Source organism: Tursiops truncatus, chromosome 16 (assembly GCF_011762595.2).
Source record: "Tursiops truncatus isolate mTurTru1 chromosome 16, mTurTru1.mat.Y, whole genome shotgun sequence".
Taxonomy (NCBI): Eukaryota; Metazoa; Chordata; class Mammalia; order Artiodactyla; family Delphinidae; genus Tursiops; species Tursiops truncatus.
Window position 1 is genome coordinate 47064341 of NC_047049.1, and position 71788 is coordinate 47136128.

The 71788-nt window shown below is 48.0% G+C and overlaps 1 protein-coding gene and 1 long non-coding RNA gene across 2 annotated transcripts in view; one reads left to right on the top strand and one right to left on the bottom strand.

Moving 5' to 3' along the window:
- Window positions 1–814: 814 nt before the first annotated feature.
- Window positions 815–14461, bottom strand: LOC141276710 (uncharacterized). The gene is made up of 3 exons (XR_012326687.1): window positions 14424–14461; window positions 10040–10130; window positions 815–859 (listed from the first exon to the last, which is right to left on the bottom strand). It is a non-coding gene; the product is annotated as an uncharacterized lncRNA (long non-coding RNA).
- Window positions 14462–60718: 46257 nt separating this feature from the next.
- Window positions 60719–71788, top strand: part of GDF10 (growth differentiation factor 10) — a 12889-nt gene continuing 1819 nt past the window's right edge. Inside the window, exons 1-2 of the mRNA XM_004332336.4 lie at window positions 60719–61326; window positions 69801–70726. Of these exons, the coding sequence (XP_004332384.3) occupies window positions 61011–61326; window positions 69801–70726 (1242 nt within the window). The 5' untranslated portion in view covers window positions 60719–61010. The remainder of the gene's footprint in view (window positions 61327–69800; window positions 70727–71788) is intronic.

Here is a 71788-nt window from a genome sequence, read left to right on the forward strand (position 1 = left end):
TTTCACAGGCCCATCCGATTCAAGAGAAGACATGAACCCTGACCATGTGAAGGTGGCAAAGTCACCTTGTAGAAGAGCATGTAGGATGTATAGTATTATTACACCCTTCTTGGTAAATGCGATCTGCCACAAAATGACTAGCAGAGAAATTGAAATATATAGACTCGACTGAATTTTTCCTTTCTTTCCCTCTACAGAATCCACTTGCCCCCAACCCCCTTTATCCCCACCTCCAAAATCAGATTTTCAGCACAGGGAGGAAGGAAAGCATCAATAGGCTTATGCAGCTGAGCCCATGCACGGCTCCAGAAATATGCTAAAACAAAATTCCTTTGCAAGCACATATCCTCGTGCATATTTAAAGTATGACATCCCAGATCCTGTGACAAAAAAAATATGTCTCCATCTTTCCTACAAAGTAGTTTCCGGAATCAGACTGGTTTTTGATCTAAGTTTGCAAACTGCAAGAACATTAGGTCCTAATCTCCATCAACAAATTCCTTCCACCCAAGAACTCCCAGGTTCCACTTTGTTCATTTCTGTAGGAATTTGGACAAGCTAAAAGAGATACTGTTTTTCAACTCAGGATCTCCATCCCATCCAAGTGGAATGAATGTCAGGTTTAAAAGGAGGCAGGGGGATGGTGGTAATTTCTTTAAAGGCGTGTAATAAGAAGGAAGGAACACAGAACATCTAAGGATAAATAATGATAGAATGCTGGATGTTGAAAAGTGTGTTTGTTTATTGAACAATTTTAAAGAAATTAAAAATGCCACTGGTCTTATTCTTTAATTAAAGATGAGCCCACGAGGTTGGGGATGTCGAGGTTGGCCGAAAACAGGGATGAACTGACCTCAGTCTAAACAGAAGGAAAAATAGTGTAAGCACCGAAAAAAAAAAGCATTTGATTATTTTTCTTTAAATGTAAATAGTATTTTTGGCCAGTAGAGAGTTGAGGACAGGCTAAACCTGCCTTTGCTGCCTTTAGTAAATAAAACCCTGTTTAAGACACAGGGTAGACTCACCAGCAATTTAGTCTCTTTTCAAAGTTGTTTGACTTATTTGAGTCTTGCCTGTCATTTAAACCGGTCTGGGACCTTTGGGTAACATCTGGAAGGCACGTATGCCAGCAAATGCCAAAAAGAACATTTTAATATCAATCCTCTAGAATAAGCGAAGGGAAGAGAGGCATTCTTCAGAAATGATGGAAAGATCAAAAAGATCATTTTATTGGTTTGGAGAGCAGCCTAACCTCGAATGCATCTTGTGATGCTGATGTAATGTGATCAAGAGGTACGTTTCTCTAGCTTCCCTCCACGTTGTACCATCGCTGTCAACAAATGAGTTTGTGGAAGACATGAGGTTATCTCTCATTTATGAGAGCACCCACGGTGATTGGGTCGGTCTTTGGTTTTTCTGGGATTTCTTGAAGGACAGCACTACCATTTAGCTCAGCCAATGGAGCACAAAAGGAGGGGGTCTCGATAAACCTGGGGTCTAGGAACGGAAGCTGATTGAGCATATGGCATGTCCTGCTCTTGGTGAATCTTCTTCCAGCAGCCTTTGTAATCTGTCCTTCAGTTTGTACTTGAATACCTGCTGAGATGGGGAACCCACTGCCACCTAAAATCTCCCTATTCCATTAGGAGTCTTTGCTGGTCAGCTCTCCCTAATACTAAGCAGGAATATCAGCCCCTCCAACAAGTCCCCATCAGTTGTTGGACAAAATAAAAGAAAGAAATCAAGCTGAGCTTTTTCTCACTTGCACGCTCTGGTCATGCTGTTCTCCCTGGACTTTTGTAAAAGGAGACCAAGACAGTAAAACAGATGGTGAGCATTGCCTGTGGGTCATTCTCCATGTGGGTGTTTCTCTGCTAAGGCACCAGAGCTTGCAGGACCAGCACATGGGGATTGTCTTAACCGAGATGCAGGACATGTACAGGGTGCTATGAGTATAAGATGTGCGGTCTGGAGTGAGTCAGCCTGTACCTCGCTTATTGTATTAATCGTTTAGGAGAACCATGCAAGTCCCACAGGACATGGAAAGGCTTCCCCACACACTGCTGCTTTGCTGAAGAACAGTGAAGTGGATACTTGGGGGAAATTAGGAATGGCATTTAGTTTTTTTATGTTTGAGAATGCTTTCACTCTTCAGATCTTGCAGGACTTTGTAGGACTCTGTACAGATGCTTCTCTTACTTTGTAGAAATGGAAGCCATGGCAGAGTCTTGGCAAAAGAGTGACAAAACCCAGAGCACGGTGAGAGGATTACTCTTAGTACTGTTGAATTTTCAAAGCGTACCTCCAATGCAAAAACATTGAGTGCCAAAGCTTTATTCATCAATTTAACAAATATTTATGGAACACCTATTATGCACCAGATATTAATTGTCCTCAAGGTTGGGGACAGGGCAGGGAACAAATCAGACATGTCTTTATCATCTTGAGGCTCAGCATCTACCTGGGGGAAGCAGCAACAAATGAATGGTGATGTGTTTTATAAGCACACACAGCAGGCTGAGGGAGAAGGAGAGGAGGGAGAATGCGAGGACCTCTTTAGAGAGGACATTCAGCTGGGAGATGCTAGGAGGAGAGCATCTCAGCAGGTCCCTTCAGAGGGATGGCAAGTGCAAAAGTCCTGTGGCAGCAACATGCTGGGCTGTCAAGGACCAGCAGCAAAGAAACCAGTTGTTACGGAGGAAAGCGAGCAAGAGGGAAGATGATGGCGAGAAGGTCAGACAGGTAGTGAGGCTCTGATGACACAGGGCTTTGGAAGCCATTGTGCAGATGTTACTCTGGTTTTGTAGGATGGAGACCATTGAGATTCTTGACAGAAGACCCATATGACCTGTCTTGCATTGTGAAAAAATTACTCTGCATGAGAAAAATTGAGTTTAGGGAAGCCAGGAGGAAACAATTCTATTTCAATAATCCAGGCAGGAGATGATGGTGGCCCAGACCAGTCCAGGCTGGGCCATCTTCAGCTGCAAATCTGTGAGGGTAAATATGTCTAGCTGAGCCCACTGTCCCCTGAATGCAGAGTCCTAAAGAGGAAGGTGAGAAAGGATACAGTTTAGGCAGCTGCAAGGGCTGCCACAGCTCCTGTTTACCATTAAGTCCAGATTTGGCTTTTCAATACTAATTTCCACCAAGAGGCATCAGGACCCTTGTCCTCAAATCTTAGGGCAGGAAAAGTTTTAATGAATATGGAAGATGTTGGTAATGAGGATAAATAAGTTTGCTTTCAAAACATGACAGTAAGATCACAGTTGAAAGGACAAAGGAACAACTTTGAAGAGATCACATCCACCAAGCTGAGCATAAAAAAGAAAATAATAATGAAAATTACCTTAAACAGGTTGATTTTGTGAAGACCATGAATTCACAGCAATACTCAAAAGAGGAAAGCTAACATAAATGTATGCAAAAAAAGAACCTATATATTAGGATTTGTTTACTTTTATTGCTTTTAATGAGTAGAAAAGTATTTGTAGTTTTCTGTGATATTTACAAAGTACAGAATTATATTTCTCACTCTCTCTGTAGATAAGAAAGAATAAACACAGGGAACTATAAATAAACTAAAATAATTCCCCAAACATGGGTTCTGCATCACGTAATAAGCAGATGGAGGAAAAATCAAGCAATTGATTGCTTTTGTGGTCCTACACAGCAAGCAATTAAACCGAGAATCCCACAGAGTGTTCCAAGATGATTAATTAGCCAAATGTTGCATACACCCCCATCTCTCATCTTAGCGTATGGAACCTTGAGATGGCTCTACTAATTATAATGCAATATTGATAAGGCATGCATAAGTTTCCAATTAATATCTATAGACTAGGCCAATTTATCATAATGACAGGACAATAGCTTAGGTATTGCCAACCATAAGAAAGTTTCAGAAATACATCATTTCTGGGAATGACACCAAGTTTCAAAAAATTAAATCTTTGAATTTAGATTTTGAAAGGAAGGGACTTAGAAGTCTGGATATAACAAATAGAAGTTCATTATCAAAAGGAACTCAGCCAGTGATTTGGTTTAGATCACTTTAGACTACACAAACATGTCCTAGATCAGAATGCTGTGTGTACGTGTAGTTTAGGGTCTCTTAAGATTATTAGTATCCGATAGAATTACTGAAACCCTATGTGGGTATAAAAATGAAACCTTAGGAATATTATAAATAAAGATAAAAATTTCTTTTCAATGCAGGGAATTTATAATTGTATGACCATTTTTACATATTAATGATTTTGTTCACATTTATGTCTTAAAAAGACTACTAGTGAGGATAGCCTAGGTTATGCTGTGATTATAAATAATCTCAAAATCCTAATAACTTGACACAATAAAGATTAATATTAATACATAGCTAAAATGACACTCAGGGAGTATCAACCTGGTTAGAAATATTAAGATGCATGTCTCGTTTCTCTGTAATAGTTCCTTTCCTGCTAAGTAACTTAGATAACACAGAAGCAAATAACACAAAGTACTTAGCCTGATGGATCATCAAATCATGATTCGAAATGATCCTATTATATTGGGGAATGGTCTCAAGATGAAATAAAGTATATCCACTGAGAGCCTTTAACCAGTGGGCAAGGCCACTTTGTCTTCTTTACTCATTTCTTTTACAATCTGCTTCATGGCCTGTAGAAGAGCCAGAAATCTATGTTCCTTCTCTCCTGTTGAAGTATAGACAGTCAGGCCCCAGAACTTGTCTTCTGTAAGGACACCTGGCCATCTTGCAGTGTGTGTGTGTATGTGTGTGTGTGTACACACCTGTACATGTTTCAGCTTCTTTATCTTAAAATGAATGAGTGAGTTAAGTCAGCCTCACGCTCTTTCCTAGTTGTCTTCAGTGCAGATGGAGAGAGTTGAGGTCACCCTTCAGCCTTGGAGAACCAAAACGAATTCTCTGTTCCAGTTTAGATCACAGACGCCTGCCTTTTGTCAATCTTGGGATGCATGCCCAACCACTAATAAAGGCTTTTTGTTTCAATTTTCATCTATTTTTGCCTACTGGACAGAACCCTGGATAAGTCTTGGGCTTCAATTCCCAATAGGTCCAGATGGAATATAAGCTCAGAGTGTGATGTGTCTGCTGGGAAAACTAATGTTGTCTCAGGTGGCATTGCTAGAATTGTGCAGAGTCCAGAAAAGAGCAGTGATGACCTTATTTGGCAATGGTAAGACTATTGCTTCTGAGCTCCTCACTAAAAGGAAGTGATACAGAGAGTGGCGATCAGTACAGTGAGAAATGAAGGCCATGTCAGTGGCATTGGAGGTACCTGAGGCTATGTAGCCTGGACTGAAAGGAGACATGCTGATGGCCTCAGTCATTTGAATGGTCTTGGAAGAGAGTACGTGGACAGAGCCAGCTCCATTTAAGGGCAGAGAGTAATCCTGGGAATTGGCTATGCCAAGAACACAGGTATAGAGCAAGAAAGAATTTTCCAATCGGGCTGTCTCAGCATGGAATTTTCAGGCTCATGAAGTAGTGAGACGCCAACATTGGAAGTGGCCAAAGAGGGGCTTTTTTTTTTTTTTTTTTTTTTTTGCGGTACGCGGGCCTCTCACCGCTGCGGCCTCTCCCGTTGCAGAGCACAGGCTCCGGACGCGCAGGCTCAGCGGCCATGGCTCACAGGCCCAGCCGCTCTGCGGCACGTGGGATCCTCCCGGACCGGGGCACGAACCCGCGTCCCCTGCATCGGCAGGCGGACTCTCAACCACTGCGCCACCAGGGAAGCCCCAAAGAGAGGCTTGATAGTCATTTGTTAGGATTGATACCAAGGATCCTAACTTAGGATAAGTTAAACTAGTGGCCTTCAATTCATTTCTCACCAACACTCCATAATCCTGAGTCTGGCCAACCGAAAGATAAAAGCTCCCAGGTTAGCCAGATCGAACTCTTTATCTAATCAAGAGAGTTTGGGTCTATACGGTCAACAAAATTAATGTTTGCCAGTATCTTGTTCTCCTCTAATTTCACATACACAGAGAATTGTAAGTTCTATTCCTTGGAGTTAGATATGGCCATGTAACTAGTTCATACCAAAGAAATGGAAATGAAAATGATGGGCCAAACTTTGAGGCAAAGCAGTTAACTACAGATGTTTGATCTTCTGACTCTTTCTTCATCTGCAACCGTGAAGAGTGTTGAGATGGAGAGGCCAAAAGAAGGAAACCATGTGATCTGCTAAATACAGAGGAGAGCTGCCCTAGAGAGCCACCTAGATCTACAGCAAACTTCATAAGAGTGAGAAACTGACTGAGATTTTTTAGATGATTTGTTATTGCAGCAAAATTTAGCCTATCCTGACTGATACACTTTGGGAACACAGGGCATGTGAGTTTCTAATAGGAAAGGAACTAGAGAAGCTGGAAGGAGGTCTGGTGAGACAGATAAAAGGGAAAGCCACACTCAGTTCTCCTGGGACTGTAACTTTTCATGGAACATGGGAGCATTATACACATTTCTGAAGTTCCCTCTGAGGCCCAAAATGCACTTTTTAACTGTTAAATGAGGAATATCTGACATGAAATTTTTGGGACAAAGAAGGCTCTGAATAGTGAAATGAAGTTAAACTTGGCTTCTGGAGTTGCCACCTTGGCTCTGGGCAAAGACCAAAGACTTCTTCTCTTTTGTGAGAAAAAACCAACCTCACTGTGTCTGTAATCACAGCACATCTGGGGCTACATGGAATCCGCTGATTTTATAAACTAATTCCTGCCAAAGAATCCAAACTAGCCTTAGTTTATAGGTGTAGAAACTGAGGTCCCTCAGGTTCCAGTGACCTTGAAACTGGGTCCTTTGGGTTTCCGTCTTTTCACCAGGCCAGGTGATTGCACAGTGTAAGTATTTCTTCAAAGGAGAATCAAACAAAACCCCCAGACTCCGTGTCGACAGCCCTGGGCTGGAGAGGAAAGCAGGGCTCCTCACAGAAGTTCGGTTTACAGCAGGGCTCCCCCTTGGCCCCAAGACTGCTTTGATCACCATGAAGTTTCCACAAACACAGAATGAATGAGGAAGAAGATGGTTATGCTTTTAACCTGATCGACACTGATGAGAAATGAGGCATATACCGTCTTTCCTGTAGCGTCCCGCTTCAGACAGCTGTCACCTTTCCCTTTAGGGTATAGGCTTAAAATGTTTGTATATTTTGTTTGCTTTTTAACACTTCTCATCACATAATTAAGATATGATAGCGAAAGTCACTTATGACTCACTGATACGGTTCAGTAGAATACAAGGCCAGAAAGCAGCCTGCCTGCCTTCAAATCCCAGCTCCCTGCTTCTAATTTTCTGACTGTGTGGCTTTGGGCAAATTACTTAACCACTCTGCACTTCAATTTCCTCATCAGTTAAATGGGTATCATAATAGTATCTACCTCATAAGGCAGTTATGAGGTGAAATGTGTTAATATATGTAAAGCATTTGGAAAAGTGCTTGGCATATGATAAGTATTCAAGAAGTAGTATTTATGTTTTCCTAAGTTCTTGGCTGGCAGCCAACCAAATTCCAAGAACTGTGAAGTCTCTGTGTGCTCAAGTCTACGGGGCTTTAATATAAGGTAACTCAGGGGTCTCCCCTAAAGGCCCCTAAAAGTCCATCAGAAAAAAACTAGACTAAGCAAAAATTCAACGAATATTATTAGGAAGTTAAGAATGGTCAATAGACAGGAAGCTAACAACATCTGCTAAAGTTACAGGGCCACATGATCACCTTTGGCTATAGGATGCTGGGAAAAAAGAATTCTTTTAAATGGCCAGTGAGGCAAAAGCAGACACCTACAGGGGCTTTCTGGCAAGTTTTGCTTTCCTGCTCTAAGCGCTGCACCTTCTTTCTTGTCTCATCTTCTTCCTCCCTCTCAGAAAGCAAGATTGTCTGCTTCCAGTTAGGAAAGGCCACAAGAGTTTCAGACACCTTGGTCCTGACAGTCCCAAGCCTCTGAACCAAGACCCAGGGCACGAGGAAAGAAAAAAACCCCACCCAACTGTAGGAGGTTTCGATGCTAGTCTTGAGTGGGTTTTGTTATTTGTAAGTTATCAGTTTTGTCCATCAAATTGGCAAAATTTTAAAAGAATCATGTCCAGTGTTGTGTAAGATGTGGGTAAACACCACTTCATGCTCTACTGATGAGAGTGAAGATGGACCCAATATTTTTGAAGGATATTTTAAAAAATCTTTAGGATGACACGCGTTTATTTTGACAAGGTAATTCTGCTTCAGGGTGTTTCACCTTTGGAAATGATCCAGTGATCATAAAAATGTGTACATATGGGGAATTTTATTAAATGATACTTATAGTAGCAAAAAATCAGGAGTGGTGCATGTCTTCAGCAAAGAGCTGGGGCAGTAGGGAGAGCTACATCCTGCAGTGGTGCCGCGCAGGCTGCTGGAGCTCTGCGTGGATTCATGGCCGTGCTTTACTAAGTTCAAAATTCAAGTGATGGTAGAAAGTTTAAACTTGATGATGTTTTTTAGGATTTCATGTTTATGATAGCATTACTTTATGTAAGGCAGCTCTATAAAATAAAGTAACTTACTTTATTTTCCTTATTATTGTCTATCTGTATAGTTTATAATCTATGTGGTACTCAAAATATATAACTATGCTTAGATCCTTATTCTAAAGTTTATGCTTTAAATTTATTTACTTATTTTTAAATTTTCATTGGAGTATAGTTGCTTTACAATGTTGTGTTCGTTTCTGCTGTACAGCAAAGTAAATCAGCTATACGTATACATATGTCCCCTCTTCTGGGACAAGGTTGATGCTAAAAGCAGATTGCAAACTGGAGTCAATAGGGAAATGGGTTCTGTTTTTCTTTTGATTTGAATTTTTGCTGCTTTGGAAGATTTTCTTTATCACCAGTTTAGAAAAATCTTTGTATTTTTATCGATTAAAAATAAAGTATGCCTCTGGTGAGGATTATATCAACTCAATAAATATTTGAATGCTCAAAAAAAAATTCAACTGATGAAACAGTGTGTTTTGTAGGATCCCATTTGGGTGAATATCCGTCATATATTAAACGTAAATATGTATTTTGAAAGTGTTTGGGATTATATAAACCTAATTGCTATAGTTGCTATCACAGACTTCTAGAAGTTTTGAGGAAATTTTTCTTTTTAACTCTCAGAATCGTTAGACATCTTCTTTACAATTCATTACCATTTTAATCAGGAAAACGTAAGCACAGCCATTTTTGGAGGGGGAGAAGGGAAATAAAGACGGCCTCCCCACTGAGAGCCTCCCTGACTCAGTGGTGTAGAGGGCAGAGAGCTGAGTGTTGGCTCAGAGCAGGTGTGCTCATTTTAAAGTCACGAGGCCAGATAGCCAACCAGGCATCTCATGAGTGCCAGATCAGGACTAGCCATTTGAAACTCAAGTCATCACTTTTGGAAGGTTTCCTATTATTCAGCTGGATGCATTTGGATAATGACCCTGCGTAGGGTCAACTCGTTCATTTACTTAGAGGTACTTTTTATAACTACTTGCTCTTGGAGTGTTCCTCAGGAAATCACGTAACTGAAAGTGAGACGTCCTTTTCTAAGATTTACTAAGGCTTTTATGACTAATGTGAGCATTTAGTAACACCTATTTTAGATTTTCCAGCCTAGAATTATTACTATAACAGAAAATCCTGGGCCTTTAATGCACTTTGTCTCTTGATAAAGTAAATCCCAATTCATGTCTTCAATCATTAATTCTCCAAATATTCTTCTAGTTTGCTTTTGTGCCTGACATTGTTAGGAGATGCCATGGTTGAATTATGTCCCCCCAAAATTCATATGTTGAAGTCCTAACTCCAAGCACCTCAGAATAAGACCTTATTTGGATAAGGACTTTACAGAGGTCATCAGTTAAGGTAAGGTCATTAGAATGGGCCCTAATGTGACTGCTATCCTTATAAAAAGGCGAAATTTAGAGACAGACATACCTATAGGGAAAATGCCATGTGAACATGAAGATGGCCATCTACAAGCCAAGGAGAGAGGCCTGGAATCAACCTTGGCCATACCTTGATTTCAGTCTTCTAGCCTCCAGAACTGTGAAACAATACATCTTTGTTGTTTAAGCCACTCGGTTTGTGACGCTTTGTTATGGAAGCCCTGAGAAACCAATACAGGTTGTAAACAAACCAGGTGTGGGTCTCACCCTCAGGAACCTCCCTGTACGGGGCGGGGGGATAGGGGTGAGGGAGAAGATAGCAACCTGATCTGCGCATGATGAAACTTAGCAGGGGTGGAGGGGCAGGCAGGTGATTTGCTCTTCAGGCAGGTGTCATGGTCAAACAGCTGTCCAGCCTTCTACAGGATGGAATCTGGGTTTCAGTCTGGCCACACATGTATGGGTATTACTCTTAAACTAAAAGGCAGTGAAGACCACCTTCACTCCAGGCTTCAGAGAGTAAAACCTTGAAAACATCATCACTTCATGATTAAACGTTACATTGAGACAAATATTATTCCTCGACGATTGGGTGAAGGATTTAGCCAGATCAGCATGGAACAACTTCTTTGGGCCCCCTTCCTTCGAGCTCCTTTCATATACCTATACTTCACAGTTAGAGCACAGGCACACGTAAAGCAAATGCAAATACACCCAGGGAAAGTTCCAGTCGCTGTCCCTGTGAGGATACTAATAAAGGACACTGTCCCCTGTCCTGCACAGTGAGTGCTCAGTTACAGGCCAAAGGGACATGAGTCTCAAGTCCCGGCAGCATAAACTGAGTATGCCTCCTGGGTAGCTGTCACAGTTTGTTTATACTAAGGGCACTGTAAGTCATGTTGCATGATCGTGTTTTCCTCCTCCTATGGGCTGCTTGGAACCTCAGAAACACAATTAAGAGCCCCCTGGCAAGAGTATGGGAACTTGAAGGGCACATTCATATTATTTCCATCCTCCTAATCCACAAATGACTTTTATTTTAACCCGTATCAATTTTCATAAACGCCTCCTCTAATTGTTCATGTGAAAAGGGGCCATAATATTTAAAATTAAATAGACAAGTTAATTGACTTTGGTCACCACTCAAAAATATTTTGTTCAGTTATTAAAAATGATACAGCACCATGGGTAAGTATTTATATTTAATATTTTGTGTATTTCTTTTAATATTAAGAAAAGGAAAACCCATTAAGAAAAGGAAACTCCAGTGCGAACTTCTTTTTCCAGCAATGTCCCCATCAGCCTTTGATGTGAAACAGACTAGGAGTGGGTCCAGGAGCCCCAGAGAACAATTCTGGTGACACTCCAGGGAGTGGAACCAGACTGCAGTCAGGGGCATTTCTGAGCCCAGAGCAAGGGCATCTGGCAAAATGGCCTCACCTCTGTCTCCAAAAGGCTCATCTCATTATAGGATCAGGCTCTTCCAAGTTAAGGATTTTATCATCAAAGTCATTCCCAGGGATTTGCAAACTAAAAAGACTAGTCGCCCCCATCCCCACCCTAAGATACAATGATGAGGCAGAAGCAGAATAACTGCAGGAGACACTTCCACCAAAAGGGGATGCAACTGAAATGGAGCCACATCACAACTACTGCCATCCAGCTGGGCTCCTACAGACCCCGTGCTGTGGGGTCAGGGACATCCCTCTTTAGAGGCTGGTTCTTTTTCCTGGAAGTGGCTCCTAGTTCACTGCTCTCGCAAGCTCTTGGGCCCACTCTCTTTGAGATTCTTCCTTTTCTATAAGAAATGGCCATGTTTGCAGCAGAGTAGCTTTCTCAGCCTGATTCGTGCCTGGAGACTTCTGGGGACCCAGAGGTCTTTGTGCAAGTTTCACAATCTTAGTCCCTGCCGTGGCAGTGCCGTCATTTAGATCCCCTGAATCAATCTCCTCAATGAGGCAAAACAATAGATACAATTCAAGAAACATCTTTTCAGATGTAATGCTGAGCTAGCACAGAATAATACTAAATTTGTTATGATTTATTAGAATAAATACTAAAGTTATTGGAATAAATACTAAATAAAAAAGAGAATACTAAATTTTAAAAACAAAATGAGGCTCAGCATCTTGGAAAGAGCTCATACAGTGAAGAGTACTAAAACTCATGTTTCATTAGCTTCACAGTAAATCTTCTTCTCGCAAGTAGTAAACCCAGAAGAAGTGAATTAAGGATATCATTTTAGATGACATAAAGATATTAATAAACTTTAGACATTCTTAAATATGCATATTGAAATAGCTAAGGTGACCATTAATAGAGAAGACAGAGAGTGTATACCCTTACAAGAAGTAGAGTGAAGACAGTGGAATCAGATTTTAAGGCATTCCATCCAAAGTAAGGCACAAAAGGAGAACACAAAAGAGAAAAAAGAACGAGATAAATAGAAATTGCATAGTAAGATTGCAGGCATAAATCCTAATAGTACTAGATATACATGGACAAAAATCTTGCTTAAAATATGAGGAGCATCAGTCTGAGAAAAAGAAAACACAAATCCAACCAAATAATGTTTATAACAGATAACTGTAAAACCTAAAGACACAGAATATTTAAATTAAAAATGGAATAAAATGTGTTAGGGAAAGGAAAACCTGAAGAGAAAATTCTTAACTTACATACTACCAATAGCAACCTCAAATATATACAAAGCAAGAATTGGCAGAACCATGAGAAATGGACTAATCTACCTTATTAAAGGAATACTTTAACACATCTTTTAAATAATTGATACAACAAGCAGCTATCATACCTAACAAATAGGGAATGTACACTTTTCTCACATAGGAAACATTTATAAAATCTGACCACATATTGATAATAGAGCTATCCTCAACAAACTTCAAAAAATTTGTATCATATAGACCCCATATTCAGCTCACAATGTAATTAAGTTAGAAATAAAGACAAAAAAGATAACTTAAAATATATTTTAAAATTATAAAGACATATTTGTAAAGAATTCATGGGAAGAAAAATAAAGGTAAAAATGAGAAAATATTTATAAGCGAATATAATTAAAAATACTGTGTATGACCTTCATGGTACTTAGAGGAAAATTTATAGCCTGAAATACTTATGGTAGAAAAGAAGGCTCAAAATTAATGACTTAAACATCCAAAATATGAAATTAGAAAAATAACAGCAAAGAATATGGAAGGAAGAAAACAAATTTCTGCCCATAAAGCCCCCAGTGTGGCATTTTGTTATGGCAGCCCTAGCAAACTAACACAGCTATGTAGTGTAATTCTTATGGTGGAGTCAGTCAAAAACGTTAGACAGTCACCGGCTTACATTATCTCTAAGAGCCCCTTAAAGTTTAAAACTCCTCGAAGGTTGGAAAGAATAAAGGCCTCTTCTTCAGTCTGAAGAGACTCTTCCCTAGGGGTCTTCATTACCCATCAACATCTGCCGTGAGCGTGCCCCATGCAATGCCCGCAAGGTCGAACTGAGGTGTGCAGTAGGCCTCAGAGCATCTTTGAAAGCCTGTAACTAAGGCTCTCTTTATGAAGATGGAAACACACAAAGCGTATGGGAACTAGCCACAGGGGCCCAGGGCCAGTCAGTGCTTGGCAGCAAAGGACTGAAAAAGAACCGGACTTTTGAAACGTTTAGGGTCAGGTTCTCCTCTGAGGCAGTAGGTGTTTCTGGTTGCTGCTCCATTTCCTCCCATCAGTGCACCCCTGAACACTATCCCAACATAAAGGAGGGTGAGTCCTGCCCAAGCAGGGCAGGCCCCATCCTGGCTGGAGCTTCGGCACGCTCGCCGCAGGGAATTCCAGAGGTGAGTCTGTAAACGCAGTCCCCAGAGCGCCATTTGATGAGAACCTCCCCTGGGCAGGTTTGCTTGGAGTATCCAAGAGTCTCACTCCCCTAGTCGCTGAGTAACCGCCAATGCCTGCTGCTAAAGAGGTTTCTGTGTCCAAAAATAATCTCTAAATGACAGTTAGCATGACCCTGCCATGATCCATCCCCTCCAAATAAGTGAAAGGCAGCTAATGCCCAAATCCTGGCACAGACACAGAGCGGGTCTTGGAAGAGGAGGTGACTGTGACTTCAGTCCTTGGCAGAAGGCTGCAGACTGGATGGGAAGCCAGGCCAGCGGCAGGAGCATGGACACAGGACGCCTGACATGGGCATTTCCTTCTGCTGGGGCTAGGGAACAGTCCCAAGCCCCTCTGCCGTTCTGCATAGAGCTTTGGATATCTGTCACCTGAATTGGCCACACCATCATCCCTGGATATCACCGGGGTTTCACTTTTCCAAGATCTTCCTAGTGTGTACTTGAGCCCCAAGAAGCATTCGCCTGGTTAATGGAGCTGACCCCTGATTGTGAGAAGAGCCTGACTTGGACCTCTCCCTGACCCTGGGAAGAGACCAAAAATCCCTGCCCATCACCCCACCTTACACATATTTTCGCTCAAGGCTGATTCTTAGGACTAGAGATGTATTACCTGTGCTGAGAGAGGGATGCTGTTGGCCTCTGCATGCTAGCTTTCTTCACAATCATTTTCTCAACCATTCAGGGCTCTTGATCTGGAGCACTTTGAGGGTGGGAGGAGATGGAGGATGGAGTCTGCAATGGAACAAGAAGAGGTTATTCAGCATTCTCAGTGTGTAGTTTATCTTTCCAACAACCCTGGGAGTGACAATTAATGTACACACTTTGCAGATGAGGAAACTAAGTCCTATGGGTCAAATAACTTGCTCCAGTTCACCACGGTTTTGTGAGTCATTCAAACACAGTTCATTTTGGTTGGGATCTATGATCTTTGCAGTCTCCCTCATGCTGAAGCTGGAAAATATATGTAATTGGTCCTGAGAGGGGCAGATAGGAATAGAGTGGGGGCCCAAGGATGAAGATGATGGGAAGTCTTCAGGGGCTTCCCCAGAGCAATGAGGGGGAGCCCAAATGGCAGGTCCACAGCCAACTGCAGGTTCACGCAGTCAGTTCTGACCTTGAAGCAGCCATCCTTCATTCCACTTTAGAGGCGGAGTCATGTGATGGAAAGCTCAGTGCCCAGGGGTTGGGTCCAGCAACACGACTCACTGGCTGAGTGACTCTGGGCCAGTCATTGGACCTTTCAATGCCTGTTTCCTCCTTCTCTATCGCTCACCACTTCTGGGAGGATTCAGCCCCACGCTGGGCATCCCTCCCCCTCACCCCACACATGTAGATGGCATGTGTGTGCTGGCTTCTCACCCTCTGCTCAGGACATTTGGAGGTGTTGAAGGCAAATGGAAAATGTATGCTCTCTCCACAGAGCTCTCCTTGTTTAAATGAACTGAATCTTTATTTTTCTTTTTCAAGCAAAGAGGTTTTCATTAATTTGTGCCAGACCATTTAATATATTCTTAGGTTTCTACGGTGCTCTTGTTTCACTTAATTTTCTGGATTTCCAAGAAAGTTTCAGGACCTGGTTTGGTGAAAGACTTTGAAGGGACTGAGAGGATAAGAAAAATGAGAAGCAATTTCTTCATAGCAAGACTTCTCAGTGTAAAGATCTCACCAAGAAATAAGGACAATTGGGTATAGGTAGGGGTTTTCCTTAAAAATCTTGATCTTGGTTCTTTCTGGCAAAGTAAGATGGGTAGGAAATCAAGCCAGAAATTCAAAGACACAATGCATAGCTTTGTTTGATTTAATTTGGTTTATTTATCAGCAGTTAAAGCCATGGATAGTGGGGAAAAATTTGCTTTTGAAGAACTATTCACTGTAACCCACCTGAAAACTACCTAGAAATGTCAGAAACCCAGTGGGGTGGTTTTTCCACTGAGCACCAAGCTTACGTGCCTGGGACTGTTCTTCCTGTTCTACAGCTGAGAACACTGAAGTAGGGAGCTCTGGTGATTTGCCTGAGATCTCAGAGCATGTGAGAGGAATCTAGTGGACCTCGAAGATTCCAAATGCTTTCATTGCAGCTGGTTGTGGGAAGGGGGAAAGATGGAGGGGGGAGCAGAGAAAAGGAAAGAGAGGGAAGGAGAGGGAGAGAAGGAAGGGAGGGGGAGAAAAAGGAGGGAGGGGAAGAGAGAGGGAAGACGGGAGAAAGATAAGAGACCGATGGAATCCAACTGTGCTGGGATGCAGAGGGAACTCAGGGAGCCTTAGCTTTCCCTTCCCAATAGTTGCCTTACAAGGTTGCTTCAGAGAATAAACTATAAAATGGTGAAGTGATGTAGCCCGTTGCAGAGAAATGCTTCCCTGTGCAGACTTGAGGTAGGGCAGTAAGCTTGGCAGTCCTCCAGCTGTGTGACCTGGAGCAAGTTTTTGCCCTTCTCTCCGAGGATCAGTTTCCTCACCCATGAAATGGGGCTAAGAATAGCCTCGACCTTAGAAATGATGTGCTAAGAAGCTGACACTTACTGGGTGACCCATCAGAAATACATCCATACCTGTGATTAAGGCTACGATGCCTATTGAGAATTTAAACATACAACGCAAATAAACATTATTGTCACGATTTGCATGAGATAGATGTATACAAGGAAGCAGCTGTATTTTAGTCTAGGAAATAAGGAGACTATTGACCAGAGGACAAGGGAGAGGGTGTCACTGTTTCATGGACAGTGGCCATCAACACCTCTGGCAGAGAGGCAGGCACAGCTTGGGAACCCTGGGAGCTCTCAGAAGCCACTGCTGGAAATTTCCCCCACCTGGCCTGGGCCTGCTCACCTTCTCCTCCAGGTAGGGCTGCCAGATAATTTAAAAGGATGCCTAGTTAAATTTGATTTCAGATAAGTAATGAATACTTTTTTAGTTGAAATATGGCTCATGCAATATTTGGGATATATTTCCAGTAAAAATTTGGCATTTATCTGAAATTCAAATGTAACCAAAACATCTTATCTTTTTATTTGCTAAATGTAGAAACCCAGCCTCCAGGGAGAAAAGCAGCTTCCTATTCCATTGACTTTTTGTTATAATTTCTTTTCTGATTATGAAAATAATACGTGCCTCTTGTAAAGTCTAGGAAATACTAAAGTACATGGAAAAGAAAATAATAATTCATTTTGTAATACTATGAGCTAATGTTTGAAAGTCTCCAATACTTGAAAATATTTGAAAATTGTGGCCTATTTCCTTGTAGTCTACCCAGTTGAGATGATATTTTACGTATGGACTTTATATTTCTTTGGTCTAACATTATACATAATCTCCCTGTCACCAACTGTCTTCTCCATTGAGTTTTGTTATGCAGCATAACCACCTTTCCTTCTTGCTGAAGTGGGTGGTTTCCAATGTGCATATCTGTACATAACACTCTGTCCACACGTCTTCAAATAATCTCTCAAGTGGCTTTTCAAATTATTCCAAGATATATATGTATATATATAAAATCATGGCAATTTGAAAGTGATAACATTTAATATCTCACGGCGACTTTTTTCTAAAGCTCTCATGGGTGTAGTCAAAGCTTCCCTCCCAAGGCCAGCTGAGCAACCCTGCAGAAGTTCCACCTGCTCCCACAAGATGATGTTCCACTGGGAGTGGGGAAAGCCAGTGCCAGCCTTTGTTCCTCCCTGAGCCCACAAGCACTCGATTCTGCAGAAGATCATTGGCTTGAAAAACACAAAATTAAGATCTCCAAGATGGCGCCTTGTTTTCCAAGGTGGGGAGAATAGACTTTAGGTGTCTTCCACCTAACAGGCTGGGACACTCGAAGAAGAGTTCACCTCCCTTTTGAGACAGTCCTCAGACTAGTGGTTCTCAACCCCAGCTATACACTCAAATCACCGAGGAGGTTTTAAAGCTGCCAGACCTCCCAGCCCCACCCCAGGCTAGTCAATACTGACTGACCTCTGGGGCAGGGGTCTCAGGATCAACAGCTCTTTCTAGAGTTTCCTGTGTGACTGCAGTGGACAGTTGGGGTCGAAGACACCTGTGTTAGACTTTGATGCTATCACTCACAGGGAGTCAAACCAGAGGAGGCTGGACAACAGAAGGATGCTGGGGACCTACCCAGAGCTGGGGCCTCAAGGTCGCCATGCCCTTGAGTCCACCCATGTAAGGAGCCTGTCTGCTGGTCTCAGCAGGCACAGCTTCTCTTCAGGGCCTCCACCAGAATCTTCCTTGTGCTGGGAAAGTGGCCTGGTCCTCCTGAGGCCTAGCTCAAGTGCCACCACTTTCCCCAGGTAGCTCCTCCCTCCCACCCCACCCCTAAGCCTCCCCATCCCAGCAAGCAGTTAGCATGGCCTTTGCTGAGCCCCTCCTGTCCCCAGCACTCAGCTCAAAGCTGGGCCATGGAATAGAGCTGAGGCTGCTTCTCTTTTATCACTTGGCGGGCCTCTCCCCACTTCATCTGAAGAGACAGCTTCAAGGATCAGGGCACGCAGCTTCCCCTGAGGATGGAGAGGTCTGTTTTCTGAATTGCAGACGTCATTTCTGGACTAACTTTTGCTCTGTGGGAAGCCAGAGCCATTCGTCTGATCATTCAGTGTCTTTTGCAGCAGGGACACCAACCCATCCTAGGATGGTGCGCACTAGACAAGAGGGGGACTTTATGACTGTTGCCAGGGGCCAGGCCCAGGGAAGCCGGGGTTCCCAGAGGATGCTGTCAGGGGCTGTCTTAGTCAGTTCCGACTGCTTTAACAAAACACCATGGACTGGGACGCTTAAACAAGAGACATGTATTTCTCGAAGTTCTGGAGGCATGGAAGTTCAAGATCAGGATGGTTGGGTTGTGGTGAAAACTCTCTTCCTGGTTAACAGACACCTGTCCTCTTGCTGAGTTCTCACACACTGGAGAGAGAATAAGCTTTGGTCTCCCCTTGTAAGAACACTGAGCCCATCATGGGGGTGCCACCCTGTGACCTCATTGAAATCTAATTACCTCCCAAAGTCCTCACCTCTAAATACCATCACATTGGGGGTTAGGGCTTCAACATATGGATTTTAGGGGGACACATTCAGTCCATAGCAGGGAACATAGGAGAAGTTAACAGGGGAGAACCAAAACATCTCAGGAGAACAGCCACAGGTTTGGGAAACGGCAAGCCATGTAGATGGTCCCTCACCAGGCAGGGTTGCTGGGGTGAGCATGCCATGATGATGGGAGTTGGAGTAAGGCAGGGGCAGCCCCTTGCACCTCTCATCTGGGACCTCCCGAGTTATGTGAGGAGATGAGAGAGGACAGAAGGGCAGCCTCTCATTTGGGGGAGTGAGGGGCCGTAGGGGCTGTCACTTACTGGGTTCCTTAATGATACCTCCCAGGAAGGTCCAACTCCCCCTGTCTGCCATACCTATTTGCCAATCAGGAAACATGTAATGAGTGCCAGTTATGCCCCAGGCTCTGTATAGTGAGCAGGACATGCAAGTTTTCTTCCTTGTGAAACTCACACTCCTGAGGGGAGGAAAGGCATCACAGTCACACAGGTGCACAGGCCTAAATGTGAGGTGTGCACATCTTCATCCCTTCCAGCTGCGTTCACCCAATGGGGCACCAGGCGGGACTGAAGGTGGAGGAAGGAGGGAAGTGGGCTCTGGTTCCCCTGGCTCCCTGCCTGCTGCACACCTGGGCTGCTGCATCCTCTATAGAAGGCTCTGCTCCTGTCCCCCCCAACACACCCTGCCCCACCGCCAGCTGCATCTGAGAACCCCGGACCAAGAGAGATAGAGTTCCCCCAGCATAATTTAGCCCTGCTAGCTCAGAGGACCGCCCCACCCCTCAAGGCTTCCCCTAACCCTGGCCCACATCTTGTAGGCAGTCCCTTCATTGAACCCTCATCAAATTACCCAATTTAAATATACCATCTGTTTCCTGCTGGGATCCTGCCCGACCCAGTGACCTAGTCTGGGAGGTCAGGGAAGCTTTCAGAGAAAAGGATGTTTGAGCTGAGCTCTGAAGGATGAAATTCCAATTGCTCTTAAGGGGTGGATCCAACATGTGTGTTTGGTCAGTAAGGGGGAGGTCCTGGTAAGCTCGAGGCTACAGTGAGGGGGGTTGCAGGGGGCAGCAGAGGACCCCATGAAGCCCTCCCCATCTTAGCCGTGACTGGCCAGGGCATCACTGAGCCTGGTCGCAGCTGTAAGGAAAAAAGGGCAGCAACTCTCATTCCTGAAGCATCACTGCAGACGCCAAGAGTGTCTGGATCCCCACACCTTCCGTACAGGTAGACCCAGAGGAGGCCAATGTCTGGTGCTCTGGGTTATGAGGGATGCTCTCTGAAAGGCCAAGGCAAGCAACAGGACAGCATGAACTCAAATTTGGGGGACGCTGTGGGAAGCTCTGAAGCCCTTGCATGGATTTAAGTTTGCCTCCCTGAGTTGGTACCTCGGTCAGGTGTGAGTTAGAACTAGTCACATAGACACATATTCCAAAGTCCATTTCATCATCCTAAAGTTTCGTTATCTCGGTGTATCAGTTTCCAAGGGCTGCTGTGTAACAAATTACCACAAATTCTGTGGCTTAAAACTATGGACGCTTATTCTCTCACAGTCCCTGAAGCTAGAAGTCTGAAATCAAGGAGCCCTCGGGCCTTGGGGCCTTGCTGCTTCTGGAGGCTGAAGGGGAATATTCGTTCCTTGCCCTCCTCAACTTCAGGTGGCTGCCGGCTTCCTCGGTTTGTGCCAATCACTGCAGTCTTCGAGGTCAACGTTCTGCTCAGTCTTCAAGGCCAACATTCTGCTCAGTCTTCAAGGCCAACATTCTGCTCAGTCTTCACATCACTTTCTCCTCTGTGTGCGAAAAATCTCTCCCTGCTGTCCAGCCCAGGTTGACAGAAAACAGCTGCCTTCCACTGCAGCTGCTGTTCCGCAGGGCGATGGATTATTGAGTGGGGGAGGCCTCCCAATCCGGAGAGCTTCTGAACCGTAGAATGGCTGTTCTCTGGGAAGTCCTTTCTCTGGAAATCTTGACCAGTCCGTGAGATTTCTAGTGGTCAGAGGACTTAGCCGTGGCTCTGTAGCCAGAGGGTTGAGGCCGTGATACGGTGACCTTGCAAAATTCACGACAATTCCTTGAATTATAAAAACTACTATCAAGATTGCCCTTGATACATTCTGTCACCATTTAGACAAGGAATGTAAAAAGAATAAAAATAACCCGATGAATTCAGGATGGTGGAAAATGTCATTACTGGTCATTAAAATTACAGGAAGCCTTGCTGACTCTCGCTCCCTCCCCAAGACTAACATGAGAACATGTTTTTTCTTCTGATGCAATAATTAAGTTTGCCCAAGAAAACATCTCTCTGTGCACACCTCAGGGCAGGGATAAATGAAGCCTTTAACTGATAAATGTGATCATCTCAGTTACTAAACTCTCTGGGCAGACAGGCTTCCCGGGTGGATTGACTGAGCAGTGATGTGGGGGGGATTCGGGGCGGGGGGCTCTGGAGAAGGGGTTAGAGCTTCCTGAGGCCCAGAAAGACTGACTTTGTTAAGAAATGGAAGAGGGTTGGGGATGACCTCTGTAGCTAGTGACAGCCACAGTTCTAGAACCAGAGCCTGAGGCCAAGATGCCAAGATGGAAATAACAGCTCGAAGTTTCATCAGCTGCCAACGGGATAAAGAGACACATTCTCCCACACGGAGCACAGACCAGGCGAGGGCCCTGTGCAGACACTGCAGATACACGGAGAGCAAACACAGTCCTCCCTGCCCGCACTGAGGTCTCATTGAATGGGGAAAAACAGATCTCAATCTAGGGGTCTCCCAGGGCACTCAGGAAACTGACCAGGACTGAGGGTCAGGTGGAGGATGCTCAGACTTGAGCGAAATAAAACTGGGCAGGAGTCCAGGGACTGTGGATCCATACACCAGGACAGAAACAGACAATTACTCAGTTGCAAAACATGCAAATGAGTAAAAAAAAAAAAAAAAAACAGGTTTAGCCTCATTAGCTATCAATGAAACAGTAAGTAAAAGCCTCCTAATGAATGATTTCTCTCCTCTGGAGGAATACTCAAAGGATGGGCAGTGTGTAATGAAGTGGGTCCTCCCTGCCCTGTGGGTAGAAGCGTAAACAGGAATGACCCTTTTGAAAAACAATTTGGCATCCTGTGCCGGCCCACGTGTATATTGTGACTCATTCTTTCCACCTTTGGGAATCTACTCTAAGAAACATTTCACCATACCAGAGGCTTAACGCTCAAAGGTATATACTGCAATGTTATTTACAAGAGCCGTAAGCAGAAGCCAAATTCTCCTCCTACAAGCACAGATAAACAACTTTTATGTCCCAGAATAGGCATACACACAACAGAATATTATTAGACCATTAAAATGAAATTAATAAAGAGATCAAAAATTTCAGTGAAACAATAAGTGAAATACATAAGATAGGAAATCATATTCATTTTTGGTAGCAATTATGTAAAAGTAAAATGTTGCATCAAAAAAAAGGAAAGAAATTTTTTAAGTGTTCAAATTGTGGTACTACAAAAAGCGTTTTTCTTTTTTTTCCCAGTATTTCCAAATTGTCTATAATGCGTATATTTTATAATAGAAAGAGCTTTTTTTTTTTTTTTTAAGGAAGAGGTTAACTCTATTTTAGTTGCTAAATGGAAGCCATGGTCAATTATCGTGGTCACTCTCCTTGTCACTGATATACTCCCTTCACTCACATACACACACAAACACACAAACTTTTTATAAGCAGGATGTGTGTGTGCAGTTACTCTGATTGAGGGGGTAGGGCGACAGCTGTACATGGTAGTTTCATCCTGTCTTTCTCTGGAAAACACACAAACGCTCAATCTGACAGGCCCCTCTCTGGGACCAGGGCAGGTCTTTGTGGAATGGTGGACCTGAAAGAGATTTTTATGCTACTGGGACTAGAGAAAAGATGCTTAAACCTTGTATTAGTTATCTATTGCTGTATAACAAATTACCCACAAACTTAAAATAGCAATCAATTATTACCGTACCATTTCTGTGACCCTGGATTCAGCCATGCCTTTTCTGCTTCTGACTCAAGGTATCCCACGAGGCTGCAATCAAAGTGTCCTGTCGGCCTGGGCTGTTGTCATCTCAAGGCTCACCTGGGGAAGATTCACTCATGGGGTTGTTGGCAGGATTTGGTTCCTCACTGGCTGTTGGCTGGAGACACCAGTTCCCTGCCAGATGGGCCCCTCCCTAGGGCCACTCACAACGTGGCTGTGATTTCCTCAGATGGAGGGCTCCTGAGAGTGACGTACTAGAAGGTGAGCAGGACAGAAACCAGTCTTTGTAACCTAATCTCGGAAATGACTCCTGTCACATTTGCCATTTTCTATTCAATACAAGCAAGTTTCTAGGTCCAGCCCACATTCAAGGGGAGGGGATCCGACAAGGACATGAATACTAGGAGGCCGGGTGCGTTGGGCTATCTTAGAGCTGCCAATCACAAACCTCATAAACAAACATTCTTTCCACATCTATGCTGTTTCTGTACTATATTAAAGTGAATTCAATGCACATCACTGCTCTTTTTCAACACCTTTCCCATTCAGTTCTCGCATCACAGGCATTGGTCTTCTGGCAGATTTTCAAGGATTAATATCCCTGAGTTCTTGCAAGTTTGAAAATATAGGATACTACTTAGGAGAGCAAGATCTGGCCTCAGACTCCTGTGTTCGAATCCTGGTTCTGCCATTTCAAGCTATGTGAACTTGGGAAGTTTATTTAATCTCCCTAGGTGTCAGGAACCTCATCTTTAAAATGTGGCTAATAATGGTACCTATCTTATGGGGTTTTTGAGATATTTAGATGAGATTATATGTGTAAACACTCACACAGGGTCTAGAATTCAGAAATATTGCCCATGGTATCATCATTATTACTTACTTTTAAATGCCAGCATAACTTGGTTAAATTCTTAAGTATTGTTTTATTCTCTAAAGATTATTATATTGCCTTCTAATTTTGAAAGATTATGCTGTGAAAACTGCTAGCAATTATTATGGAAATTTCTTTCCTTGTAGATGAATTTTTTTTTTTAAAAACCTGCGCATCCATTGAGTTTTTTCTTTGCATTCTAACTCCAGTGTCTCTATAGGAATGTCTCTCATTTTTAATTGTTCTATAACAATTTTTCTAAGTCATGAAATTTCAGGTAAATGTAGATCTTCCTTTATTTGAGAAAGGTTTCTTCACTATATTTTTATTTTTCAATTATATTTCTTCTGCTATTGTCTTGAGGAAAATAAATTATTTATATATTAGACAATATTTATCTGTCTTTCAACTCTCACTTTCTTCTAATCTATTTTAGCTCTTTATTTTTTCATTTCATTTTGCTTCATTTCCTCAATTCAGTCCTTGTCACTGCCTATATATTCAACAGTATCCAGTCTCCTTTTTGATGACTCTCATGTAACTTTTTTTTCTATAAAGTTTTTAATCTTATTGCTATAGGCTCATATTTTTAAAAATCTTTCATTGCTCTATCATCTCTTTTTCTAGCCCTCATACCTCTTTTTTGAGCTCTTTTATTTTAGAGGGGTGACATTTTCTTTAATTTTATTGATTTCATGGAATTGGTTTAAGTTCATTTGCTTGGATGGCATAAGGCTTAAGGTGTGTGTTTCTCACGTGCCCCCTGTCTTAATCTTTTCCTTCTTTTGTTGGTTTCCATATCTTGCATAGGTACCATGTTGATTTCTTTCTGGTCATTGCTTATCTTTGAGGGGAGTCCTATCTTCTTGTTCCAGCTAGTTGTTGAAGAAGAGCTGGTGAGCAGGCAGCTTGGTTTTGGCCTATGGTCTACAAACACATTCTCACTAACATTCTTCCCTGAAGAGATGATTGAACTAGGTCAGGAAATCTTCCAGACTTAGAGTGAAGCTCTTAATGTCATGGTTGTGTGCATAGGATTTATTTATGTATCTATATCCATATCTAAATCCATATCTCTAGCTCTGATTTCATGTTTACTTTCCTTCTGGTGACCAAGATCAGTAACTGAAAGTCAGTTGCCCTCCCCCTGGGGACGAAAAATTGTCCCTCACCATCTGCTTCTACAGGATGAAGTCAATGGCCACTGCAGTCGCTGACTTTCAACACACCCTGAAAGGATTTCAGGGCAGAGATCAGGAATGAGGCACTCTGTGCTCTGGGAAAAACTGGAAGAACAGGCCTGGAGATAGTTAGATATGTCCAGAAGATTTTATGAACCCAATTTCTTGCATCTTCTTATATCTAGAGAAGCACTAAAATCATTAATGGAAGCATCTGCTCCCTGTGACTAGCGGCGACCTTCAGCCAAAATGTGTGCTTGACTCCATGTATTCCCCCTACCCCAAAATCACATATATATTGACCTCCCTCCTTATGTCTTCAGAGCAGTTGCTCAGAGCTGTCTGAGAGCCTGTCTCCCAGGTCATAGTCTTCATTTTGCCCCAAATAAGACTTAACTCACAACTCTCACGTTGTACATTTCTTTTCAGTCAACACCTTCCTATTTTGGCCTCCACCTTGGTATGCATATTTTTGCAAAGACACATGTCCATGTGTTTCCACCATGTTTTCTCGTTAAACCCGGACTCCCAGCCCTCCTCAGGCCACGCTGCCCTCAAGAACCCTCCAGTGTCCCTGACCGTTGTCATTCTAAAGGAGGGGTCATTTGTTTGACCCTTCAGGCTGTGCAACTTGTTTTTGGAGGGCTGCGCAGGCTTCTTCTCCAATTGTGTCTCAAAGGTGTGCCTGATTTCTAGTTTCATCACATGTAATTTTTTTCTATTTTATTTCTCCTTAATGGTTCCAAATCATTTCAAAAGATAAAGGCAGAGACACATTCTTCTATCATCTTTACCTGGAATTTTCTTATAAACCCTCCTCCTAAGTAATTACACATCTATTTATGATCCAGATTTTAAAGAAAGGGCATAGCTTGCCATAAACGAATGAGGAGTACATTCCAACTAGAGAAACTAGAGACCCCTTGATCAGAGAAGTCCCCAGGCCTGCATGGTGTGAAAGCTAACCAGCAGGCAGAGAGTAAAGTGAGGCTGGGGACATGGAAGAGCTGTTCCTCTCAGCTGAGGGATTTCGATGGGTATGAAAAAGAATAAAGGAATAAATTCCACAGGAGAACTTAACATAACATTGCTGTTGCAGGTTTTAAAAAAATCTTCTGAATAGGGCCTTTCAAGATCTTTAGGGAAAGGCTGGGGTTTCCTACTCTTTGTAATTATTTCAACATTCTAGATCTCAGCACCCACCCCTGAGATTTAGAACAAGGAAAAATAGATGCCTCCCATCCAGTAAATCAGATCCTTCCCCAAGCAGAGATGATGAGCTCCAGGGTCCTACTGGGGCAACATGGCTAGAGCCAGACCACTAATTCCCCAGATCTTTAAAGTCTTGCTTTTTCCTTTGGCCTGGGGGCTGGAAACCTCTATAGACAGCTCCTGCCAGGCGAGCTCACAGCACAATTTTGTTCTTGCTTTATTCCAGACAGCAGAGAGATAGCATTCATCTTGCAAGCTCTATCTTTTGAATTTCATCTACTGCCTTCTGACTTATCAGCCTTTCCAAGAGATCTGAAATACTTCTGTATGCCATATATATATGGCATATATATATATATATATATATAGAGAGAGAGAGAGAGAGAGAGAGAGAGAAGTATGCCATATATATATATGTGTGTATGTATATATATATATATATATATATGTATATATATGTATGTATGTATATATATATGCCCATAAGAACCTCCCAGGCCAGCCTGGAACCTACCACATGTCCTGGCCCTCACTGCCTGTTGACTTGGGCTCTGTGTGTTTTACATTTTATTACTGGTGGCCCAGGCTACACATAAGTGTTTATGCTGGCAACAGGGAGCAGCACTTCCTGGGCTGCATTTCGGGGAGGAAAATCATGTTTCAGAGCTTTATTCTTTCTGTATGCTGTGAGTTTTCTCCTCTTAACCCTGTGTCAGGGTCTAAACAGAGCTTGCTTCTTGGGGTGAAAATTCCATTCTTACCCCCATGTCTGGCCTTTTTGGAAGACACACTAGCTCACTCCACCCGTGAAGCACTTTCCTCCCAACACAAGCATGGTGTAGTTGCTCGTGGGTGTGACAATTGTGTTCTCCAGACTTTCAAGGCCAGGGTCCCAGAAAGGTACTTGCATGTGAAATTGAGCTGTTAGCCACCAATGTTGTTGGCATTTGGGACCCTGATTTCCAGACTAGCTGCCGTGTGCAGGAGTCTCCAGCCGGTGTTACAGATGGTCTTCACTTGTGTTGACCCTAGTACCAGCCAAGTTCACCCCCCAAACAGCTAAGACATAGAAGAATTGGGGTAGGCACTTGGGGAGGAAGGACAAATACCAAGTCTACTAATGCAATGTTTTAAAATATCAACCGTCTCATTAACCGTCTCACACACACACACACTCTCTCTCACACACACACACACACAACTGAATGATTTGAGTGTAATTAGGCAAAACAGGATTACTTTTCATATTTCAACTGGCTAAAGACTGGGGCAGTTTGCAGGTTCCACACACAATTGGATGCACAGAGCTTGCTCTGAGCTGGGGATCTGACCAGTAGCTAGCTCTTGATCTGTGCTCTCCTTGGACCAGTGACCTGGAAAGCAGCAAGGGAGGTGCCAGTGGGGCCAGCTGGAAATGGCCTCTTTGTCTGCCTCTGGGCAGTTCCCACTTTGTACCACCCAGGGAGGTTTTACTTTCTCTGACTCCTTTGCTTTATCTCCACTCCTGACTCCAGTTTCATAGTAAGCATGGAAAAACTGAGCCACAGAGAAGTAAAGCCAGTTAGCCAGGCATTCAGCAAAGAGCAGGAGAGCCAGGTCAGAACCCAAGAGTGACCCTGTTGCCCAGGGGTCATGGAAAGAAGCCACCAAGCCTTGAGAATGCCCGGGAGACTGGGGCAAGAGGACATTTCATCCACTGAGTGTATGTCCTGCCAGAACGAGTAGGCTTTGAGCTTGGCCAATGGCAGAAGACCCAAGTCACATAAAGAAAGTCACTGAGCTGCTTCCAGTCTGTCTCTTCTCTTCAACAGAGGTAGACACAAGAGTATTCTGCCTCTCACTAACCTCTTGCTCACTCTTTGGCAAATCATGTGGATGGGAAAAATGCTTTGTAAGGTACATATGTGAGGTATCCTCACCATTTTCACTGTTGCCAAGCAACATAAGACAGGACCTGGAGAAAACCCTCATACCAGCTTTCCACAATCTACCTGGCAAGACCAGGAGACAATAGATTCCAGGCTGCAACCATCTTGTCCTTATCTCAGGGCCCTGTAGGCACATGTTACTCCTCACATCTAGAGAAGTCTAACCCCCTTTCTTGAAAATGGACTGGCCTCAGTGACTTGCCTGGCCAGTACAACATGGTGGAAGTAACATTCTAGAACTTCTGAGGCGGGGCCAAAAGAAGCCTTACAGCTTCTACCTGGGCCTCTTGGAAAACTTGCTTTTGCTCTCTTGGCGGCTCACTTCCATGCCACATGGAGAAGTCCCGGGTAAGTGTTTGGGTATTGACCATCCCAGCTGAGCTCCTAGCCCATGTCCTACATCCACAGCTGGCCATGTCAGTGAGCTGATTCGGAGGTCCAGCCTAGCTGAGCCCTCAGACACGCCAGCACAGCCTTCATCTGACAGTAGCAGCATGAGACAGCCTAAACAAGAACCACCCATCTGAGCCCAGAACAGAACCAGGAAGGATAATAAATTGTTGCTGTAAGCCATTAAGCTTTAAAGTGAAATATTTAACTGAAAGAGCTCTTTGCGAGCTACCTACAGGCATCTGGGCCTCCTGGTTCTCCTGCCTGAACCCTAGTGGTTGAACTGATCCATCATCTTCCTAGTGTGGCTTCCTTTCACTCTGTCCCAGGGCATCTCTCCCCACTTTCTGCTGTCCTTGCAGATTAGCTCAGGGGTCATCTTCAACTTAGGGCTCTTACTACAGGGACAACGCTGTCTGCAGGAACAAAGATGAGACAACAGAGTGACAAGCACAAGGAAGTGACTTCAGGTGGGTCCAGCATGCCCTACACACGCCAGTCCTAGGCTGAGGTGGTCACTTCCTCTTTAGATGATAAGCAGGAGAAGCTCCTGAAGAATTGCAAATGAACTCTAAGCTCCTTCTAACCATCACTCAAATCCCTGCCCCAGGAGCATCTTGGAGCAGAGCAGAGCGGGGGTCCCCACGTGTGGCTCTGTAGCCCGGAGCATTGCTGGCTCTGCACATCCAGGCTTCAGCCAAAGTCTGTAGTGTTTATCCCCTCCATATGCCTTCTCGGCTTTGGCCTTCACTGCCCTGGAGCGGGGAGACCGGCCAAAGTAAGGGCTTTCAGAAGAAGTGACTCCACAGACCGGTTTTCTGGCTCTGACATCTGTGAAAGCGCCACAGATGTTAGGGCTAATTAGCCACATTCGGTGAGACCAGGCCTATCAAACATCCCAGGCAGAGAGGTCGGCTCTGGGCTGAAAGGTGAGCTGTTTATTTAAGGGTGGTGGGTGGTCTCTGGCAGGACTTTCAGATTAACCTAAGCCCTCTGAAAATAGAAAATGCAGAGCTGGGCAGCCTGGGGTACCAATGGAGATAAGGGCAAACCAGGCGTGAGGTCCTCTTTGATTTCAGGATCTTCTGGGGGCAGGAGGTAAGGGGGAGGGAAGAGGAGCCGGGCAGAATTCTTTCTGTTTCCAACCAGAGACCAGAAGGGCAGGCTGTCTTGGGGCAGGAAAGATGTAGACATCCCCTACAGCCCCATATTGCATGTCTGGAGAGGAATTTTCTGAAGCATTTTGAACAACCCCACAAGCTCTCAATTGATTCCTGCCTATTTCTGGGAGCATCTCGAATATCAGGAAGATAAAATCCCAACCCCTGGAAATAATGCAAAAGGTAGTAAATAAGTCCAGGCTTCAGGGTTAAATACATCAGGATTCTAAGCCTGGCTCTGCCTCTTATTAACAGTGAGATGTTGAGCATCACGTCTATAGTCTCCTCTACCTTAGCTTTTCCCATCTGGAAAATAGGTATCCTACTGCCTTACCCTCCGTGTAAGGGCTGAGATGAACCACACACACAGTGCCCGCCATGGCACCAGTAAGAATCCCCTGACTTCCCCCACAACTCCATGTGCAAGACGCAGACATTTTACTAAAGGGCTTATCTCAGTGCACAGGATGCTCACACAGGCCCCTGGGAGGCAAATGTTCTCCTTAGCTGGCAGGTGAGGACACTGAGAGACTCAGTGTCAGCGATGCAGCTGGAGAGTCTGAGTGTGAATTTCAGTCCAGGTCCTGCTCATCAAAGCCCACGTTCTTGACGGCAGAGCTGTATTTTTGCCCACCATAACTGGGGTACAACAAACGCCATCACTGTCACCACCCCCGGGGAGGTCTGTGGTGCCATCTGTACGTTTCTGCAGGACCTTTGCTGCTTCTCCTATCTAAGGGCAGCCTGAGCCTCCAGGTTCCACAACAAGCCAAAGGGCTGCCTGCTGCTCCCTCCTCAGCCGTTTGGGACCCAACAGGCTAGACTGACTCTCTGGCAAGGGAAGGCCACTGTGACCCTCAGGCCCAGTTAAAACATGGCGGGAGGTGGCGGGGGGCAGCAGCAGTTTCTGACAGTCCTCAGCTCAGGCCTAAGCCAGAGGCTCAGAGCAGGAGCAGGAGCAGAAAGTAGGCTTCCCCAGCGCCCCTGCCCGAAAGGGCAGAGAGAAGAGGCCCTACTAGGCTGCAAAGAAGGAACATAAAACTGGGAGGGGCCTCTCCTTTTCCTCCTCCTCCTCCTCCTCCTCCTCCTCCTTCTCCTCCTCCTCCTTCTCCTCCTCTGCCTCCTCCTCCTCCTCCTCCTCCTCCTCCTCCTCCTCCTCCTCCTCCTCCTCCTCCGCCTCCTCCTCCTTCTCCTCCTAGGGTGCCCAGTCCAGTTCTCTGCCCCCTGGGAAGCCTCACCATTGGCAGGCAGAACACTCAGGCCTCTGTTGTCTTACAGGCCTCCAGGGACTAGGCTGGACCATCATGTGTGGAGACAGTCACAGCTGGTCGTCACTTGCAATGAAGCAAAATGACCAAAGGGCCTCTCCGCCCAGCAGGATCAGGCCTCCTTCAGGAGTCTCCAGGGAGCCTCCTGTCCTGGGCCCTCCAAGGCCTGGTACTCCAGGCTGGACTCTGCGTGGCCACCCAGAGGGCACATCCAGGGTGAGGCCCAGCCTCTGCTTCATGGCCCAGCTTATGGCTACTGATGGGCCTCAATAAAAACCCAGATGGCATCTTACCAGTGTGTCATGAAAGCCGAGCCATGCCTCTCAGGACCCTCGAAGGTCCTCCTGACCTTGGTCAACAGGCAGGGAACAAACGAGGGGTGGGGCTCCCCCCAGAGGCCCCTGGCAGGAAATTTGTAAATCACTGCTCTGCAGCTCAACCCTCGCTTTCCATACCCCGAGCTCTTCCTCAGCCTCTCATCATAGTAATAGTTAAGTAATAGTTAAGATGCCTGAGCTCTTTAGAGTTTATACCCTGCCTCACATCCTCTCTAGCACCCTGCAGGAAGGCATTATTGTTCCTAATTTGCAGAGGAGGAAGTAGAGACTCAGGAGGCCAGGTGAGGGGTCCAGGTCAGCAGGCCTCCAGCCGGCTCTTGCGCACGTGGAAATAGGCATCTCTGCGGGGACCTGGTGAACCACGTGGATTCTCAACTTCTCAGCCAGTGATCCCTCCGCTGCTGCCTGCTGTTTCTCTAATTTCCAGGCTGAATGATGGTGCTCCCTCTTGACCCACCCTCCATCCCACGCATGAAGATGAGGCGGGGGGATGTGCCCAGAATGTGATGCGTGGAGCCCAGCTCACCCGTGCGGGACTCAGGAACCGGGCGTGGCCCCTCGTTCATGTGAGGCTTCGGGCTCTCTGGATACCCTCCACCTGCCACTCATTTTCTCATCCTGGCAAGAATGGTCCAGACTGATGCTCAGCCCCTCACTGCTGAGACTCAGAGACATAGGATGGCCACGTCTCTTCTAGTGCTGGGTCCAAATTCCTGCTGCTGCCTTGCACACCCTCTGGGAGGCCTTTGGAAAGTCACTAATTTCTGAGCCTATTCCCTCCCCTGTAAAACAAGGATCCCAGAGATGTTGTGGGAATCAATGAGACGGGAGGGGTGACAGCACCGCATGTGTGCTGGGCGCACACTCAAGCCGGCATTCGTGCCGTGGCCTCCAGGAAGGGGTCTCAGCAGCTGGAGTGCAAGGACGGGGCCAGCACCGTGGTGGGCCGGGCTTGCTTCTGTACCAGAGGCCCAGGCTTCCCACCACACACCAAGTCACAGTGGGCCCAGCCACAACCTCCTTGGGACAACCTGGCCGGTGAGGCCTTCAAGCGTGGCACAGACCTAAGATGCATGTCCAATGAGCAGCACTGTGACGCCAAACTTTGTCAGGAGGTGTGGATGTATCACTGGAAACAGATGCTCTAGACCAAAGTGTCCTTTTCCTTCTCTGTCAGGCTCCCTGGACTTTTGTGACAATCCTACAAGACAATGCCAGGCAGTTGGGGCAAGGACACAAACAGCTCTCAGAGGTGAGGCTCTGCCTTCAGGGAGCCCCAACCACACCTCCCATGTCCTGACCCCTGGGCTGTGTGACCCCAAGCAAGTTCCTTAACCACTCTGTGTCTCAGTCCTCTTTTATGATATTAAGACAATAATAACACTAACCTCATGAAAATTAAGCTGTGAGGATTAAGTGAAATAATTAGAACAGCTCCAGCCATTCATCCATCCATCCATCCATTTATCCATCCATCCATCCATCCATCCATTCTCCCTCATCACCCTCTCTGAGACCCCTTAGGTGCCGGGTGCAGGAAACACATGGGTCCTAGCCCTGCCAGCCTGTCCCAAGTGGTTCTCTGGAAAGCAGACTCTGAGGCAGAGTTAGGAGTATAAAAGACTGGCTGGCAGGTACCACCTATGAAGGGATGTGGGTTTGGACAGGGAGAGGTCAGGCTGTGATGCAAATATAACCTGGCAGAGGCCAGGCCCACAGAGCTCCAGAGCAGGACCGTTAAAGGAGACCCCATTGCTTGGGGGAAGAGCTATGTCCTGGTACCGCACCTTGCTCAGTTGATGGAGGCTGCCCCAGGGGGAGTGTGATGAGTCTAGGAATCAGCGAGAGGCCATCGGGTCACCACGCCTCTCACAGCTGAGCAGCAGAGAGCACTCTCCTAAAGGGGGACCTGCAGTGTGTCTTGGAGCCTGCCGTGCCAGTCCTACAATGGAGGGTGAGACGCATGAGGGTGAGAGCCTCATACAGAGACAGGAGCTGGTGGGAGGGCAGGGTGCTATAAAGATGCCAGAGATGCCTGCCCTGGGGAGACAGCAAGGCTTCTTGAGAGTGATCGCTAAGCTAAGGGATAAATGGTGAGTGACAGGTGTCCAGCAGGCACAAGGGAGGAGGCCACTGGCCTAGGATCAGCACTGGGTAATGAGATGGTAGCTAGACAAGGCAAAGGCCTTGGGCTGTGGCTGTAGGACTGTTCTGGAGCCCAGACCTTGGCCCCTTCCCGGAGGCTGCTGGGAGCTTTCTTGTTCATGCTTTTCCCAAAACCATAAGAGCCTGGGGCTGTCCCAAGCTCCCTTCCTCTCCATCCCTATCATCTTCACCAGGAGTGTGGGACCAGAGCATGCAGGCCCCATAGTGGGGCTCTTGTTTCTTGCAGACAGCCTTGGCCTTGTTAGCCCAGGCCCAGGGGTGCTGGTTACAAAGGCAGGGCTTGTGACGGGGTGAGTTACCAGCTAAACCCAAACCACTGTGTTAACGCAGAGTGGGGGGAGCTATTGTTTTTGGCCTCGGGAGCCTGCTCACAAGCCAGGGTTGATTTCGGTCATATTCAGCCACTGAATACCCACGTGCTCCAGTTCCGCGGGTCCATTTGTCCTTTGGGTGAGCAAAGGGTTTGAGCATCAGCCCTGAGGGGCAGAGTGAGGAAGGGCCGGGGAGGCAGAAGCACCCTGGAGGGCCCTGCCCTTGTCTGAAATTCAAAAGATGCATCCAGCCCCTCAAAGGAAATTCTCCTGATCTCCTTTCCCCAGAGTGTTATCAGACCCGGGCCTGGCCCCAAACCGTGGATGGGAATAGTTCAACCCTGAGATCCTCCCGCCTCTGGCACAGCGAAACATCTACACTGCTACTGCTTTTTCTTCTTTCATTTGATTCCCCCTGGTAGCCCACAAGGCTGGACCGAAAGTCATTTTCAAACAAGAATCTCTTTTGTTTGCTGAGCATAAGTTCTCATTCCATTAGAAAAAAATATAGGGCTCCTTCCATCAGGTTTCTCTTGGAAACCTGGCCTCCATTTTGAGGCAAAAGCATTTTAAGAAATCAAGTTCCTAGAGACTCTCCCTGCCCGGCCCCATTTTAGCAGACACGCCTCTCGGACCCTGTTCAAGCCGAAATGGGCCCGCAGCAGCCCCTCACACTCTGCTGTGTGTGTAAATCCCCCAGGGGGGTGGTCAACACCCACATTCAGCTCTGGACCCTGGGGTGGGGCTCAGACCCTGCGTGTTTGACCAGCACCTGGGTGATGCCAACACTGCTGCGGCACCCGAGTGAGGGTTGAGGATGTGGCCAAAACCTTGCTCTCCAGAGGGTCCTCTGCTCAGACCTTAGAAGCCAGAGTCTTCATGACCCTCCTGGTAGAGCCATCAAACCCTCCCTGTCCGGCCACCCTGCAGAGAACATTGACAGGCCACGACCCACAGCGTGCAAGGAAAAGAACATCTACCTCCAGAACTTCCAGGCCACGGGAGACCTCAGAGTGGACCAGATGACGCAAGGAGGGGAGAGGTGCAGGGAGACAGGACAGGCAAGAACAGAGCCAGAGACCCAACGTCTAAGGCACTGGCAGGCAGGAAGGGAGTCTACAAAGGAACTGGAGAGGGAACCCACCAGGAGGGGTGGGAGCCCCATGAAGGAAGGGTCGCCGTGGAAACCAAGGGGGAAATGGTCCCCAAACTCCAATGTTGCAGAGAAATCCCAAAAGCTAAAGACTGAAGGGTGCCTCCTGATTGGTTTCAACAGCAAGTCTCTCACTCAGCTCGTAGGGCTGCAGCCCCCATCCCTACACAGCAGGAGAGGCATGGGCAGAGGCTGGGAAGGGACAAGAAATGTGGTCAAAAAGAGAGAGAGTCAAAGCAGTGACTGAGGAGGTGTGGGGACAATCGAGCCTCTTTTCTTTGTGATAAGGAAGAGTGAGGCAGAAACCAGCAAAGAAAAGAGAGTGTGGGAGCAAAAATGGGCCATCAAAGGGCAGAGCCCAGAAGGCTGGCACAAGAAGGTATGTAAGATACAGGGAGAGGAGGAGGAGGCCAGGCTTCCATCGTGCCTGCAAGGAAGGAGGGGAGGCCTCCTGCTGAGAGTGAACGAGAAGTTTGGAAGCAGCCGCTGTGGGGAATGGGCTTCCTATGGCTCTGGTGGACACACATTGGTGGGCTGATGTTCACCAACAGCACTGAACTGCCCCGATATCAGCTCTGAGAAAGGAGTGCCTGGCTCAATCCACAGCTAGGGTGTTGCCAGGGGGGGACTCAATCCAAGAAGAGTGATGCAGGAGATATGACGATACCTGCAAGAGAGAGGCTGCAGTGGTGCTTCACGGAGTCTAAGCAGGGGAGGAACAGAGGAAGGCAGGAGGGAGCCCAGAGGTAGGAAGAAAGCAGAGAAAGCAGGGGTCTGGGGCATCCGGTGCTGTGTTTCCAGAATGACTGATTGAGATAGGTATAAGGAAAATAGTTATGGAGAAAATGAGAATATTTAATTCTGGGTGATGGCACACATAGGTGGTATCACAATGACAGTAATTAGAGGTGATAGGGTAAGGAAGCGGAATCTAGGATGGTGGACACCTCCCCCAAGGGTGGCCACCGAGGATAATGACTACTAAGCCCCAGAGCTCAGGGGAGACCCATCCAGCACCGTGTCCCTGGCATAGGGACACATAGACAAGCACATACTCAGAGCAGCACTCTCCTCGTGCTGAGCAGACAGGAGTGGTGGTGACATCTGAGAACCAGCCCTCCACTAATTGAGAGAGGGGTCGCAGGTTGGGCCCGCAGTCAGGCACAAGGCACTATGGTCTCCGGGGGAAGCTCCAGGGTGTCAGCCTTGCCTTCCCAGGGCAAGGGCTATCTCTGGGCACTCACCTTGTCCATCCAAATGACCCAGCAACAAGGGAGGTACCACCAGCACACGCAGTGAATGTGAGCAGAGATAGGGCACAGGGTTTTGGAGCAACATTGTTTCGGAAAGAAACAAAGAGAACACAGCACAGGCAAGTTAAGCTCCCTTGTAGGGAAGGATTCCTGTACCTTTTATTCCTGCTAAAGAGTCTGATGATTTGTGTCCTCCACACTGGGCTTAAGTGCCAACATTAGGTCTCATTCAACTCTGTGCTACATAAGTGTTACATACATTGTCTCATTTAATGCTCATGACAGCCCTGAACTTGAAAAATGTGAACTGGCTTACATGCATTTCTGTACGAACACTTTTGCATATCCAGATATAGAAATACATAAGGACTCAGGCAGAAAACCCAGTTTAAAAACTCCCTTTCTCATCCAAACACCACTCAAGTGGGACGACTCGACATTCACATACAAAGAATGGATTCTGATCCCCCACTTCACAACATATACAAAAATTAACTCAAAATTGATCATTGACTTAAATATAAGAGCTAAAACTGTTACAATCTTAGAAGAAAACATAAGGGTAATTCATGATCTTGGCAAAGAATTTGGGACAGAATTCTTAGATATGCCAGCAAAAGTGTGAGCAACAAAAGAAAAATTAGATAAATTAGACTACATAAAAATTTAAAACTTTTGTATCAAAGAACATTATCAGGAAAATGCAAAGACATCCTATGAAATGGGAAATTTTTCACAAATCATATATCTGATAAAGGTCTAATATCCAGAAGAGCTAAAGAACACTTACAACTCAATAATCAAAAGACAAGTTGAAAATGGGCAAAGTAGGGCTTCCCTGGTGGCGCAGTGGTTGGGAGTCCACCTGCCGATGCAGGGGACACGGGTTCGTGCCCCGGTCCAGGAGGATCCCACATGCTGCAGAGCGGCTGGGCCTGTGAGCCATGGCTGCTGAGCCTGCGCATCCGGAGCCTGTGCTCCGCAACGGGAGTGGCCAATAAGTACATGAAATATGGTTGACATTGTTAGTCATTAGGGAAATCCAAAACAAAACCATAATAGAATATCACCTCACACCCACTAGGATGGCTATAATCAAAAAGTCATATGATAATGAGCTTGGCAAGAATGTGGAGAAATTAATTCTCATACCCGCTGAAGGGAATGTAAAATGGTGCAGCTGCTTTGGAGAACAGTTTGGCAGTTCTCAGAAAGTTAAACAGAGAATTACCATATGACAGAGCTATTCCACTCTTAAGCATATACCCAAGAGAAATGAGAACATCTATCCACACAAAATCTTGTACATAAATGTAGCTGCATTATTCATAAAAGCCAAAATATGGAAGCAACCTAAATGTCCACCAACGGATGAACGAAGAAGCAAATTTCGGCTTATCCGGAATAGTATTTAGCCATAAAAAAGAAATGAAGTACTGATCCACGGTGCAACTTGGATAAATCTCATAAACATTAGGCTAAGTGAAAGAATCCTGTCACAAAAGGTCACATAATATGTATTTCGGTTTATATGCTCTATCTAAAATAGGCACATTCGTAAAGACAGAATCCAGAGGATGGGAGGAGGACAGAATGGAAAGTGATTACTTAGGGAGTGTGGGGCCTTTTATGGCGTAATGAAAAACTTTTGAAGCTAGAGAGAGCTTATGAATTGCACAGCATTATAAATACACAAAACAGCACTGAATCGTACACTTTAGAATGGTTAATTGCATGCTATGTGAATTGCACCTGTCAGCAGTATGGCGAGGAGCTGCGTGAAGCTGGAAAGGACAGGCCATTTCTTTTTTTTTGCGGTACACGGGCCTCTCACTGTTGTGGCCTCTCCTGCTGCAGAGCACGGGCTCCGGACGCGCAGGCTCAGCGGCCATGGCTCACGGGCCCAGCCGCTCCGTGGCATGTGGGATCCTCCCGGACCGGGGCACGCACCCGTGTCCCCTGCATCAGCAGGTGGACTCTCAACCACTGCGCCACCGGAGAAGCCCCAGGACAGGCCATTTCTGAAAGGGACACGGCAGCGGCTCCCTTCTGGGCTGTGGACAGGTGGACTCTGGCTGCAGGTGAAGAAGGTCAAGACAGGCCTAGTCAGTTTTCCGGGGCCTATGGTGGTGAGTGAAACCCCAAATCAGTGCCTTGGCATCCTCTCCCTGTCAGCAGCTACAGGTCACCAAGGTGACCAAATTCAGCTCTGACAGTTCTGTGGCCCCAGGCCCGGGGGTTTAGGGAAGAGTATCAGGAAAGAGACAGCAAAGGAATTCACAAAAGAAAGGTGCAAGCACTTATTTCTTAACCTTCCTCAAATCGAACCCTTTATCGCATCCTTCCCCAAGATTAAACATACTCTCCTAATTAAGAGTCCACTACAGCTCATCTTCTAAACCCCTGACATTTTAGAACGGAAAGTCTCTCTGAGATCTTCTCATCAACTCCTCACTTTAATGATGAGAGAGAAGTGAGGCTCAGAAAGGAGAAAGGAGTTAGCGACAAAAACAAGATGACGACGCCATGTTTCGTCACCCAGGCTCTTCCATATTTATTGATGCACAAGTCATTGCTTCAGTGCAGAAGTTAAAGATGCTGGGAGGAAAGAACAAGGTTTCAGGATGGTGGGATAATAGAGAGAAGTGATGTCAGGAGAATTCTTAAACTAGCAGGAAAGGGAGATGATGACATCTGCGAGTATTTCCCATGTATCCCCATCCATGTGATGGATCAGTGCTTGGAGGAAAGAAGGAAGGGAAAGTGCACCGCGAGGACATCACAAGACTCGAGTGCAAGCTCTAAGTCTGCAAGTTACCCCCAGGGTGATATCAGAGGAGCTGCAGCTCATTTCAGCATCTTGACTTTCCTCTGTCACCCGGGAAGAAGTGGGCCAGCAGTGGAGAGCCACATTCGGGTTAGAGAGTGACCTCAAAGGTTGCGCCAGCCTCACTGTCATCATCACAGAGGCTGGAAACAGGTTGATGGGACGGAGGGAGCCAGACCTCCTTCTGGCTCAGCGAGAAGCAAAGGAATCACCGCCAAGGCCGTTTCTTCCCCTCCCTCCTGCCCCTGCGGTGTCACCACCGTGGCTGACTCCACAGACCCACAGACCCCTGCACCTCCCAGTCTGGCCGGGAGCAGCCAGCTGGCCACCGACGTGGTTTTCCCCACGGCCAGAGGGCCTGGGGGTGACTCACAGCTGGCAGGCCTCTGGCCCGGTGGTATTTTGAGATCCGGCTCTGTGATGGGCTCATGTGACAGCTTTGTTCTCCCAGGCCCTTTTGATTTGTGAATCTCCCTTTGTGGCTCGTGGGGGATGCCCAGGCCCTGCTGTTCCTGGGCTCCAGCGTCCCCCTTGGCTGGGCAGGCCAGGCCAGCTGCAGTGAGGGTGGCAGACAGAGGGCGGGAGGAGCAGGGCCCAGAGCTGAGCAGCCGCGGGCTTGGGCAGCTCGGGGCTTCACTTCCAGGCAGCATGGAGCTGACTGGGTGGTCGTGGAAGAATGATAAGTGCCTGCTCAGAGCCCGTTCTGAATGGCTGGATCACAAACCACAGGGCTGGACAAGGGCTGCCCTGCTGTGCTTGGGCCTCGGCCCAGAGCTCTCCGCAGCGTCTGTGAGGCTCGGGGCTGGACCCCAGAGAAGCCGCCGGGGACTCGCGGGGCAGCCAGTCCTTGGGAAAGAGCACTTGGGGCCTGGGAGGGCTCTGCTAGCCAGAAAAGACTCTAGGCCTGTCAGACGACGTCTATGGGACCCCATTTGTGGCACTTAACGTCAAGGGAGGCAATGTTACGGATCAGAGAGAACGGCAGAGCCAACGACAACTGGGTGCCAATCCCAGCTCTGCTCCCAGCTGGTCCTAAGACCTTGGGACCATGACTGAACTTCTAATCTCTCACCTGTAAAATAGAATTCTAAGACCCTCTCTGAGCTGTGGAAGGTTTAACTGAGCTATAACACATACAGATGTGCTCAGCTGTGTACCTGTTTGGTAAACGCAGTCACACACACACATGCCTGCCTCTTTCTGCGATCCGTGGGGTAGGGAGGGCTTGTCCTCACTTGCCGCCTGGCTAGGTGTCCCCTCCATCCTCAAGATTCAATGAATCCTTCCTGAAATTGATGCATTCCCAGGTCGCTGAGGGCCAGTCTCCAGCCACCTGACTGGAGGCAGCTGAATTCACACACACCTCCTGGCTGCTGACTCGCCACACCAGCTCAGTGGACGCTTCAGTCAACAGGGCCTTTTCTGGCAGCTGCAAATTTCATGGTTACAGGTGTTCCTTCTATCTAGACAGTCCACTTCCACAGGGCAAAGCCTCCTACAGAAGGAGGAAGATGCAGACCCAGGACAAGGCTTGCTGATCGGAAGAAGGAGAAGGAGGGAAACAAGGAGCTTTGGGCATCCTGCAAGGTTTGACTCGCCCTGGAGTTTCCAGGTCTCAGCCTCAAGGCCTCCACCACCTGGAGGAGATGGCATGAGAGACACATCTTATGATGCATGTGTCTGGGTTGGAAGGGGGCTTCTGTGTCCTCCTGCCCAAGCCCCAAGCGGTGATGCACACCCACACTAGATGGCCAGACCAGCTTCCACTGGGATCCCACCGGGACAGGCATTCACTCCCCTTTGGGCAGCTCATTGCATCAGCAAGGCCTCTGAATAGTGAAACCCTGCCCGGTGTAGCTTATACCAATTGATCCTTATTCCGCCGTCTGGGGCTGTACAACGCAGATCTGCTGCTCCTTCCTCAAGACAAGCTGATGACACTCTGCAGATTCCGTGAGTCTTCTCATCCCCCAAAAACCCATAAACCATTGACCCGCCTTTCCTTTCAGGGAATGGTTCCAAGAGCCCCATTCTCGTCTGCTTTCCCTAGGAAAGAATAAATGCCTCATCAGCTTCACACTGAAATAAGAGGGCACCGAGGACGCCTCCAGGGAGCCGGCGCAGACTCTCCCCTGGGCCACGTCTCCTTGAAGATCTCTTTAGAGGCCTGGGTCCCCTCCCCCTGGAGCCCGGGGAGCAATCTTCGGTCCTGCCCAGGGCTGGGGGCCGACCAGGGTTTCTGAGAGCCTCACCATCACCCGCAACCATTGCAGTTTTAATCCGGTAACTCTCAGCTTTTCCATCAGAATTCAGAGTGCAATAATAGAAACTGTTTGCTTGTAAAGTGCTTGCAGCTCAGAGGAGAAAAGGTGTCAGACAAGTGTGAAATGTTGTTACTGGCACAGGCCAGAGAATGGAATGGAAATTCACCAGCAGAAAGTAGGAACTCAGAGGAAGCCGTTCGTCACCTCCTCTGAACAAATGGATACAGGAAAGGGGATCTCCCCTCTGCAGCCAGGCACACCCCAGGTCAACAGGTCAACCAGAGGGGCTGGAGGAGAGGCAGGTGCGCCCAAAGGAAAGTCCCGCTTTCTGGTGTCAACATCACCGAACTCGCTTTTTTTTTTTTTTTTTTTTTTTGCAGTACGTGGGCCTCTCACTCTTGTGGCCTCTCCCGTTGCGGAGCACCGGCTCCGGATGCGCAGGCTCAGCGGCCATGGCTCATGGGCCCAGCCGCTCCGCGGCATGTGGGATCTTCCCAGACCGGGGCGTGAACCCGTGTCCCCTGAATCAGCAGGCGGATGCTCAACCACTGCGCCACCAGGGAAGCCCCACCGAACTCATTTAATAGACATGCCGTCAGCCTTGCTCTTCATTGCACACTCTAGGAGGCTGCCAGCTCAGCCCAGGTATCCAGAGCCTGCAGGCAGCCAGTTCAGTCAGAGAAGCCTCCTGGAGAAAGGGGCCATTGTACCCACCATCTGGAAGAGCAAACCTGGTTTTCAAACAGGGATGCACCGGGCAGATGGAACAGGTCAGCATGTGTGACACAGAGACAGACAGTAGAACAGACTCCTTTGGACATACAGATAATTCAACAAACAAAACAATTTTTAAAAACTCTAATTAGTACTCTCAGAAGTTCAGAAGATTGTACATTCATAAAAGAATACTCTGGGGGAAAATATCTTCTTAGACACTTAAAATTTCATCTACCATTCCATGTCCCCAAAATAATCATCAGCAAATGAACCAAAAAAATAAAGTGAAGGAAATATGCCAGAACATAGAACAGAAAGACATAGAGAAGGAACTCTCAACGGAAATGACCCATACATCCTATTAGGATGAGTGAAAAAAGTACCATATAACATTTTAAAACATGAAAGATAAAGAGAAAATCATAAACATTGAGACAGAAAACAGAATCACCTATCAATGAATAAAAATCACATTGGCATTTCATTAACAAAAATTGTTGGATGTATGGGAGATTTTAACATATACCATGTTCCTAGATGGGAAGACTTCATATTCTAAAGACACCAATCCTCCTCAAATGAACTCAAGTATCAGATTATTCTCCCTGACTCCTGACAGCTGAAGTTTGTCACTTTCGGACTTTGAACCTGGAAACAGTACTGCAAAGAATCAGAAGATGGTTCCGAATTCTAGTGGTGGTGGTGATGGAGATGGTGGTGGAGGTGTTGGTAGCCGTGAAGCTTATAGCACTGGGGCTGATGGTGGTGGTGGGGATGGTGGTGGGTGATGATGATGGGATGGTAGCAGCCAGTACCAGGGTCTGGGAGAGATGATGGCAGCAGAGTCAAGAGAACTGCTTCTTGACAGCAAGCATCCAGGGGCAAGGGCACCAGTGGCACCGACGGTCCTGAGGATATCATTTCTCTGTGTTCTTGGTTCTTCAGCCTCCCCCTAATCTGACTTCTTTCCAAAGCTTGTTTCCAAACACCCACTCCTTTCACTAAGCTATTCAGTATCCTTCTAATAAATCTCTTTTCTGCCTAAGTTAAATAACATTTGTTTCTATTGCTTGCAAAAAAGAACACCAACTGGCACAAAGAATTTTCTAATCTTGAGAAAGAACAGGCTTTTATAAGCAAGGCATGGAAGCTGAAATATTATTTTGAAAATAAAAGACTGACTAACTGAATCACAAAGCTTGAAACAATCCAATAGAAAAAGTGACACATCATAGATGCAGAGGAAATATTGATACAAATATGATAAGATGTTCAGTCTCCCTAGTAATCAAGTAACCGCAGATTAAAATGACAGAATACTTTTGCGCTTCTGGTTAGCAAAAAATATGAATGATATGTAACATCCAAAGTGTAAGAGGGTGGGAAAAATGCATTGGGGAAAACAAAAAAGAATTGCTTTGACTGGAAAGTTAATGGTATCTCCCAATACTTGATGTGGGAATTTCTTCTCCTCAAAAATGTTATTTCGAAGTATTTATCCTATAAAAAATACTTGCACAAAACACACAGATGTTAATAGCTGGGTTATTTTTGAGTCAAAAATTATAGATAACCTAAGTATCACCAACAGGGGCATGGTTAAACAAAATATGGGAAACACAGGACGAATACAATGACTTCAATTTATCTTTAATGATCTAGAAGACTCCTTAGTGTATTGTTTAGTGAGAAAACAAAGCAATTGAAAAACAGTCTATATGGTATGATTCAATTTCTGTTTTTAAAACTTTTAAAAAATTGCAAAAAGGAGGCTTAAGGTCACATTTTTTTTCTTATACACCTCTGTAACAAGTAATACCAGAAAATGATCATGTTCTATTTTTGCAATTTCTCAGCAAAACTAAAAGTAGAAAGAAATGCAGTCAATGGGAATATTCCTTGAGGGGTAAATCACCACGAGGGTTCTCTATCGTCATGTGTCATTGTGAGCCTGCTGTGAATAGGCTGGGTGAGGGATGGGCCTTCTGCTGCGCCCTATGCCTTCCCGCCAGGGTAGTTGGAAGAGGCGGAAGAGGTGCCTGGTTTTATCTTATGGTCTCAGAAAAATTCCTTTGGAGTCTAGGTCAAGCTAAAGAAGGAACACTGAAAAGAGCGATTGTTACTGTGCTTAAGAACTGCCCGGGTCCCTTAATGTTCCATCAGAGGAGTGAAATTAACTAGAAGGAAAGCCCCCCATGCAATAAACGGAATCACAGACAGATGAAAAGATGTTTGCTTGACCCACTAAGTACAATATACTGTGCCCACAGCACATGCTGATGGACTACAACTAGGAGGCTGCCTGTGTTTTGCAGCCTAAAGTCTCTTTGATTTATGGAGCCAAAGTAAATGACAGGCAGGGCCAATAAAAATTCTTTAGAGATTCAGGCTTACTTTCCATTCCATTTCATAGAGGAGGTGAAAAGACATGCATGCCTGTAGTGGGACTTCGTGAAACTCATGAACCGCGAATGGGGCACTCGTTCATCGGTGTTCAGGGTATTTCTGTTGTCAGAAGGGGACTTCCGTCCAGGGTGGGTCCTGAGGCAGGAGCATAGCTCCATCTGGGGGTGGCCTGAGTTAGGTAAACATTTTGTCTGCTGCTGAGAGTCCACTGGGCAGTCTCAGGGGGACCGGAGGAGTGGGCTTGTCCAAGAACTGGGTTCCTGAAAAGCGTGGTCCACAGCCCCTGTTCCCACTGGGTCGGCTTGCCTTTCAACAGAACCTGGAGGAGAATGTCCTTAAGAGAAGCGTTTTCATGAGTGAATGAATGATCTGTCCCTTCCCTAAGTTGAACCCTCACAAAAAGCCTGAGAGGAAATACCCACTGAAAGTCATGAGAGGTAGTGGGCTTGGGTGTGAGATGGATTTGGGTTCAAACCATACTTGTGAGTAGCTCTGGGTAAGTCACTTCTCTGAACCTTGTTTGTTTCTTCTGTTAAATGGGCACGATACCATCTTCTTCATAGGACTGGTATTCATATTAACTGACATACTGTGTTAGCTTGCTGAGGCTGCCATTAACAGAGAGCCACAAACTGGGGAGCTCAAACAACAGAAATCTACTGTCTCATAGTTCCGTCAAGGGAGGCCTGAGCTGGACAGAGGCCTAAAGCTTGATCTAAGGAGGCTAGAAGCTACAGATCAAGGTGTTAGCAGGCTGGGTTCCTGCTGGAGGCTATGAGGGAAAGTCTGTCACATGACATTCTCCCTGTGTGTATATCTGTCTCCAAATTTCCCCTTTTTTTATAAGGACACCAGTATATTAAACTAGGAGCCACCTTAATGACCTCATAGTAACTAATTACATCTGTAATGGCTCCGTATCCAGATAAGGTCACATTCGGAGGTCCTAGGGGTTAGGACTTCAACATACGAATTTTTGAAGGACACAATACAATCCACAAGTGAAAATAACATAAGATGACTGGCATATCATGATTCTTCAATAAACATAAATAAAATGACTGCATGTTGAAATACTAATATTTTGGAACCACTGAGTTAGAAAAAACATTACTGGAATTAATGTCACCTGGTTTTTCCTTTTTTAATGTGGCTATGAGAACATATAAAATTACATATTTGGCTCCTGTTTGTGGCTCAGATTCTATTTCTATTGGACAGCACTTGTCTAGAGTCTGAAGCAGTAGACAAAGCATGGGCTTTTGAGTCAACAGCTCTGCACTCCAAACCAAACTCTGTCATTACCAGCTTTGTCAACAAGGGCAAATGATTTAACCCCTATGACCCTCGGATTTCCCATATGTGAATTGGAGATAAGAATGGATTTCACGGTATTGTGGAAAGGATTAGGTGGGATCAGGTATGCAGAACGCCTAGCAAGAGTTTGCTACCTGGGAGAAGCTCGGCAAATGTGTGTCTCCAACCCCCTAGTTAGGAGGAAGAGAAAAGCACGCTGTCAACACTCTCTTAATCAGCACCAGATGCAGAGCTAGTGGCTTTGCAAAGATGGAGTTCTGAGCAAGCACAGTGAGGGAGAGGAAGTTCAACCACACAGCCAAAGTCCTCTGTGTTATTCTGTGTGAAAAGTTTAGAGTTTCGGGGCGGAGGGGGAGTCTTTATTAAAGCTTGCTCTAAAACGTGGAATGTGTCCTTGATAAGTAGAGAATTGTGATACATCAATATGGGTGCTGCGTGTGTGATGAAGTCGTACCCACACAGAGCATGCTCTATTGCTGTCCCCCCGCCCCAACCCAAACCTTAGAAACTCTGGGGAGGTGCTCTCATCTCCTGGTTTGCAGGGAGCCTCTGCCTTCCAGCAGCTCCAGGAACTATACCTTAGGGCACTCACAGAGACCAGTCCAAGATAACCAGCTTCAAATATAAGAAATGAGATGAAATTACAACTGAGAGAAACTGAATATCTTGTCGTGGAGAGGATGGTCTTATCTTGGTTTGGTTGCCTGTTCATATTAAAGGCATGGGTGTGTAGGGGGGTGGTGAGGCGGGGGGACAGGGTATTTATTGACTCTACGTTGGGTCAAGGCCCACAGTGGGCTGCTCAATGCAGCAGATGGAGTCTGGAGGCACAGAGTGTCCAGAACACAGGTACCAACAACTCTGTGTGGGGGGCTCATCTGAAGAATTGTTTAGTTCTACACACTGCATTCTACGAAGGGAAACTGAAAAGTGAGGCTTGTCCTAAGGAAGATAAGCAGGTAGGAACTGGGTCACATGGAAACAACTGGTGGAATGGGAGTGTTTAATCTGAAAAGGGGAGACAGCGGATGTCTGTAAGGGTTGGAGTCCCTGCATGTGAAGCAAGTTCTAGCCTCGCTCTGCTGGCCCCTTTGGGTGGGAGAGAGATGACTGGTTCCCACAGGGAAGAGTGTATTTAATGATCGATGCCCTCCCTTATTCCTAAAAATATTTAAAATAAATGAGAGGAACAGGATGGTCCCCCAATACCACAGGCTGTTTTGTTAGGCTGTGGGCTCCTTGTCGCTGGAGACACCTGAGGAGTTGTCGCCTGTGCTCCAGAGCGGAGGCCTTTGTCGAGTGAGAACCTCCAGCTCTGGGCTTGGAAGTGCAGACATAACTTCTGAGAGCAGGTGGGGTGTCCCCATGAGGCTCAGGGGGCCCAGCTGCATCTTACTCCTCAGTATCACAAGTGTTGGGGCCACTCTCAGGTACACGTGCATGTTTGTGAAGTTGGGAATTTGGTTTGGAACCTTCTTCTCTCCTGAAAAATGCATCTTCCATTGGTAAAGTTTACTTTTCCTGTCCCTTCTCCAGGCCCTGGTAACCTCAGGCTCCTGGCCCGGCCATCAGGCTGAAAGGGACTCTCAGACCAGCCTTCTCTCTAGTGTCCACATACAAAGGAAAATCCAAGCCAAGAGTGGACAACACAACAGCTGGGGTGGATGGATGAGGGGTGAGGCAGGTTGAAAGAGGTGGTCCTGGGCTGGGGAGGAGCCCCTGGGCTGGGGTGACCACGCGTGCCCTCTCTGGCCTGGCTGTTGTTGTTTCCGCCAGTCCCGCCTGGACACTGGACTGAGCCAGCCCTGGGGATGGGCTTCTGTTTGGGCAGGGTGGGTGGTGCTTTCAGTGTTTTTCAATTGCAGTTGCCTTTGGGGAATGGGAAAGAGTGAGTCAGACAGAGTGCTTTGAACCTGGGACCCCCCGGGCTGAACTTTGAGGAGACAGGAAGGTGCTCGGGTTAATCACTGTGTTTCTGTGGGCCATGCCAGGGGTGTAGCCTGCTCACGTGTGTTGCCATCATGGGCCTTTCCATGACGGGACAGGATGCTCGGGAGTAAGGGCTTCCAGTGGAATTGTCCAGGGCCAGCTAAGCATGCCGCCCTGGAGCATTCTTCAAGGCCTCTGAAGACCACAGCTGCCCACAGCTCTGGACAAGAGAGGAGGGGGGATGGAAAGGGCGGAGGGGAAGGGGCTCACAGAGTACCCTGTGGTCAGACTCAGGCCAATCGGCTGGTTTAGGACAAGGGGACAAGGGGACTCACGCTGTTCCCTCTGGGAACATGGAAGGTGAAATCCCAAGGTTGTCCTTTCGCATAGGAGATGAAGAACCTGAAAGTGTTTTCACACCCTTTGACGTAACAGTAAGGAAATGATTCCACATTTAAAAAATAAACTGCCCAAAGACGGTCCCTGAACTATTATTTATAACAGCCAAAGCTTAAAATAGACTAATTAACCAATAAGAGTAGATTGACTAATTAACCTACTACATGTTCCCAGCCACTGCTTGTGGTACATAGGAGAATTTTGTAATCACATGGGAATACGTTTACGACTTTCAGTAAAAAGCATAAAATCACAACACGAACGTATACAACTGTATAGCCACAGCTGTGTAAGAAAACAAAAACATACACAGGAAAAGTCAAGGATGGAAAGGTGTCAAAATGGTAGTTAACACTATGTGATAGGAATGAGGAATATATTTTCTTCTCTTTTTGGTATTTTCCAAACTGCCTCTTATGAGTGGACATGTTTGATCATTATTTTCACGTTTTACAAAGTAACTTCAGGCTTAAAGCAAATCTGCAGCCCTTCCATGTCTCCATAAGTGGGGCCATGGGTGGTAACAGACAATAAGCTTTTGACGCAGGAGGCTTCTGTATGGATGGGACTCAATGGCATTTGAAGGCTCATATCATAGAAAGTTGCCTGAGGACAAAGGTGCTGGTTCCACGAAGCGGCCAGTGCTTTCAACTTGCTGTCCCCCTCAGGTCCCCACAAGCCTTAGAGAAACCTGACCATTTTCCAGGCGGGATGCTCAGTCCCCCAGGAGGCTGCAGGGGAGGAAATGCCTAACTTCCTTCTGTCCCTGACACAGCCCAGGGATGGACAGACCCAGAGCATGGACTTACTGCGCGTTCTTAGTCCCCTGACTCTCACCTCTGTCTCCTCTTCTCACGTTGGTGGTCACAGAATGAAAGATTTCCTCACTCTTCCCATGTGTCTGGCCCCAGGACAGACAGACACAATTGCCACATGTGTCTCATTTACCAGCCTCAGAGACTCTGACCTTCATTGTGCCAGAGGAGTGACGAGATGACTCACGCATGGCAAGAATTGCCACGTCTTTATGTTTCTCCATCACCGCTGTTATTTTCCTGTTATCCCCACCAAAAGACAATGTTTTTGTCCTTCAGCTGGGTGTGCTTCCGGACCCCACAGACTTGCGCAGAAATAGTATTGTGGTCCTAACAAGAGCATCTGTCTCTTAAGAGATTAAAAACCATCGGCAAACCTAAGTGTCCATCGACAGATGAATGGATAAAGAAGATGTGGCACATATATTACTCAGCCATAAAAAGAAACGAAATTGAGTTATATGTAGCGAGGTGGATGGACCTAGAGTCTGTCATACAGAGTGAAGTAAGTCAGAAAGAGAAAAACAAATACCATATGCTAACACATATATATGGACTCTATAAAAAAAAATGGTTCTGAAGAACCTAGGGTCAGGACAGGAATAAAGATGCAGACATAGAGAATGGACTTGAGGACCTGGGGAAGGGGAAGGGGAAGCTGGGACGAAGTGAGAGAGTGGCAGGGACATACATACACTACGAAATGTAAAATACATAGCTAGTGGGAAGCAGCCACATAGCACAGGGATATCAGCTCCGTGCTTTGTGACCACCTAGAGGGGTGGGATAGGGAGGGTGGAAGGGAGACGCAAGAGGGAGGAGATATGGGGACATATGTATATGTATAGCTGATTCACTTTGTTATAAAGCAGAAACTAACACACCACTGTAAAGCAATTATACTCCAATAAAGATGTTTAAAAAAAAAAAAAAGAACCATAGGCAAAGTGATTAGCTACAAAATCTCCTACTGATCAACATGAAGAATCAAGCGTTTCCAAACGGGACAGCTGAAGACTTTGACGGAGGGTGGAGTCCCTCGGGCTGAGATCATGAGAGCTGTGCACGCGAGGAGTCTTCATGCTATGCATTCTTACAAGTGGGGAAACTGAGGCTCAGAGCAAGGGCAAGTGGCTGGACCAAGCTCCTTGCAGAACCAGGATGGAGTCTACAATGCATCCTACCATTGGAAATCCTGGTGACGTAAGGACCACTGCTCCCATAAATGCAGTCAAACAGGAAAATGACCTAGGCAACGTGGATATTTGGAACTTCATATATCACTTCTTCTGGATGGTGGGGTCTTTCTAGAATCACTGGAGCCTCCAGAGCTCAAAGAACTGTCGTCAGTTGCCAACAGTGGGCCACCTACTCCATGTCCCCACCTCCATGACACATTAAGGAAAGGAACTCCTTGTTCCTCCCTCCTGCTCTCCATGGTGCTCAGACCCATGAGTTCCTGCATGGAAACAAGTTCATCTTCTGCCTGAAATCTGCTGATGGCTCCACAGTTCAGATGGTGGGTCTGGAATCTGCCTCCAGCCCTGAGCAAGAGGGTGGACCAGCTGGCAGACACCCCACCTGGATGAAACCTCATCAGACTCTGCCCTGGACACTCATTCGGATCACGAACATGACTGAGACTTATAACACATCTCTCCGTGGTGGCGGTGAGAGTCCCAGGTTATGTGTCCCTTAGGGAAGGAAAATTACATAGCGTTAGCTCACGAGCTTAAGGGCCAGGACACTGCTGCCTGTCCCTGGAGTTCCCAGGGCCTAAAACAGCCCCTGGCAGGAGATTGGAGGAACCTGGCTGAATGGGCAGTGACACTTGCCTGCTCCAAAATGCTTGCAGCCCTGGAGCTCCCACCAACCCCAGGCTCCCAGGAGCCTGTCTCTGCCTGCCCACGCCTCGTCCTCCTCCATCCCCTCTGCCTGGCTCAGCCCAGCCCTTTTGTGAACTAATGGAAACACGCATTTCGGGAGCTGAAAGCTGTAGCCAGGAGGGCCCAGTGCCCCTGTTCTGTGGATGGACCTGGGGGTGTGATCCCCAGAGCGGGCCTGCTGGGGTGGCTCATGACCTCTGCTCTTGGGGCAGGCTCAGCCAGGAGCACAGACACCCCCAGCCAGGAGCACAGACAGCCCCAGCCACACACGTCTAGTCAGACAAGTATCTGTCAGGCTCCACCATAAAACCCTAACTAGGCACATAAAAGCCGCCTGCCAGCCCTCCGGTGCTTCTGCTGGCTCCAGAGAGCCTCCAAAACCAGCCAAGACAGACGGCAAGGGTCTGGACACAGCGGCACCAGGTTACACAGGGTCCCCAGACGCCTGGGCCTCAGCACAGAGTGTAGCCGCAGCGAGGCTATGGTGGCCAGCTTGAAAACCACCTGCTGCCCCCTTTCTCTGGGACAGAAGAGACTTGGCATCACCAGTGATTTAAGGAATGATGTTTAAGCCTTGGGATCCACCAGGGAAAGTGAATATTACACCAGGCACAGACACTGTGCTTGGGAAGTTGAAGGTTGTCCAAGGTCACGTAGGCAGGCAGACAGAGGCTAGTCTTCCACCCTTTGCTGTCAGCTGAGGACTCCCTTACTGCTCCTCTCCATGGACCAGGCTTTAAAGAACCACTTTTGGGTCTGTGGGAGGCCAGACCCCCTCCTCAGAGAGAGCAGAGAGCTGTTGTTTCCAGAATCCCAGCTCCTGGGAGGGTGACAGCTTGGGGGGTGGGGTGGATGGCAAGCCCAGACCTGATCCTGCTTCATGCCTCTCTTGGTTCGCTGCCTCACCTGCAGGGAGGACCCCAGCCCCATGTCTCTGCCCATGAGCAGTCTTTGTGTTTCTCTAAACTGCCCTGCCACATTTCTGCTTCAGCAGATGCCACATGCCTTTTCCTTCTCTCCCAATGGCTTAACTCAGTGGTCCTGGTGGCTGTGATAGCTTGCAGAGTCTACAAGGGCAAGGGTTGCCTTCCAGCTGACTTGCAGTTCTTGGAAAGACCATGCCTGTTCCTCTCCCTCTGACTCTGTACACTCCCTTGTCCTGGAACACCTTTCCTTCCTCTCTCCCTATGCTGTTTCCTTCTCAGCCCAGTTACCACCTCCTCCAGGAAGCCCTCCTGGACCTCTCCACCCAGGCTCAGTTAGGGTCTCCCAGTGAGATCTCCACCATCACCCTTGGCTCTGCACCCACCTGTCCTCATCTTGTGACCCACCCCAACTTGCTTTTAGATCCTGGAAGCCTTGAGCCCACCTGCTCTTTCTGCATTCCCAGAACCACCTGCACCAGTGCTCAGCTCATCACAAACACTCAGGAAACATTGTCAAATGGACGTTGAAGAGGAAAAATCTCCAGATCTTACTGGATTCAGTAAGAGAAAGTAAGAGAGTCCAGAAACAGGACTCCAAAGGGCCCTGTGAGCTGGACTGGAGCAAGGGCAGGAGCAGGGCCAGCACCTCCCTGAGCTGCTCTTGAGGAATATCCTGGCAACTGCTCCAATCTCCTGTCATCCGCATGTGGGACCAGACCCCATGCTGGCCGACTGGCTGCCCGGGATGATGACATGGGGGACAGCCTGGCTGCCTGGGGAACTATGGGTGTCCCAGAATGAGGCTGGGGTGCAGGGATGCAAAGAGGACTACCAGAGAGGATGTGGGGTACAACAGTTGCCCCTTCCACAGCACAGCCCTGCCAGAGGGCTCCATGGAACATTACAGCGTCTCACATTTCCTTACAACCCCGAAAGGAAGCCCCTCTGTTTCACCAGGAAAGATGCACAAAAACTGACTGATGGGTTCAGAGGAGGGAAGGTGGCTTGAGAGGTGAGTTTATTGCTAACTTTCATGCCCCATGCAAGTTAGGAGCCAGCATTCAGAGCCCAGCCACCTCACCTCACACGGTAGGTCAAAGTAATCCCACCCAGACCAAACAGGCAAGCGTAACAACATATAATAATAAAAATGAAATAAAATAAACAACACAGGACAAACCATAATTGAATATTTAACCTGTAGAAGGGGCTATAACAAGGCTTAGATGTATAAATGATATCAGAAGAACCAGACGATTTTATAAAGCATGTAAAACGTGATACATTAAAAAAAATCAGCTTAGTAATAAGCTTACTGGATAGTAGTTTAAAATATGCACAGAAGTCCTGTAAATATTCATACTTTTTGATCAAATAATTTCATTTCTGGAAAGTTGTATTATTTTGCAAATTATTTGCAAAAGCCACAATAATTTTAAATATGGAAAAAAATATTTATTGTACAAAGATGTATATTTTGACATTGTTTATGATAGGAAAAATTAAAGTAATCAATAAGAGAATATCGGTTAATTGAACCATGGTAAAGCTAACCAATGAAATATTCAATCAAAATATGCTTTTGTAAAGTTTTTTTGTGATATAAAGAAATATTTATGCCCCAAATTTAGTGACAAAAGGAAGATCCAAACATGTGAATTCAGAATGATGTCAACTATTTGAAAACAAAAGACAGCCACAGAGTAATAATGGAAGAGAATTGAATAATCTATTGACACAATTTGGTTGGTACAAAAATAGAGAATTCTTTTTATCTCTGCTTTTTAGATTTTCCATATATTCTTTAATGAGGTTTAAGTATATTTCTAATAAATAAGCAAATGTCTTTTTTTCAGCAAAGCTAGAATGATTCTTCTTTACGATCTGACACTGTGCTGACTTGGGTGTGGGGGACTAATACAAGGCCACGGGCTCAGGGTCCCTGGTCACAGAAGGTACTCCCACCAGCAGGGATGAACACTACAATCTTCATTATGCACAAAGGTGGGCAAAAGCCACACAGAGGAACACATAATGAGAAGTACCACATCCTGTGAATTTCACCTGAAATAGGCAAATTTAATAAGTACTAGAATTCTGCTTGGGTAAAAAAAGTGCTCATAAAGAAGAAAATCAGGGGGAAACTCTTACTAGATTACCAACTATCTCATATGGGGCAAAACTATCCCAGTTAAAATATTAATCTGATTAATCTAAATCTGAGACAAGGCACCATTGGCGAATTGGCTCTAGAAGGATGGACTGTGGTCTAGTTTGCTTTGAGGGGAATCCGCTTTAACTCTGTCAGTCAACTCAGCCTTAGTAGTAGGAAAAGTGACAGAGCCCGAGGGCCTTCCAGTCTGGTGTCACGTGATGCATCTGCAGCCCTGCAGGCACCATGAACATAGGAGGACAGACGGTCTACTGTCTGAGTCCTCGGGAAGCAGTGGGGGGCGGGAGCAATCACTCATGATCTCTTGGCACCCCCCAGGCCCAGCCTCTCTCCAGCCAATCTTCCCAGCCCCTCCCCATGCAGCCCCTCCCTGCTGACAAGTCTCCCCAGGGCTCCTGTGTCCACCTGCAGCCTGGCCAACCAGCTGCCTTCTCACTCCAGCCTTCCCCAACGTGTTTCACCCAGTACTCTCCACAGCCAGCCTACCAAACCATGACTTTTTCCTGAAAATAGCTAAATATTGGGACAGAGCCTAAATGGGTGTTATCATGAACAGAGGGAGTCCCCCAGTTTCCTATCCCAAGTCCCAGCCCACAGAGGACAGCTGTCAGGGAGCTTTCCACGATACTAATGCCCCACTCACCACTGAATTCCTTGTCACTTGTAAATGAAGAGTCCTCTGAGCCCTTCCATGGAACATATAGGCTTGTGGTTCTCTGGCCCTATTCACTATTGCCTCTCTAGCATGTCTTATTTTCTGAACCTTTAATCCGTTCCTCCACCTTTTAGCATGACAGTTTTGGTATTGGTACTTCACTTAGTGCAGGTTGCTTTTTTCAACCATCCAAAAGCCAACCCTTATTAGCCCCATCTACTGGGGCCCTTGCCATGGTATAAACCCTGCATCATGGGACAGGGCTTCTGTTTGCTAAACTCTCCCTTATCCAACTCTATATCCCAGCCCCCTCAATCCAGCCCCCTCAGGATCTGGTCCCAATCATAATCTCCCACGTCCTGCTGGTGCATGTTGACTCTGTACTAAGACATTCTAGACTACAGAACCTTCCCCACTTAGTGGTCCCAGCACTTCCTTGACTGGGTTATATGAGGCCGTGACCCCTGTTTTCATCTGGTAACCAGGAAGGGAGGTACGGATATATTAAGAGAGGGACACACGTTATGTATGCATCATCTTCAAGCAAGGTGGGGTGTGGGCCGTTTTCCAGGCCCTGAGCATGTAAACAGGTATAGGGTTTATTGGATTTTTTTAAACATTTTTATTGGAGTATACTTGCTTTACAATGGTGTGTTAGTTTCTGCTGTATAACTAAGTGAATCAGCTAGACATAAACATATATCCCCATATCTCCTCCCTTTTGCATCTCACTCTCACCCTCCCTATCCCACCCCTGTAGGTGGACGAAGCACCCTAGACACAAAGCACCGAGCTACAAGTATAGGGTTTTAAGGTTCTTAGTGTATCAGCCAAGATGCCCCCATCCCAATCTCAGGTTCCCACTCCTTCCTAACCAGCGCCCTGACTTGAGCATAACAGACTCGCTGGGGTTGACAATTCAACAATCTCTGAAGCTCTGCTACTTTCACATCTACGTTCTGGGCCTGATCCTCAGCTGCCCTCACTGCAAGAGATGAGGGTTTCTTATACGCCGTCAGGAAGGCCCTCTGATTTGCACACTTTGCCTTAAATTCATGATTAATCACCCTCAACCTTTCATTATCTATCTCCCGTGACTCCATCTCACTCAGCAAGAGCCAACGACTTCCATTGTCTCTCTAATGATCACTTCCCCTGAATCTTTAATATCAGAGATTGAATCCTCCAGTTCACAGCACACGTGCCAAGGGCTATGCAGCCTCCAGCTACACCAGTCATGGAGTCCTCCTTGCCCCTGGGCAGTAGATGACTTGGCCTCCTGATCCCATCTCTGAGCCTAGTTCCTCACATCACTCCTGGCACCGACTGTCCTAGGTCAGCTGTCGCAGGAAACAGACTCAGATGGAAACATGCATACAGCATGTATGCAGGCCACTTGCGGGAACCAGGATTGGTTACAGCGAGAAGCTGGATGCCATGCAGCTGCAACAGGGACCTCGGCAGGGCCTGTATGAGTCCCGGAGCCAGATGGTCCTGCAGACAGTCCTGCCTTGGGGCAAGGCATCCTTCAGGGCCTCAACACTGCCTTCGGGCTGTCCCGGGGAGGGGGACAGCTTTGGCTGAGGCAATTCCTAGGGGGTACGGGGGGAGACTTAGCTGTGAGCCATCAGCAGATGACTGTCCTGGCAGCCGGGGGGGATGAGGGCTTGGGTCCTGGCAGGGGTACTGGGGGGTGCACCATAGCTTGTCTGTAGGATAGCACTGCAGGGGGAGGCTGGGGTGTGTACTGAGAGCATGTGGACCCTTCTGAATTCTGGGACACGAGGGGACTGGCAGGAAGAGAGCAACTAGAGAAAGCCTCTACCAAGACAGACGGAGACAAATGAGCCAGATGACGAGGGCTTGAATGTCAGCACAAGGACATCAGGCTTGGTCCCTCCCACAAAGGTTCCGAGGAAGCTTATTTTGGGGTCGTAAGGAGATGGTGCAGCCCCTAAGGGGTCCTGATTTCTAAAGTGTCCCTTTGGCTGCCTCCCCGCCGACTCCTAACTGGCTTGCACTGGCCAACCCACCCACACCACCGCTCCCCTCCCCCCAAACCAGCTCCCTTCAGATTGTCACTCCCCACAGAGCAGCATTCATGCAGCAGCTCTAAATAGTCCCACTGTTCAGCTTTAACGAGAAGTAATACCAATTCCCATGTTTGCTCAGAGAGCACCATATTTCATCAAACCAGAGCCCATGCCGGCTCAGATTACTGACCGAGACAATGTTCTGTAATCCTGGTTTATTCACATGTCACGGGTATTTTAGCAAAACAGAAATGAATGTCCAGAGCCACCCTCGGAAGTAACGGGAGAGTTGGGTTCCCGCCCAGGGAAAGTCATGCTTTCTTCTGCCACGGTTCTCTGAGGAGCCGACTTTGATTCTCTGAGTTTTTCCCAACTTTCAGAAAGAGAATACGGGCTGGGGAGGAGTCACAAAGTGGGTAGTTATTTCCCTATAAAATGTTAACTCCGTGGATGAATTTTGCCAGAACAAAAATAAAATCTGTCATTGATTATAAAGTCTTTTGTGCTTGTTATTTCACAGATTTATTACTCTTGGGCCTGGCAGCCTGGGGGAGGCCCTGGGATTCTTGTCTCTAGCGCCCCAGCAAACCCTTCAGCCTCCTTTTCACAGCTCATGCCCCAAATGGGAAGAGGGATTTGCTCTCATTTCTTTTGTCCTAAGGGCCAAGAGCTTAAGAAATCTAGATGAAGAGGCATGAATCATCCACCCCATCTTTGGATGGGGACCCACAGACACTGATGATAAAGGCACATTCGTAGAGGTCTATGACTTCCGAAACAAGGAAACATTCTCTTTCCTTTTCTTTATCTTTTCAGCTCTTGGGACTGTGCACTAAGAAATGCATTTCCTCTACAGAACAAGGAATGACCAGGCTGAACCTCTCATCAAATCTCACAGAATCTGGATCTATTTTAAATGGGCTGCAACCTCTTTGGAACACATGATAAATAAAAAGGGTAGTTAACAAGGATCAATGCTATTTAGTACCATCTCATGTTAAAATCTTACCAGTGATACTCCTAATATCCTACTCTTGTCCCCATTTTAGAGTTGAGAAACCAAGGCCCAGAGAAGTCAAGTAACTTGCTTAAGGCCATGCGGCAAGGTAGGGGTGAAAATAGGGTTATGAATCTCATCCCAATTGACTCTAAAAGGTCATGGAGATGCTCTCATTTCCAAGAATGAGTTGACATGAGTCCACAGACTCAGGCGTAGCATGTTGGAGCTGAAACGGCCGGGAGGTCAGTCTTCTCATTTAACCAGGAGGCAGCCAGGGTTACAAAGAGAGGATGGGACCGTCCCAGGGTGACAGAGCTGGTTAGACCCACAAAATGACTCTCCCAGAAGGTAACTGGACAATATCATGAAACAAGTGCTCAGGAACATTTCCTTTGGGGTTTACTTGGGGCGACGTTCCAGATGAAACAGAATCAGCTTGCTTCCCAGACTATCCAGAGATTGATTTCTCCTGTACTCAAGTGTGGCGTTTTATAACTACGGAGGCTCAGGGCTTTCCGAGCCTAAGGAAACCCTGCCACCCCAGAGCACGTGGCAGATAGGCCTCGGAGACCGAGGTTCCCCAAACAACCTCTCATCACCCTAGAGAGAACACTCTCCATCCCTGACGACAAGTTCAAGACCTCAGAGACCCTGGTAAAAATAGCATCGGAAGCTCCCAGGACCAGGATCATTTTAGTAAGAAGCTGCGAGAAATCACAGCTCTCAGGACTTGAATCCACCGTCCGCCATCTCAACTCTTATTTTGAGCTGCAGCCTGAGCTATTAAAAACCAAACATTCTCATTGGCAAGCTCCACAGTTAGCCTCATTTCCACGCTAGTAACACTGTTCTGCCTGAGCTGGAGTTGCACAGCGATTGTTCCTTGTCTCAGCGATGTTGTTTGCAGGCGATGCTGGGAGCCAGCGAGGATGTGACCCGGTGGTAATCTGAATTGCTTCACCAAACACATTTTTATCCCATCATCTCGGCTACATGAAAGGGGGCCATAGTGCTCCAGTGTTCAAGACTTAACAGTCCCGCTGTTCGGCAATAAAATGAGGCAAGAAATATTAGCCGTCCCCAGCTGATGCCTTAATTCTTTCCCAACAATGTCAGAGAATCTGTACCCTACAGGTTTTAGTGCTGGCTAAAGCCTGACCCTCGGGCTGGCTTGAATGGAGCGGGAATGAGTTAAGGAGAGCAAGGAGGCTTTAATGGACACAGACCCCGAATAGCCCAGCTTGTCCTGGCCTCCTGCGGACTCACACTCCTTTTCACAGGCCTCAATTGTGTATGGCCCCAGCAGAGACAAAACTACCCATGAGCAGAGGTTACCCCCAGCCGGTACAGGTCAGAGGCATTCTGGGGGAGAAGAGGAAAGGGGGGCGGAGGGGAAGTGAGGGGCACAGGGAGAAGGAGGGAAGTGGTGGTGGGGCTGGGGGAAGGGAGCAGTAAAAGTTGGTGTGGATCATTTTCGAGGAGAGATTCATCAAGTCCAAGATTGTGACCGGTCATCTCACCTCCAGGCACACCGTTCTTGAAAACTGTTTCACTGAACAAACGGGAGCTCTACTAACGGGAAGTTGAACGTGATGTGTGCAAATGATCAAAAGAAATAAAATCCTTCTCTATCGTTTTCCAAAAGCTACAGGCCTGAGGTTCCGAGGCTTTCAGTGGGATGGCCTCTAATTTGACACTGCAAGATTTTGAAAAATTACAAATGGGTTGTGTTTGACACACCAAACGGAAGCTTTCTCCAGCAATTTTTCAATTATTGCATTGTGAGTCCTCCAAGAAAAGTAACTATTTTGGCTCAGGGAGCCCAAAGTTACCAAGTAAAGGGAACGGTATGTTTGCAAGTTTGCAAATAGTCCTTAGAAATGTAGTATGGACCGTATCCTGGACCTTGCTGGAAGAATATGGGTTTGAAGAGGTCCTTTCCTTCCCTCAGAAGGGTTCCTAAACCTTTTATGTAGGCCTTGAACCTCTAACTCAATCGGAGGAAGCCCATAGACTGTTTTTCCAAAGAATGTTCTTAATATGCAGGGTTACAGAGGAAGCCAATTACATTCAAATAGAATTATCAAAATGTTTTTTTAAAACAACTTTGCAACAGAGTGATATGTGTGCCTTTTAATTAATTCATTAAATAACTAGCAGCAGGCTTGACTACTTTAATTTCAGAACAGTGATGAGCAAGAAGAGATATAGTTGAGAAACATGATAAGAAAATGTGATATGAAAATATCTGTGTTTAGTGGCGATTGGTGACAAAGTCACAGGTATGGTTAATACCACTGTAGTTGGTTACCTGTGTTTCTAATATGGAATGCTAAGTTGCAGGTACAGGTTAGTGAAAATAAAGATGTAAGTTTTCCCCATCCAAGTTCACAGATGCCCTGAAATTCTATCCACGGACAAGAAACCCTTCTAAAGGCAAGATGACGCTCGTGACCTTCTGCCCCAGGGCTAAACTGAGGGGTGGTGGGCCAGGGATTCACTGCACCCTCACTGTGACACAGTCTTGGGAAAGCTAAGCGTTTCCTTCTCCTATTCTGAAGTTTTGGAAACGTTTTGTAAAACAATTTAAAACCATGTCCTTTTTTCAGGACAAGCCTGATGGCTACACGTCCAACGATTAATAAGCACCTTTGATGTGTTCCTTCAACAACCAGAACTATAGTCGCCAGATAAAGGGTCAGTTAAATCGACTAATTCTGAATTTGAATCAGGATCTTGTTCCAGTTGTCCTGGGTTGGCTGAGCTTTAGTGTTAGGGTTTTTCTTTTCAAAGGATGCGGAGGAGGCTTCGCGTTCCCCTCACTCTTGCATTTTGGGCACACACTGGCTCAGAGACAACCGGGCGCACACACATTCCCCCGTCGGGCCCTCACGGGGGAGCTGTCATCTTGCAACCACAATCATCACATGCCATTGCAGGGGCAACCCGGCAGGAGGGCCCCCCCTAAATGCCGCCCAGCCCCCACGCAGTCCCGGCCAGGCCGAGGCGCCGACACACAGGAGCCGGGCCGGGTCCCAGGTCTCCGGCTTTCCGCAGGGGAGCGGGGAGCGCGCCGGCCCACGCCCACGCCACCCAGACTTCGGGCGCACAATCGGGCGCACACCCCTGCGCGCGCACACCGCCACACTCGGGCGCACGCACAACGCGGCCGGGCCACGGACGGCAGTGTAGGCGGCGGCCCGGAGTGGTTCGGGGCGCGCAGCCGGGTCCCCCGCGAGGGCGCAGCCGGCCGCCCCGCCCCGCCCCGCCCCTCGAACCCGCCAAGCCGGGCGCGCCTGGGGCTGCAAAGTTTCGCCGCTAGTCCGCCGAGGCAGCGCGCCGGCTTGGGCTCGGCTCGGCTCTGCGTGGCTCCGGACGGCCGTGACCGCTGGCCGTACCGTGCGCCCGGCTGCGCGCCCAGCTCTGCCCCGCGCGGATCTCGACATCCCGCGCCCCCGCCTGCCGGTGCTGCCCGCGCGCCCTCCCGCCGCAGGGTTTGTTCTCAGCCTCCTGTGCGCCCTCGATCTACCTCCTCCTCCTCTTCCCCGGCTCCGACCCCTTCGCCACCGCCACCCATCATGGCCCGTGGCCCCGCTCGGACCAGCCCGGGACCGGGGTCCCAACTGCTGCCGCTGCTGCCGCTACTTCTGCTGCTGCTCCAGGACGCGGGCGGCAGCCACACGGCCCCCGCCCGGTCCGCCCCGCCCGCAGCGGCCGACGGCCTGGCGGGGTACAAGAACCCCCAGCGGTCTCCAGGGGACGCGGCCGCTGCGCTAGGCCCCGGCACCCAGGACATGGTCGCTGTCCACATGCTCCGGCTTTATGAGAAATACAGCCGAAGGGGCGCGCGGCCAGGAGGGGGCAACACGGTCCGCAGCTTCCGGGCCCGGCTGGGTAAGTAGAGGCGGCCCTGTGGCCCCCTTCTCTTCATCCTCCCCGGTCCTCCTCACGTGTCCATCCTCCCACCTCTGCACCTCCGCTTTGCCTCTTCCTTCTAGTCATTGACTGGTTCATTCATTCTTCCATTAACTATTCCCCCCACCGCCGCCCTCCCCGAGCACTCTGTGCCGGGCCCTGAGCCTCCCGTGGGGACGCCGAAGTGGCACAGAGTGACAGAGTTCCTGCCCCTGGGGTGCCGCCAAACCTCGGAGGGTGTCACACTTGCCGGACACAGACGACCCCATCCACAAGGCTTTAAGCACAGCGTGGAGATGGGACTGGGCTGGGGGAGCTCACCGTGTGTGTGTGTCGGGGCTCGGGGGGTAGGCTGTGCTGGCTCTTGACAGATGAAGGAGGCACTGAAGAGAGCCCATCAGGTGGGTGCAGTGCAGCCCTGATGGAAGTGCCAGGCGCTGGGCCCAGGCAGGGGCTGTGCCCCTCTAGCTGGTGCACTTAGTGGGTGTGGCAGTTGGGGAAGCGGGGTGGACTGAGAATGGCCTTGGGTGCCCAGCCTTGGGTACATGGGACTGAGGCCTGCTAGGCACTAGCATGGATTGTTCAGACTATGGGGGTTTGAGGAAAGGTCTAGAAGCTTGGGCAGTGGGGGTTCCCAGCCCCCCTCCTGCCCTTGCCCCTCCTGGGCAGATCCTTTCCCCTTTCCCCACACCTTGGATGGAGCTGCACCGAGCCCTCCCTGCCCTGCTTCCGAGAGCATTTCAGAATCCTGCCTCAGCTGTCTGCCCGCCGGGGCTGGGTGACCTCTGCAGGCCCTGGGTGAGCAGAGACGAGGCGCAGGGGTGATGGGAAGACCCTGGTTGTCATGGAGATTACTCATGGTCTCAGAATGCCATTGCAGAAAATGTGAGTAGGGGTCCCCTGCAGCCCTTGTGAAGGAGGAGGCCATTCATCAGGAGAAAGACCATTGGTCTGTAGGGCCCCCTCTTGAGGTAGAGGGGGACAAGCCCACCACTGGGGCCAGACAGCTTGGAGTCAGATCCGCCACCTCCCTGTCGATCACTGGCTGTGTTACTTAGGGTACCACACCGTGGCCTCAGAGCCAGACGCTGGAAGCTTGGTCTCGCATAAACATGTACTGGGAGCTCCTGCCGCAGAGAAGCCCCTTCCCCCCATCCTCTACTGGGCAGACTCACTAGGTTCCAGGCCAACTAGATCTAACTCCATCCTCCTTGGTACCTTTTATTCACTTCTTGGGGCCCATTTCCGGAGTATCATTATTAAGTCACTCAAGAATCATCTAGCATGACTATGATCTTGGGCAAATCACTGAAGCTCTGTGGACTTGAGTGTGCTTATCCACAAAATGGTCAGGTCATGGTAATATCTTCCCTGTAGCAATTCAGGAAAGATGACATGAGCTGATATGTGTAAGCCCTAAGCCCAGCACCGGCCAGGTTAAGTGTTGGTGCATCGTGTTTCCCTGGAGTACAAAAGACTTGTGTTCATATAGGTGTAGACTTGACCTTGCATCCATAACTCAGTCCCCAAAGCCTTGCACTTGAGGAAAGCAAGACCAGCAAGTTCACTGCTGCAATAAGGGATGAGCACGCCCACAGAGCCCACCCTGTTGCTGCAGGCCCAGGCATGGAGGTGCACGGTCTGTTTTTCAGTCTTCACAGGCTGGGGGTGGTACAAGCAACACTTAGCCCTGAAAAGGATCTGGCGACAGTACTTCAGATCCAGTCCTCCCATTTTACAGATAAGGAGACTGAGGCCAGGCCAGGGCAAGCTGTTCACAGTGGCAGTGGTTGGCACCGTCCATCTGTCAGGCTCATGCTGTTCTCACTGCTAGTCCCCTCCCCCAACCTCCATCAGAACTGAGCCCAGGACTTAGGAGACAGAGGATGGAACAGATCCTGGGAGATCAGAATTATTCTGGATCAGTCTAGGACTATTTGACAAATCCAGTACTCTTGTTTGGAACCATTTGAAACAGCCATGGGTACAAGTCCCAGCTCCACCTGCTACTAGTATGTGTGTACACATCACGTTACCTCTCTGAGTATCAATTGTTTGTGCACGTAGTGGGGGTGGGGTGAAGATTCAATGGGATGAGGCGGGGTTTGTGCCTGGCAGAGAGTAGGCCCAGGCAGCTTGGTTTCGCTTCTCCTCCCCTGACTGAAGTTTCTTCATACCCAGTCCCTCACCAGCCCTCAGAAGGGCCTGCTTTGTGACCCAGCGATAAAGCTGTGAGGAGGTGTGAGCCTGGGTGGGGACCCCTCATTTCATGGATGAGGCACACATGTGGGGGGCTTCAGCTCTGGTCCTGCTCCGTGACGGTGACCTCTGCTGCCTCGGTGGGGTGTTCCCTGCAACCCGTGTTACAGTGGAACTGTGTCCCTTGCCTGCCTCTAGGCAGCTCAGCTCAGGTTCCAAGCGCAGGCTGTGAGCTGGGCTGGTAAGGGCCAAATCCTGAGTCTGTGACTGGGGCCAGGGACTGAACTCGTCTATGACTCCGTTTTCTTCACTTCTAAAATGGGACTAATAACGCTCTCTTCCTTACAGGGTTTTTTAAATGAACTGAGATATGTTCAGTGCTTAACACAGTGCCTGGCACGTGTAAGGTCAATAATGTTTTAGCTCTACTATGATTACTCCAGCCACCCAGCTCCTTCCCTCCCTTCCGTTGCTCCTTGAAGTGCATCAGTAGAGAGAGCTTCTGAGCCTGACCATAAGGGTTAAGGTTAGACACCTGCAGCCTCAAACGACCTGCATTTAAATCTAGCCTTTTCCACCTACGTATGTGATATTGGGCAAGTTACTTAACCTCTCTGAGGTTGGTGTCTTCATCTCTAAAATGAGAGTACTAATACGTACTCATCTGTCGAGAGTGCCAAATGTCACAGTCAGTTCCCCAAGTCTTTCCTGAGCACCTCATTCAGTGGCAGGTGCTGTAAGCTCAGAGGACACAGAAAAGCAGAGAGTATTGGCCCTGCCCCGAAAAGCTTACGGGCTGGTGGAGAAGGGAGAAGTAAACAGAAGAATGTGTGCAGTGGCACAGGTAGGACAATGGAGTGAGAAAGGGCTGGGGGTGGGCTTCAGGAGCCCCAAAGGACAGCACTGACCTGGCAGGGGAAGGGCTGGTGGGGAGGGTCCAGTGAAGCCTTCGCAGAGCAGGGGAGGCCCCAGACAGACTCTGAAGGGCAGCGGGTGTTAGCCAGGTGTAGAGGTGAAGCAGAGCCCTATTGCCTGGAACTGTGAGGCGTTTGGTTTCAATGAGGAAACAACAGGAAGAAAGAGGCAGAAAATGGAAGTGAACCAGTGGGCCACCAAGGCCTGTAAGCAATGGGGCAGTATAGAGAGTGTGTATGGCGAGAGAGGGGCGAGGGAGGGAGAGGAGGAGGGAGGGAGAGAAGAAAAGAGGAGAGGGGAGAAGGAGAGACAAGAGATTATAAGGGAAATGCATACTTATCCAGAAATCATAGAAAATCACAGTAAAGAAAAGAAATCACAATCCAGATATAACCAGAGTTAATATTTTGTGGAATATTATATATAGTTTTTACCCTAATGGGATCAGAGTTGCAGCAGGTAAAACTTGTTATATCTTCATTCTCATCTGAAGTTACCATTTTCTTTTTCATTACTGGTCATCCTGAACTGTTTTTCATGCTTTTTGACCATTCGAAATTTTTCCCGTGGAAACCACTTCATCCACTTGGGGTTCTGGTCTTTTTCCTACTGATATGTGGAGGTTGTGAAGGATGTTAACTCTTCATCTGTAATAGATGATTCCCTGTGAAGCACGAGTGTGGTGTGAGGGTGACAGTGTCCTGGGGTCACAGTGGTGGTCAATGTCAGACTGTGGGCTAAGACAGTGGTAGAAAGAGCAATGAGTGAAGGGACAGATCTCCAGGTAACTTGGATTCTGTTTCTACAGAGCAGAGCAGTCTGAGGGTCGTCTTGGCCTGAGAGCTGGCCAGCAGGGAGCTTGGGGGCACCCTTGGACTAGGACCGCTTCCCTACCTCTTTCCTCTCTAGTCCCATCCCTAAAGAGTTGGGAGGGAGGTTGAGTGCCCAGTAGAGTGGACCTCACTAGGCTTCTCAGATTTCCAAAGACCATAGAGAGATCAACTTGTCTAAATAAGATCAGTCCTTTCTTTCCTGGAGAGTCAGAATACAAAATAATCCAAATAATGACTTGTGTTTGCAAAATATTTTAGAGTTCACAGCACATGATCTTTGTTACATTAACTGTTAAGCAGACCCGGATTCTATCCAGAGCACCTGGTTGGGGAGGGTGGGGAAGGGCGTGGGCTTGGGGTCAGACTGACCTGGAAGCACGCCCTGGCTCCGCCCCTTACCAGCTGGGGGACTTTAAGCACTTTAAGCAAGTTATGTAGTTATGTAGTCATGTACCCTCTCTGAAGCTCCATCTCTTTGTCCATTTGCCATGTCTGCTGCCCTCATTGTGAACACAAGGAATCAAGCATGCATATATGCTTGGAACTTGGAGCTTCCTAATCAGCAAACAATATTATTCCCATTTTAAAGATGAGAAAACTAAGGCTCAAGCGGAAGTGACTGGACAAACGTCCTGCTGTGCAGTGCCTCCAGCTGGATTTGCATAATCGGCTACATCTTTCCAAAGGAGACTTTCTGGACTTCTTTCAGGATATTCACTGAGCCCCAGGGCAGCAGGCCAGGAACCCCCTTTGTTAAGTGAAGCAGACAGATCTAGCAAAGACCTCTCCCCTCCCCTGCCATTCAGCACACATTTCTGAGCGCTGATGATCACTCAGGCCTCGTGCTAGGACCTAGGGATACAGCAGTGCACACAGCTGGCAAAGCCCCGCCCTCTTGGAGTTTGTGTTCTAGAGGGAAAGAGAAACAATCGCAAGGAAATATATTATATCAGGATGTCCCAGAGTGACATGAAGACAAATGAAGCCAGGGACAGACAGAGCGATGGGGCTGTTCTTTCAGCCAAGGGGGTCAGTGGTACCCTTTGTTAGGGATGCAGCTTGAGCAAAGGCCCAAAGGAGAGAGGAGTGATTCCTAGAGGAGAGGTGATGACAGCAGAAGGAAGAGCTGGGACAAAGCCCTGAGACGGAGCTTCATGTTTGTAAGGACAGGAAGGCCAGGGTGACTAGGGCAGAGATGGGGGTGCGGGGAGCAGATGGAGTTGGGGAGGTAAGCAGGCCAGATCAAGTAGGGCCTTGGTAAAGGGTTGAGTTTAATTTGGGGGGCAATAGAGAGCTCTGAGCAGGATGCTGACCTAAGGTGGAAAGCACGCAGCCCGCCGGGGGCCTCTCCTGGACACAGCTCTGTGAAGCTGCGACGGGCGCTGCAGGTGGGCGTCCCCACCATCACTGTCTGTCTCGTCCCTGGGCTGAGCTCCTCTGAGTGCCTGGAATCACCTTTGCTAGGACCCTGCTCAGCGCAGCACTTAGCCCAGAGTAGGAGTTTCCCAAATATTTATCTGGAAAAGGGAGGGAGGCGGGGGGGGGGGGGGGCGAAGGAAGGGAGAGAGGAATGATAGGAGGGAGGAAGGAAGGATCTTTTCTAGCTGACCATGAGATGGGAGCCACAGGCACCAGCACGGTTCATAGGAAATAGGGACTTCTCTGGAGATTCTCCTTTGTGACCTGGGCTCATCCAAGCTGGGAGGCTTCAGGTAGGTGGCCTTCTCTCAGCCACAGCCTGGAGCCCCCTGCAATGCACGCATGCAGGTACAATCAGAGAGCTGGGCCAGCCTGTGGCCCTTCGTGCCCTGGAGATGGGAGTGACCCATCTCCACCTACACGGTTCCCAGCAGGGAGGGTCATCACGCATCAGACTGCCTTGTGAGGAGCGAGCTGCCTATGGCCAAAGGCATTCAGGCCAAATGGAGGAAAAACTCCTGCCCTGAGTGTAATTAATCAGGCTGCCTGACCTCTAAGGTTCTTCCCGCTCTGAGCTCCTGAGCGTGCTCTCTGTGGTTCTCCATCCGAAGGGAAGGGCAGCATTTGCTGTCCCTCTCCTGCACCCCGTGCAGAAATAGCCTCCAGGGGAGGGCACCCCGTCCTCCTCTACAACACGTTTTGCCACGCTGGGGCGGCCCTCCCAGCACCTTCACTGGGCCGCACCCACCTCAAGCCAAGGTTGCTGTCCCTGCCTTGGTGGTCACAGTTATCCTTCTTTATATCCTCTCTCGTTCTTTACCTTGTCACTGGAAGGGGGGCCAAGGTGCTTTTCTCTGGGAAGCCCCATCTCGGTTCCCCCAGTCTGCTGTTTTCCTTCTCACCGAGAGCCACAGGTTTCTAGGCCAAAGATGCTTGCATCCCGCTGTGAAGGGCCAGCTCTTTGGAAGGAGTCAGAAATGTCTATTTCAGAGCCTCTTAAGTGTTCTCGCACAAAGAACCTGTTAGCGGAACAATGGAGTTGACTTGAATTGGATAAAAGAAAAACACTTTTTCTGCTGTGGTAGCTGCACCGTTGAGTAAGAGGGGCCCGAACTGGTGTAGGAGAAGCTTGCTCTGCCGGCCTTGGTCATTTAGACAAAAGTGGCACAGAAGCACATTTGGGGGCTTCCCCCTTTGTGCCTGGCACATTACATATGTTCTTTATTTAATCCTCCAAGCATTCGGGTGAGATAGAGATTCTCTTGTCTCTCTGAGGCAGATGAGCAAGGCATGGTCCCGTTGAGGCCTGGGAGCCTGGTTCCTAGAGCCTTTCCCAGCTTGGGGGGTAGGGGCTGCCTTGTTGGTGAACTTGCACCCCATCCACAAGTCAACCCCGGATGTTGCAGATACACAGCCACCGCCCATCGTTGCTTCCCAAACTTAGAATCCCTTAGAATGCTGGTTAGAATAAGAATTCCTGGGCCCCATTGTCCCAGACCCTCTGAATCAGCATCTCCAGAGGAGGAAAGCAGTGATCATTGAGCTTTGGGAAATGCAGGACTCGAGGACCATGACCCTCAAGGCCGCAGTGTTTGGGGAAGCTAGGTTTAGACGTGCATCAAGACTCGTGCTTCTCCTTATGTGTGGACGTATTGAGGGGATGCTGTGGACGTGCTGAGGGTTTTTTTCTGAGAATTAGGTAAGTGTCTTTAGAATGTCACCCAAGCTTTGACTGACATTTATTGGGCCCTCTGATTTTCCTCCCTTCCTCTTTCTTGTAGTCCCTTAAAAGTACATGAAAGTTCCCAATTGAATTATGCCTTCTTCTCAGTAGAATTATGCCTTCATTCCAATAGAAACAAATAACCTTAAACTGAAGATTTTGGTTAAAAAAATGCCAGCTGAATCTGTGGACGCAGGTGTCAGAGAAACTGTGACCCATTTTCTACACACACACACACACACACACACACACACACACACACACACACACATTCCCGCTCTTGGAAGCCCTGTACCTCTCCCAGCTTCACCCAGCAGACAGACCCCTGGCAACAGGAAATAGGGCAGCGGGAGGGAGACAGCCCACCTGACAGCTCTGGTCTCCGGCTCTCCTGCAGCATCTCAGGGAGATGATGCCTCCCTCCCATCCAAACCCTAGAGAGGGCTTGCTATTCCCAGACCTCATGCTGCCAGGGCCTGGGGCAGCTTTCTGCCCTGGGGTCCTGGTGTACACCTGGTAGAACGAAGAGAGAAAGGAAAGAGTGGTTGACAGCCCCAGGGATGCAGGGGCCAAGAGTATCCTCGAGCTGCAGGTGTGATGTTTGAGGGAGATGGGAGTGACCCATGTGATGTTTGAGGCCGGTCCTCATCGTGGTTCCGGCCTCTGGAGAGCAACCTGGATGTTGGAGATTTTATTGAGTGACCCGGTACAACCCTGACAGTGCTTTTTCTTTGTAAAAAACAAGTTTAAAAGGGCTTGGGCAGAATAACTAGCAGACACCCAAATGGCTGTGTTCTTAAGCCCAGTTTCCCTCAGAAGCCGCTCAGAATGCTGAGACAGCGTGAGGCACTCTAATTTACCTCATTTGGAAGAAGGACTGCATTTAATGTCTATAAAATAGAAAGCTGTGCAGATACAGGGGGGCTACTGTCAGCAGGGGTCGGACCCAACCCGAGTATCCCAAATACCTGATTCCATCTTATCTCATGAATGAAGATGGGGGAGATCATTTGTTCATTGAGAGGCGTTAGAGTGCAGAGGCAGGAACTGGAGCTTCAGGGTCCAGCAGCCCTGAGCATCTACCCTGTCTGCCACCTTTTTTTTTCTTCCTTTCTTTGCAATGGGATATGACAGCCCCCAACCTCTCTGACTTCAATCCCTCATCCTCATCTGGTCCCTGAAAATAGCAAAGGGTGCCCTCATCAGTTCCATGTGAGGATTACAGGAGATGAGGAAAGGCTGCTGGCCTGAAAGTGCTCGCTCAATGGGCGTTCCTCCTCCACTTCCTGGACGGGACACCCTATGAGCATGGGGCCCTGTTCAGGAGACAACCTAACAGGCTGTGGTCTGTCCTTCCCTCGCAGAAGTGGTCAACCAGAAGACCGTGTATTTCTTCAACCTGACTTCCATGCAGGACTCAGAAATGATCCTCATGGCCACATTCCACTTCTACTCGGAGCCGCGGTGGCCCCGGGCACGCGAGGCACCATGCAAGCAGCGGGCCAAGAATGCATCCTGCCGCCTGCTGCCCCCGGGCCCGCCTGCACGCCAGCACCTGCTCTTCCGAAGCCTCTCGCAGAACATGGCCACGCAGGGGCTGCTCCGTGGGGCCATGGCCCTGCTGCCCCCGCCACGGGGCCTGTGGCGGGCCAAGGACATCTCCCCCATCATCAAGGCGGCCCGCCGGGATGGCGAGCTGCTCCTGTCCGCCCAGCTGGATTCTGGGGAGGAGGACCCGGGGGTACCCAGGCCCGGCCCCCACGCACCCTACATCCTCATCTACGCCAACGACCTGGCCATCTCAGAGCCCAACAGCGTGGCAGTGACACTGCAGAGATATGACCCCTTCCAGGCTGGGGACCAGGAGCCTGGAGCAGCCCCCAACAGCTCGGCAGACCCCCGCGTGCGCCGGGCCACGCAGGCCATGGGGCCGCTGCAGAACAACGAGCTGCCGGGGCTGGACGAGAGGCCGGCACATGCCCCCCACGCCCAGCACTACCACAAGCACGAGCTGTGGCCCAGCCCCTTCCGTGCACTGAAGCCTCGGCCGGGCCGCAAGGACCGCAGGAAGAAGGGCCAGGATGTGTTCATGGCCTCCTCGCAGGTGCTGGACTTTGACGAGAAGACGATGCAGAAAGCCCGGAGGAAGCAGTGGGACGAGCCGCGGGTTTGCTCCCGGAGGTATCTGAAGGTGGACTTTGCAGACATCGGGTGGAACGAATGGATCATCTCACCCAAGTCGTTCGACGCTTACTACTGCTCAGGAGCCTGCGAGTTCCCCATGCCCAAGGTAGAGTGTGTGGGGTCGCCCCGCTGTGTTCTGGGCTAATTGTGACTCTCAGCTCTGCCCCTGCAGGCAAGTCCCTCTGCCTCCTCACTGTTTCCTCTCTGTAAATAGGGATAATGACACCTCCCATCTACTCAAGGCAGAGAATAGGTAGACAGACGTGACAAAATGTCAGCCTGTTGGGTGGATACAGCCCACAGATGGATGGGGTCTGGCTGTGCCTTCAGTGAATTTGAGTTTTAAATCAGAACCTTTCTTCTTTTGCAAAACAGGAGATCCATCTCCTTAGGTGTGTTCCCACATAGCAATATCCACAGAGGCTGAGGAGAGCCTGGCCCCCTGCACACAGGTCAGGTCTCTTAAGCCCCCTCCTCACCAAGGCTCTTCTAGAAACCTGGCCTGGATCTCAGGGCGTTGGTGTCTGTGACCAGCACAGAGCTGGCCTCAGTGGCTTCCCAGTGTGACCGTCCATCCCCCACCCCCGACTCAGGGCAGGAACTCACAGGGCAGCCAGCTCTCATTGCACACGAGTCGGCAGGACACACAGCACGGGGCTGCTTTCCCCATTGCACTGGCCCGGGTTTTCAGATGCTCGCCTTCCCTCCAGGCTGGGCCATGGTTCTGTCCATCCATCTCCCCACATCCTGAACCATGGTGGGCTGGCTGCCTGCTGATGTCGACCTCGGCACAGAGCACACACTTTCCTCCTACTTAGCTCCTCTGCTGAGTTCCAGGTCGTGCCTTCCTCTCCAAGAAAGGAAGTCAGCGCGTAAATCCACTGTGAACGTAAATAAATCAGCCAGCTGGGAAATCCCAGACCCAGACGCGGGGCCGCATTAACCTGTTTGGGAATTAAGAGGCTTCTCCTCAAAGCCGTGCATGTGCAGGAGAGAGGAAGGGAGGTGTCTGACAGAGAGACAGGCGTCTGCTGGAAGGGCCCAGCCCGGGGATGCAGGGTGAGTACGGCAGGCCCCTGCTGGCTGACCCTGCGCTTACCTTATCAGTCTGCCTGGCTGTCTTTCCACCTTCCCTGACACCAGCCTGAACTCCCCAAATGCCGGTGTC